Source organism: Mustela erminea, chromosome 17 (genome assembly GCF_009829155.1).
Source record: "Mustela erminea isolate mMusErm1 chromosome 17, mMusErm1.Pri, whole genome shotgun sequence".
NCBI classification, from domain to species: Eukaryota; Metazoa; Chordata; class Mammalia; order Carnivora; family Mustelidae; genus Mustela; species Mustela erminea.
In genome coordinates this window covers 66,957,121-67,026,887 of record NC_045630.1, presented here as the reverse complement: position 1 = coordinate 67,026,887, position 69,767 = coordinate 66,957,121, and the positions used below count along the sequence as shown (strand labels likewise).

General features: G+C 47.1%; 4 protein-coding genes and 3 long non-coding RNA genes across 11 annotated transcripts; 2 read left to right on the top strand and 5 right to left on the bottom strand.

The window, feature by feature from the left end:
• Window positions 1-2,502: 2,502 nt before the first annotated feature.
• On the bottom strand, window positions 2,503-3,456 carry LOC116576809 (olfactory receptor 6N2). Its single transcript, XM_032319394.1, has one exon. The coding sequence runs from the start codon at window positions 3,454-3,456 to the stop codon at window positions 2,503-2,505; it is 954 nt and encodes a 317-aa protein (XP_032175285.1).
• Window positions 3,457-18,662: 15,206 nt separating this feature from the next.
• Window positions 18,663-19,607, bottom strand: LOC116575804 (olfactory receptor 10C1-like). Its single transcript, XM_032317353.1, has one exon. It carries the CDS (start codon window positions 19,605-19,607, stop codon window positions 18,663-18,665), a length of 945 nt encoding a protein of 314 aa, XP_032173244.1.
• A 5,063-nt stretch (window positions 19,608-24,670) lies between these two features.
• LOC116576439 (olfactory receptor 10C1-like) lies at window positions 24,671-28,658 on the bottom strand. The gene is made up of 2 exons (XM_032318642.1): window positions 28,495-28,658; window positions 24,671-27,515 (listed from the first exon to the last, which is right to left on the bottom strand). The coding sequence occupies exon 2, from the start codon at window positions 26,929-26,931 to the stop codon at window positions 25,987-25,989; it is 945 nt and encodes a 314-aa protein (XP_032174533.1). The 5' UTR covers window positions 26,932-27,515; window positions 28,495-28,658; the 3' UTR covers window positions 24,671-25,986.
• An 8,301-nt stretch (window positions 28,659-36,959) lies between these two features.
• Window positions 36,960-38,314, top strand: LOC116575745. The gene is made up of 2 exons (XR_004279932.1): window positions 36,960-37,299; window positions 37,460-38,314. It is a non-coding gene; the product is annotated as an uncharacterized LOC116575745 (long non-coding RNA).
• LOC116575744 lies at window positions 37,816-46,462 on the bottom strand. 3 transcript variants are annotated; one of them, XR_004279929.1, is made up of 5 exons: window positions 45,798-46,462; window positions 44,797-44,976; window positions 39,294-39,428; window positions 38,142-38,274; window positions 37,816-38,077 (listed from the first exon to the last, which is right to left on the bottom strand). It is a non-coding gene; the product is annotated as an uncharacterized LOC116575744 (long non-coding RNA). The 3 variants fall into 3 exon arrangements; XR_004279931.1 differs by having other exon boundaries at window positions 45,936-46,462; XR_004279930.1 differs by lacking the exons at window positions 44,797-44,976; window positions 45,798-46,462 and adding an exon at window positions 39,697-40,264.
• A 61-nt stretch (window positions 46,463-46,523) lies between these two features.
• On the top strand, window positions 46,524-57,301 carry MNDA (myeloid cell nuclear differentiation antigen). 2 transcript variants are annotated; one of them, XM_032317182.1, is made up of 8 exons: window positions 46,524-46,632; window positions 46,742-46,875; window positions 50,773-51,057; window positions 52,156-52,292; window positions 52,735-52,902; window positions 53,842-54,264; window positions 55,648-55,836; window positions 57,069-57,301. In XM_032317182.1, the coding sequence occupies exons 3-8, from the start codon at window positions 50,793-50,795 to the stop codon at window positions 57,201-57,203; spliced, it is 1,317 nt and encodes a 438-aa protein (XP_032173073.1). In that variant the 5' UTR covers window positions 46,524-46,632; window positions 46,742-46,875; window positions 50,773-50,792; the 3' UTR covers window positions 57,204-57,301. The 2 variants fall into 2 exon arrangements, with proteins under 2 accessions (XP_032173073.1, XP_032173072.1); XM_032317181.1 differs by lacking the exon at window positions 46,524-46,632 and having other exon boundaries at window positions 46,643-46,875.
• Window positions 57,302-58,673: 1,372 nt separating this feature from the next.
• Window positions 58,674-65,790, bottom strand: LOC116575746. Of its 2 annotated transcripts, none has more exons than XR_004279934.1 (3): window positions 65,319-65,790; window positions 63,546-65,185; window positions 58,674-58,685 (listed from the first exon to the last, which is right to left on the bottom strand). It is a non-coding gene; the product is annotated as an uncharacterized LOC116575746 (long non-coding RNA). The 2 variants fall into 2 exon arrangements; XR_004279933.1 differs by lacking the exon at window positions 58,674-58,685 and having other exon boundaries at window positions 63,293-64,265; window positions 64,924-65,185.
• Window positions 65,791-69,767: the final 3,977 nt, after the last annotated feature.

The following is a 69,767-nucleotide window of genomic DNA, read 5'->3' as shown; positions in this document are numbered from 1 at the left end:
ATTCTGAACACTCCTTACATGAAGGTTTAATCTGTGGAAGTTCACTGAGCTGCACATCACTGAGTTCTCTATGGATATCTATCTTGTACCTTTTCATTTCTCTGCCAAATTGTAGGCTCTTTGTAATAAAAGGCTGTGGTTCCAAACACAGCAGCTGCACAAAGAGCATCATTTGAGTGAAGGAGAATAAGACAAATCAGGTGGGGGGTGTAAAACAAACTAGGGGACAAGCCAAGAGACAGGCGAGGGCACCCTTCTGTAGTCTCATGATGCTTTGCTCTCTGTTTTCCAGAGAGATTCCTGTTCTGCTGCATTTCAGGTGAGCACGGAGAAGACGGATGGGCGAGGAGGAACGTGCTGCCTTTCTCAGAGTAGGGAGTAGCAAGGGATCGTGAGAATGCCTTCTGCTCTCCATACGTCTAAGGACCATATGGAGAAGAAAGAGTTGTAATGTACAATAATACAGAGAGAAAAATGGATGCAGAAACAGAAAGGAGAGAAATCAAAATAGGTGAAGAAAGAGTAGGGCCGTCTCATCCATAAAGAAGGACCATGGTTTCTCCCCTCTTTGTTCTGCAGAAGTTGTCGGTTTCTTTGTTTATATGTTTGCATATTGTATGTATGTACGTATACATATATGCGTATACACACGTATACATATGTCCACACAAATATGGAACTCTCATAACTTCATAAGCATATGCTGTACACAAGAAAAACAGTTTCAGCATCCAATTAATCTGCATGGCTAAAAAAAAGTCTTATGTTTGGGGTGCCTGGGTGGCTCAGTGGGTTAAGCCTCTGCCTTCAGCTCAGGTCATGATCCCAGGGTCCTGGGATCGAGTCCCACATCAGGCTCTCTGCTCAGCAGGGAGCCTGCTTCCTTTCCTCTCTCTCTGCCTGCCTCTCTCCCTACTTGTGATCTCTGTCTGTCAAATAAGTAAATAAAATCTTAAAAAAAAAAGTCTTATGTTTGAAGGAAATGCTTGAATACTTAGAAAATTTTAAAAATCTATTTTAAGATAAAAATCTTAATTTTCAAGATAAAAATCTTAATCTTAAAAGAGTCTGGGAAATGTGTGACTCAGGAAAAATAAACAAACCTATCATTTTGTGACAAATAGCTAGACTTGGAATTCAAGAATCTTTTGATATAAGAGAAAATAAAGGGTTAAATGGGATCTTAGAACCACATAATGTTAAGAGTGAACATCACCTAAAGAAAGCTTACCTGCCCACCACAGTTTGTGAATAAGAAATAGAGATCCAGAGAGGAAAACCGAGGTATGCAGTAATTAATGATTAATTGTCAGTATTATCCAAAGGGATTTAAAGGCGGAGGTCAGCAAGCTGAGGCTGGTTGCGCAGGAGACAGTGGGTGAGTTCACCCGGAGTGGATCAAAGGACTGTAAAAAAGAGTGGGTTCCATTAGTGATTAGAGTGGGGACCATAATGTGTTAGTGAGAGGAGTGAGTCAGATTCATTGTATTTTTCACTCTTGACATTTTTACTGATACTCAGCAAGTTTAGACACTTGTTAGATTCTGGACATATAGCAAGTAACAAAACTGACATGATTTCAAACCAAATGCAATTTATAGATTGTAAGAAAGAACAACAAATTATATATTATTTTGATCTCTCTATCTGCATATATGCATACAAATTGTGATACATATTTAGAAGGAAACAAACATAACTTCAAAGAGAAAAAAGGAGTCCCATACATTAGATAACATGCACTAGGTGACCATCTACATTATCCTCTCCACGATAATGTCACTGGAATGTGACATCGGAACATCACTCACACGATGAGAAGGGAACCAAATGAAACACTGGGGGGAAACAGTGCGACATTCTTGGAGCCAAGAATAACTCAAGCATCTAATAAGATAGGACCAAAAAGATAAAAAGATGGATTCGAGGAATAAGGAGAAAATGAAGAGATAATGATGCAGTCGAAGCTGAGAGACCAACCTTTTTGAGAAGGAAGAACTGGTCACGTGTGTCAAGAGTTCAAGAAAGAGGAAAGACAAAAAGGGTCTCATGGATTCAGCCTGGGGATCATTAGTGATCTTGGCAAAGTGTTTTTGGGAAAGGTCTGAGCCAATTCCAGATGGCAACGGGTTGTAAAGTGGGTAGGGAGTGAAGAAGGGGAGGTAGATTGCAATAATCACGTGGAGAAGTTTAACTGGAAATGGGAGCAGAGAGACATAGACCTCTAGCGGGCTGAGAATGTAGGCCAAGGAAATACATGTGCTTGTTAAGAAGGGAAATTCTAAAGTATTCTTAAATGTTCAAAGCACTGATCAAGTAAAAAATGGAAAACGGTAAAGATATAGGAAATTAAAGAAAAATGTAAACTATGCCTTTGAGAAGGCAAAAGGGGACGAGGTCCATAGCATGTGTGATAGTGGGAAGATTACTCAAGGTCAAGACAAAGGCCCATAGAGCTTGAATGAGCCAACATTGAAGTGGAGGACAGACCTTGGTAAAGGGTCAGTGGTGAGTGGGACTGGCTCCCCCACCTTTCCGGAAGATGGTCCTCCTGATGGCCTTAATGAGTTCCTTGTTACGAAGACTGTAGATGATTGGGTTGACCAGTGGTGTCAGTACAGAGTAGACCACAGCAAGTGTCCGGTCAAGGGTCAGAGAATAGCTCTTCCTTAGGCGCACATACATGAAGATGATGCAGCCAAAGAAGATGAGAACCACGGTGAGATGTGAGGCACACGTGGAGAAGGCCTTCTTTCTCCCTGCGGCTGTTTTTATTTTCAGGACAGCACCAATGATTCTTCCGTAGGAAACCATAATGAAGAGGAAGGTTATAAGGATGATGAAGGCGTTGATGGCAAAGTCCACGAGGACATTAGTGGCTGTGTCCTTGCAGGCCAGGCTCAGCAGAGGTGGAAAGTCACAGAAGATGTGTTGAATTTCATTATAGCCACAGAAGGGGAGCTGGGACACCAGGATGACTTCAGAAATGGGACACAGGAAGCCACAAGTCCAACAAGCAGCAGCCATCTTGCCACAGAGTGCCGGGGTCATGATTGCAGGGTAGTGGAGGGGCCGGCAGATGGCCAGGTATCGGTCGTAGGCCATGGCTGTTAGAAGGTAGCATTCAGAGGCCCCTAGGGAGTGGAAGAAGTAGGTCTGAAGGAGACACCCTGCAAAGGAAATGGTCTTCTTCTCACTGAGCAGATTGGCCAGCATCTTGGGGATGGTGGTGGCTGTATACCAAAGTTCCAGAAAGGAAAGTATACTGATGAAGTGGTACATGGGGGTGTGTAGGGCTGCGTCCAGTCGTATGACTAAGAAGATGAGCGTGTTACCACAGATAGTGAACAGGTATGCCGACAGCAGCAGGACAAAAAGCCAGCCCTTGATGTGGCCCACTTTGGGGAAACCAAGGAGCACGAACTCAGCCAAGCTCGAGTGGTTGTGAGATTCCATGGAAGGCTGAGGTGGGGGAGGGAGGAAGGGAGACAAACATGGGGACAGGTGACTGCCAAACCCAACTCAAAACTTCATTTGTCTTTATTGGTTTTTGTTTTTGTTTTTTTTAATTTAAAGGCAGCATTTCATTACTCCAACTGCCACTTCTGGGGATACAACCGCTAACGCTTATGACGCATCAAGCATTTTTACACGTGGTTTGTATTTTACTTCATTTTCACACAAGTGATGAATATCCTTGTTATACCCATTTTACAGCTGGGAAAGTTCGAGAACAGATAGAAGGGTGAGATGATAAAACTCTTCTATTTCTTAGAGACACCACGTGACAAAAACAGGATTTGAACCCCTGCCCTTCATGCTGTCTACACTGTGTGCCCTTCCCCAAACATTCTATCCACTTCCTCAGGTCTTAATGTTTCCTTCAGTCAAATTCAAAAGGTGAGATTTGTGAATGAGATGAAGGCAGAGGCAAGTCTGTTGTTCCCGCTGACTAACACAAACACTTCTCGAATGCACGGGTGTCCGGCATCCAGAATCCGACCTCAGCAAGGTGCAGTCCCTGCCCCCAGACAGCTGACGGCCTCGAAGGGAAAGCAGCACAGCAGTCAGTCCTCCTGGTATCGCCTGAGAAGTGCAGAGCCACGGAGCGCTGAGGAAGGGGCTGGTTCCTCAGCCCAGGCTGACTGAGAAGCTTCTCAGAGGGAGAACCTCTCGGACTGAATTTTCCAGAAACAGTGGCAGTTAGTTAGCTAAAAGAAGAAAACAAACACTTCAGACAAAAAGCACACGTGTAGGTGCAGGACAGGAAGAGCAGGACCTCGAGAAATGCACGTTCCCCTCTGTGGTGAGACAGCTGGGACCTTAGCCCCTTAGGAGGAATGTTAGCCAGAGGGACGGCATGATCGGTTTTTAAAACATCACTGATAGTCAACTATCCTGACCTCCAGCTCAGACACAAAGGTGTGAATTTGCCTTGTGGGTGTTGCTGGTGGAAAGCCAAGTGGGTGGTTCACACAACAACCCCACCAAGAGTCAAGAAGCACACATTCTGCATGTCAGAAAATCGATGGTTATCAGTAGAGGTGGGGAAATCATAGCTGGCTTGGCAAAATTTCACACCAAAAAAAAAAAAGTGTTGCCTATTCTAATTATTTTCAAGCACTGTGAGAAGCAAATGCAAAAAGAGAAAGAGAGAAACCACTGAACCACAGGCACAAAACATCACAGAGAGTATGAATACGAACACGGCAGCTGGAGACAGCGACACCACACCCTGTATAGGTCTTGGTGCATCTGGAGAGGGCTGTCCAAATTCTAGCTTCCATGCTAACCATCTGCCGTCTCTTACTTATTTTGCAATTCTAATACTTGATACAATGGCTTTCACATTCAAAGTATTCCAATGTTTTAATGAAACTAGTTAATTTAATAACTGGTAGGGCTCCCCACACTTTCCCCTCGGCTCATACCACCCACCCAAACCCCAACGTGGCTCCCAAACCCAAGCGCCCTGCAGTACTGAGAAATTTCGAGTTTGATGTTTTAAAATGCTGGATGGACTCAGAGCACTTTGTGTGTAAGGAGGTCCTTGTGAACCTCTTGTGTCTATAGGAATTGTGCACTCTCCCCTCCAAGTACAGGAGACAAATGAGGTTAGAACAGAAATCTTGGCTTCACTGCATTCTGTCATCTGTGCCCCCTTAACCTCTTGCTTCTACCCTCTTTCTTTTTCCCCCGTCCGACAACCGCTTCTCATCCTTCAAAATTAGACCAAACGGGAGCTCTCTGGTGAAGCCTTTCCTGGCTCCGTTGGAAAATGTGACTGATTCCTTCTTCCACGTGCAGAGCCCACTTAGCACACGGCATCACCTTCGTGAGAAGTCTGTCTTCCCCGGGACCTGGCAAGATCTCGGAGAGGCAGAACTTCCTTAACGACTGTGCATCCCGCCAGCACCCAGAGCGACAAGCTCAGAGCTGTGAGCTCAGTGAAGGCTTTGTGAATGTACCTCAACCTTCCCGTAGCCTGAATTTAAGTTATATTTTTAGTTGCACCTGAACACTTCCTTCCTGCCATCCCCGAGGCATCTCAAGCTCAGTGTACCTACAGGAACTTAGCCTGGAAAGATCTGGGCTTGCTTCCCTTCCCCTAGTCCTGTTCAAGAGCCCATTCCTTGCTCTTCCACGGGAATTAAATTCCACAAGTTTTTCTGATCACCTTCGGTGTGTAGTAACTGTCACTGACAACATTTGCTCTTCCTACCATTTAGCTGTCCTGAAGTCAGCTGCAAGTGTAGGTCAAGGCAAACAGGGAATGATTCCAGAAGGGCCCACCCTCTGGATCTCAGATTCTAACGTCAACAAGTGTCCTTCACCCAGAGGCTGGAGAGCCTGCGTCCAGGCCTCTCTAGGTGACTCCTTCCCACTGCTGCTGATCCAGGGACGACCCATCTCACGAGATCTTTGTATTCACGGCTCCTGGGTCATGAGGTATTGTCTCTGAAGACCCCACTCTCGACCCTCCTGACGGCACACGGCCAGTCTGTGGCCACACACGCGGCAGCTTCCTGTCTCTCCACATTTTCAGAGCAGGTGTGAGCCCCGTTAGCCACTCTCAGTTGTGGAGTGAATTCACGTATTGAACGGGGGCTCAGGACCATGGAGACGGTCTTTCTCGTCTGGTCGTCTATGACTCTCAGAGCCAGACGTTCCAAGTCCTCACGGGAGTCATCTTTCCACTGAGCCACCTCTCCAGTGTCAGAATAATAGCGGTTTTCAAATCCCTCAGTACCGGTCCCACCTTCCAGACCCCCAGTCTGCATCACTAGTGTGGCCCTCGGATCACCTACCAGCAGCTGCGCGTCTCCTGCGTCTGTTTCTGTCTTGCTGGGCTCAGACGTACGTGGGAGACTGAGACTGGATCTAGGAGCCTTTTCTCTCTGTAGAGAGGCCATCCCCATGAGGCAGGGTCCCCTGAGCCAGCCCTGTTTCAGGCCACAAGGGGCACAGGCAAGGGAGAGACCTCCAACCCCAGAGGCAGTGGGGATCAGGGCCCTCCTCCTGGGAGGGCACTTGGACGGATGCCCTGTCAGCTTCCCCCACCCGGGCTCCGAGAAGCTCTCCCAAATGCCCCTGTGTCACCATCCCTTCCTTCACGCCTACCCCTCCCCTATCGCCACCAGCTTCTTAACACAGACTCCTGGACTCCGGCTCTGAAACAGGGCCCCACTGTCCTACTCCTCTTCCCAAAATTACACGCTCCCTCCCATTTCTTGTCTGGCCTCACAAATCCAAAGACTTTGTATTTTCCTGCATCTTTCCAGCCAGATACTCCACCTGATCACGTGCCTGACCCAGCCCTACTTCTCTCTTCCTTCGGGAAGCCTCCCTGATAGGAGCAGGCAGCTCTGGGGGCGGGGAGAAGTATGGGTCGTAGAGCCTCAGAAACCTTTATTTCAACCCCAGCTCTACCAAAATACCCAATTACGAAGGCTGTACTAGGTCACGTGTGTCTTTCTGAGCACAGCACACGCGTGAATACGATTTTTGCAGTTACTCTGTGAGGTGGGTGCCAGGGTGATTTCCATTTCCCATGTGGGGAAACCAAGGCACAGAGAGTGTAACGTGTCCCAGGTCATGCACTGAAAGTGCCCCTGCTCTGACCGCAGAACCGTGCTCAACACCAAGCTCAGAAACGCCGGTCATGGTCGGGCTGTCCTGCTGAGCCCCGCTCACGGCCACGCGGCCTCAGACATTCCTGCGCGTCTTCCAGTCCGTGTCGTCCCTGCGTAGGTGTGTGCCGTGAGGTTAAGTGCGATGAACACACAAAGTCACCCCTTCATTCCAGAACGTGTCTGTGTACCTCCCGGCTTCCTGTTGTAGAGGTAAATGCGTGTTAATTAAACTCCCCCAAATAACTCCGCAATCACATCGAAGTCACTTCTCTTCCAGCCGAAGGACGGGACCACACCTGTCATTTCACGGCGTCCGTCCCACTGACTCCCGGCCATGCGGGGTCGCACATCACGGACACGGTGCAGGGTTGAGTAAGGGCGTGTTCGAGCGGAATTCCTAAAGGATTCATGAAGGCGGTCTGCGGACGGCGCCAGGGAGCCGGGCTTGGTGTGAACTATGATGGGGCGTCTTAATGAATCTTACCCAGAAGGTCGGTGAGAGCGGTCATCGATGAAGAAGCAGCCACTCACATTCACTGGGAGAGGGAGATCCTTTCTTTATCGTCTGTGTGGTGATGCCATTTTTGTACATGCTTCTACATGATGACGAGGTGGCCTTTCTCTTCCTCACATCATCACAATCACCGAGGGGCCTAGGCTGACGCTGCTATTCTGTGAGAACGCCGTCGCTGGTTTTTTTTTTTTTATTTTTTTTTATTTTTTTTTTTAAAGATTTTATTTATTTATTTGTCAGAGAGAGAGCGAGAGAGAGCGAGCACAGGCAGACAGAGTGGCAGGCAGAGGCAGAGGGAGAAGCAGGCTCCCTGCGGAGCAAGGAGCCCGATGTGGGACTCGATCCCAGGACGCTGGGATCATGACCTGAGCCGAAGGCAGCTGCTTAACCAACTGAGCCACCCAGGCGTCCCCCGTCGCTGGTTTTGAATGTCTTTCTCTCTCTCGGGTAAAAGGCATGAAAGGTAGACGATAAAGTCTGGTACGTACGAGGAGATCCACGGCCTCCGTTTCTTCCCCTCCCGGCCATGACGCCATTTTCCTTTCTCGTGTTTCTAACATTAATTTGTAATTTCCCTATTGAAGAGTTCGCTCCATTAAGAAATAAAGGGACCAATCCGGATGGTTCACGTGTGAGTTTCCAGGAACTGAAACTCAGCTCCTTGTCACTCCCACACCCTCGTCCTGAAGCCGTGGTCTGGACTCCGCACAACTCCAGATTCACAAACACCAGAACACAGCTCTCCTGTCCTGCCTCGACCCCCTCTCCTTCCGGCCGAAGATCCGTCTCGAATGTTGAAGTCCCTTGACCAGTCACTCCTTTTCAGACTGGTTTGTGTTTGTCTGTCGCTGTCTTGCTTACTGAAAACAGCAGCAAGACTACAAAGACGCCGTATAAAAGTAGGAATCAGCGGGATGCCTGGGGGGCTCCATCAGTTAAGCATCTGCTCAGCTCCTGATCCCAGGGTCCTGGGCTCTAGCCCCGTGTCTGACTCCCGGTTCAGCAGGGAGCCTGCCTCTCCCTCTCCCTCTGCCTGCCACTCCCCCTGCTTGGCTCCCCTGCTTGTGCGCTCTCTCGCTCTCTCTCTCTCTGTTAAATAAAGTCTTAAAAAATAGAAACCAACCCTATCCCCCAAGTTCCTGAATCACTCTCCCCTCGGCTTACGACGCTGTACAACAACATCCTGGCGTGTGCCCTCCGGGTGGGCTGCCTTCCACCAAGGCAGCATCTCCTCATTCTCTGGTCTCCACCGTCACACCTCGTCAGAGGAGTCACGCGTGACCACAGGACGTGAACAGCCGACCTCCCAACCGCTCTTCTGCTCACGGCAGCCCGGCGATGCATTCGTAGCGTACGTTTTATTTATCCATTTATATGCTTATTTCTCTCTTTTTACCAATAAATTATAAAGGCAGAGAAAACAGAGACCAAATTTGTTTAACACGATCGTTCAGTGCCTGGGATTTTTCTTCTGGCACAAAGCAGATATTCAGTAACTGTTGGGTGAATGAAGGGAAGGTCTCCCTGATAACTAGCCCCACCCACCCCCACCAGCGTACTCCACATTTGCAAACAGGATCGGCCAGAGTCTCCCCTTACCTGTTTCCAGAGAGCTCTGTACTTACGAATTAGTCTCATTTCTAATAACTTGCGAGCAATGTCCGTTCCCATACTGAACTGTAGGCGTCATAACGGCAGGGACTGGGTCTCTCTATTCGGTGTCTGTGTTCCACACAGACGCCTCTTGTCTGACCCAGTGCCAGCGTCGAGAAGACCCTAGTCATGCGTTAACCGATAGAGAGACATGCGCCTCCCTGTCCTTACATGCCTGAACAGCTTCGTGTGTTGTCATACTTGCTCACTTTGTTCCTCTGCCCGGACCCAAGACCCTTCCTTATCCACTCTGTGGCTCCTCTTGTGACATTCAGTCTATTTCCGATGAGCTTTCGGAGGCTGCTTGAGTCTGGTTCTCATCACCAGGTAGAGTCTGGCTCTACCATCTGCCAACTTCAGGTCACCTATACTGTTGACGAGTATACTCTAGGTCTCCTGTGAGGTTATTCCTACAACAAAGTTATTATAAAACACATGTACTTTGAGAAAAGCTGTTCCTCTAACAAGAAGCTCTCCCAACAACGCTGTCACCCAACCCACACCTTCCCTTGTGTCCAGGACATGTTCATGGGATGGGGCCACGCAGGCAGAGAGAGACAGAGGGTAAGAAGCCTTGAGGAAAAGCTGAAAAGAGCTAAGGAAAGTGTTCTGCAAAGCTCTTAAGGATGCTGTCTCCGAGCCAGAGCCATCGGCGGGGAGGTGCCAAATTACAGACAAGCAGAGAACAGGAGTTGCCGCTTTATTAACTTGTCTTGAGCACATAGTTTGTCCTGGGGTGATGAGTTCCTCTGTTAGAGTGTCCCAGTCTCTACTTTGTAGGTGACATGTAAATATGGAGGAAGGAGCAGGCCAACTGTTTATGAGAGCCCCAGGGTGAATACTTCAGGCTTTGCAAGCCCTTAGGCTGTGTCACAACTATTCACTCTGCTGTCCTGGAGGGCAAGTGGCCACAGACAGCAGCTGAAGGGACCCGGCCGGGCTGGGCTCCAGCGGAAGTCTATTTCCAAAACAGGCTACAGATCTGATTAGGACCATGGACCATAGCTGGATTGGGATTTAGTTCAGAACCCCCTTCCATGTGCACATGCACACACACACACTCACACACTCAGGCATACACACTTTGCTTTGATTAACATTTTTCTACCTCTAGTGTTTCGACACGGCTTCCATGTGTCATGAACCCTAGAAGATGTCTCTCCTCATCCCCAAAAGCCTCCATCCAGCCTAAAATTGGTGTGTCAAGCAAATAGATATTCTTTGACAAGTTTTCTATTATTTGAGCTTCAAATCAATCTATACATACAAACTCTGTTCCCCAAGAAAAGAGGCAGAATCGAAATGAAGCAAACAGAAGCATAGATCTGGGGTCTTGTAATTTGGAGAACAGAGATTGAGGTGGTCACCCAAATTGTGTCCTCCTAGGGGACAAACACTGAAATTTTTAAAGGTAGAGGGTGAGTGTGCACATGTGTGTGTGTGTGTGTGTGTGTGTGTGTGTGTGACTTACAAAGAACTTTGATCGGTGTTGGAGGTAGAAAACTAATCTTGGCTGAACATCCTTGGTGGCAAGGGTCCTCACCAAGCAAAGTCTGTGACCCAACGAGCTGCAGACATTTGTGCAGACATCAAGTGCAGACACTTGAGGTCTGGCCCAGTTCAGAGTTGATGGTCCCATCCGTGAGGACATGCCCGAGACCCACCTCTCTAATGGCCCCCCAACTCCACCGTCAACCCTGACATTTCCTGTCACTTGTCACACCTTGGGGAGCACACATCCACCCCACACCCTGTCACTCAGAACTCATAGACGGGGACCTTCGTGTGACAGCTGGAAGGCAGAGATGACACCCACAGGCCCCCAGGAGAGCAGCGGTGCCAGCGGGAGTGTCATATAAACCCCCTTTGAAGAAGACAAATGAAAATTTCAGAAGAGCCAGCCCACGAGGAAGGAAATAAGCTATAATTAAACGGACTATCAAGCCATCACTGGGGCCTCAAAGTTTGTTTAGAATTTAAATAAATCTCTTGATTATTATTAATAAGAGTAGCATAAAAATATAATTCTATAAGCCCCTGGAAACTAGACGGTCGTGCGCAGGAATCACGCGGAAGCAAGCCGAGCTGCGTTGCACCTGACGCTGCCCGCAGTCTGCCACAGGCACAGAGCACATCTGTTTGGTTTCCACGTTGATTTTCACTATGCAAATTACCTCGTCGACCCCAAGGGCGTCATAGACTCGGCGAGAGACGACAAATGGTTCCTGACTTGGACTTGCCATTAATCATTTCTGCTAGATCTGGAAGTGTCAGTTCTCCACCACAGCCCCCCAAAAAAGGCCTTTGTTTCCTGAGACAAAAAATTATGGAAATGCAGAACAGCTCTCGATTTCTAAAGTGATAATCACATCCATTTTCTCCCTCCCTTCGGTTTGCATGTGTACGAATCTAAAAAAGAATAAAAAATAAAAATAAAAGTCCTTTTGGCAATTTTGAAGCTAAAATTATATGCATCTTTTTATAAATGGTGGCAGGCGCCCTACAGCCTCCTGTTGAGGGTTCCAAATGCTGAATGTTGTTTGGCTTCTCGTGTGGATTTAATACTCCCCCACGTGGCACATTTTAGTTCTGCTTCTAAAAAGCCATTAGAGAAAAGATGTACTTTGTTGTATAAACCAAAGTCTCAGTGATAATTTCTTCTAATGCTGTCACTTTCAGAGGCCACTGAGTATACCTGAATTATTTTATAATCTGACCCACCTGATGTCTGGTGGAAACCCTGCCACCAGCCGCCGTTCCCCACTCTACCCCCCTGTGCCCCTTTTCTCCCTTTTCTTCTTGAACGTTGTGACTATTCTTAACTTTGGGGAAGATTGTCAAATCCCATGAATACCACATTTGGAAACTGTATGACATATTGTTTTTATCAAAAGGCCAATTCAGGGTACAGAGATGTTTTCCTCATATCGATTTCCTGAAGCACGAATGTGTTCTATCTTATTATAATTTATAAGTGTTAGATAATGACCTTGAATACAAATTTGTAAGAGAGGCTCCAAAAGTCTTGAACATCTTTTGTTAAGTACTTTATATATATTTTTGCTGCTATAATGAATTCTCTTTTCTTAAGATTTTATTTAAATTCATGTACGTGAAAGAAGATATACAATGCCTAACATACACACGATTTCTCTTTAATTATATTTTATGATAGCTGTTGTTATATAATTATGCAATTGGCTTTCCCCCCCACCCCCCCACTGAACTGTGACCAGCAGGCTGGTCAACCCTCCATGTCAATTTTAATAATTTGTCTGTACTTCAACATAAGTAAGAATAAATCTAAAAATAAATACAGCTTTTCCCATTGTTGATTCTTTCAACTTCTTTATTCCTTGTGCTTTTCGCTGCGATAACCAGTACCTCTGGCAACATTGAACAGGAACTGTGTTAGCCATTAATCTCGGTTCACTCTCGATCTTAAAGGAAAGGCTTTTCATAATTCACTATGAGGTCGGCTGTATGATTTTTTTTTTTAAGATTTTATTTATTTGTGAGAGAGAGAGAGAGAGAAGACAGAGAGAGAGAACACTCAAGCAGGCAGAGAGGCAGGCAGAAGCAGTGAGAGAAGCAGGCATCCTGCCGAGCAAGGAGCCTGATGTGGGACTCGATCCCAGGACCCCGGGATCATGACCCGAGCCGAAGGCAGCGGCTCAACCAACTGAGCCACCCAGGCGTCCCGATTTTTAAAAGTGCCTTATCAGGAGCGCCTGGATGGCTCAGTTAGTTATGTATCTGCCTTCAGCTCAGATCATGATCCCGGGGTCCTGGGAGCCCCTGCCTGGCCCCTGCTCAGTGGGGAGCCTGCTTCTCCCTGTCCTCCATGCTCCTTCCCCTCCTCCCTGCTGTTCTATTTCTGTCTCTCTTTTTCTCTCTCAAATAAATAAATAAAATCTTTTTAAAAAATGCCTTATCAGGAAGCTTTTTTGGAGTTTTGTTATAGTTTCTCGTTTTTAAATTATGAATGATTATTGAATGCATTTTTATTCCTGCATCAAAAGAGATTCTCATCAGGGATTTTTTATTTTTTAATCCATTAATATGATAACTCGTTTTATTCACCTTTCAAATGCTAGGTCAATCTTGCATTCCTGAGATAAACCAATCTCAGTCATAGCCACTTAGTACAGATGACTGAATTGGGCTCAGGGTGAAGTGGAGGGCAAAGTTTGCATTGATGTTAACGAGTGAGACGGGCCTCCAAGTCTTTCATCTTACACTGGTTTTATTTATTTTGGAATCAGCGTCAGGAGAGCTTCTTAAAATGCATCATTGAGTGGTATTTCCAGGAATTCTGTTCTCTGGAGGGGCTAAACACAGGACTTACCTTTTTCTTTAATACCTGGTAGAGCCTGGTGGTAGGTATTAATGGGGGACATTTTGCATGGAGCACTGGGTGTGGTATATAAACAATGAATTTTGGAACACTGAAAAAATAAAATTAAATTGAAAAAATCTTGGTAGAACTCAAGAACTCACTTGCTAAGCTATTGGGGTTCTCAGTTTTATTTACAGGAAAATTTTGAACTAATCTACTATTAATATTTTCCACTGCTTCCGAACTTGACATTGGTAATTTTAAATTTCCTGGGAACGAATCTGGCTAGCTAAATTTTAATTAATGGGTAATGTTGTTTATAGTTATCATCTTATCATTTTAAACTTTGTGACTTAAACTGATAGTTTATTTTTCATTCTTTGTATTTCTTACCCCTCTCTTCCTCTTGTTTATTACTCTTGTAAGGAGTTTGTTCTTTTTTTCTGTAGAATGAACTTTTTAATTTCTATATCTTCTTTGTTGTATTTTTATTATATTAATTTCTGCTCCCCTGTGCATACTTTCTTTTCTTCAAACTTCTTCATTTTTTCTCTGATATTATTTTTCTCAGTTCTTACTTTAAATTAATTTTGCACATTCCTTCTCTAATGATGTAAACATTTAAGGTTATGAATTTCTCTCTAAGAACCACTTTTGCCTTACCCAGAAGTTCAAAATTGCGATTTTTTATTATTGTTCAGGTCTAAATATTTTCTACTTTCCTTTCCAATTTCTTCTTAAATCCATAAATTGTTTAGAAATGCTTTTTTAATATCAAAATATGGACGTTTTAAATTTATCATTTAGTTATTTATTATAAATGTAATTATATGGTGAGTTAAAAGCCAGTCTATACAATATTAATTCTCTTAACGTGTTGAGGCTTGTTTTATTTTGAGTAATGATTGACAAAGAGAAATTGTATGTATTCAAGGTGTACAATTTGAGGCTTTGATTTACGTATGCAGTAGTCCCTTCCTGTGTGTAGGCAATGTGTTCCAAGCCCTCCCGTGGATGCCCCAAACTGTGGAAATACATACATATTATATTTTTTCCAGTACATACATACCTATGAACAAGTTCGATTCGCAAATTACAGTAAGAGACCTAACTACAGGGAATAAACTGAGGGTGGCTGGAGGGGAGGTGTGCGGGGGACGGGGTAACTGGGGATGGGCTTTAAGGAGGGCACGGGAGGTGATGAACACTGGGCGTTCTATGCAAGGGACCAATTATGAAATTCCACCCCTGAAACTAATAATACACTGTATGTTGACTGATTTGCATTTAAGTAAAATCTTTAAAAAGAATAAATTACAGTACTAATACTAAAATGAGACAATGACGAGGAGATACTGTGGTAAAAGCTGCATGAGTGTGCTTGCTCTCAGCTTCCAGCGTACCTGGTTGTCCTGCACTCACTCTCCTTGTGCTGGTGTGAGATGGTAAAACTCCTGCGTGGCGGCGGGGCAAGGAGGTGAGGGGTAGAGCGTGGGGCTGCCCTGACCTCATGGAGATGCGTCAGAAGGAGGCGCCTCTGCTTGCAGCCCCGGGAAACCGTGGATTTCTGGGGAGAACGGCTCACTGTGAAATGATTGCCACCATCAAGCTGATAAACTATCCACCATCTCACATACTTCATTTTCTCTTTCTTTCTTTCTTTCTCTTTCTTTCTTTCTTTCTTTCTTTCTTTCTTTCTTTCTTTCTTTCTTTCTTTCTTTCTTTTTTAAGAGAACTAGGAAGATTTACCCTCTCTGCAAACGTCAAATAGACAATACAGTATTTTCACTTTGGCCACCAAACTCTATGTTAGGTCTTTGGGACAAGGGACGCACAGCTCCAGTGAACCTTATTTTACAACCTAGCGTGTGTTTGATGCCATGCGTGCTTCCAGTCGATCCGTATTTTACGTGCCTTCAGTGCGCGGGTCGTGACAAGTAGTATCCTTAAATGTTTTATTTCCTTACTTATGATTTTATCTCTCCGGAGTATTATTTACTTGGGGGGTTGGATATCTTACTTTGGCGGTGAGCGTGATCATTTTGTTGATGGTTCTCCCACCTGATTGTAGGACTTCCTCCATAGGGACAGTCCCCTTCCAATCCGTGGCAATGCTGTTCTTTCCTCTTGCTTGGGAGAGGTAACACGTTTGAAATGAGTTCAGACTCTTCATCTATTAATTGATCTTGGAAAGAAAATGGATTCATTTTCCTGCTATAGGAAATGTAATGAGAAAACGGAGACAAAACACACCAGTAAAAATGGCATGTCTGTGTAAGAGACTGTGGGGTTAGACAGGAGTCCGGGATAGTTCTACGGAGAAGGGAACCCACTCCTACCTCTTCAAGGGAAAGTAAAAATGGCAGGAAGCCTGAGGCCGAAATCTGGCCAGAGAAATCTTCGTTTGTGCCCCATGGCAGGCCACGTTCTCTGTAAGTAGGACATTTACTCTGTGGGACAGACAAGTAGGTTCCCCACTGACCACCACGACCCACCAAATTCACACGCCACCAACCACTTCTGCCATGTGGTGCACAGTCAAGGCCACAGACCTTCTGCTTCAGGTCAACATGGCAATGTAGAGACTGTGCCGTGGTAATACGGTGGGAAGGGTGAGAAACCCTTGGTACTGTCCATTCCCAGCCTGTTTCTAAATTCCCATGTAACCTGGTCAGGTTATTTCCCACCTACTGACTTCATTCTTAACTTCTGTAAAGATAGAGGGATTTTGACAGATGGAGGGTTAGGCCCTGCCTAACCTAGAAGCTCACTTACTTGCAGGCAATATCCGTTCCAAGTAAGTCTTCAAACATCCTATGTTGGCTTAACCTGGACTTGAACTTTGTCTCCTATCTCAGCAGGATAGACCCCTCCACTACCCCATCCACTCCCGCAAGGAAGCAACAATCACTTTGACTAGGGATGGGATAGGGTCACAGGTTCGATTTCTGATGTTGTAACTCCTATAAGATTAACCTTCATGGTTTAATAATATTAAAATTAGTTTCTTCTTACTTAGGAGACCCCACATCCAAAGCTCAGAGCAGAAAATGTAGTCCATATGTGGGCTGGATGGTCATGGAAAATTGACCTGAGACCAAGGCTAAATTGTCCTTAGAAAAACCTCAAATTGGACCATCCATCTTCATTTACTAAGTGGGGGTTCTTAAATGTTCTATAGCTCTAGTGAGGATTACTGATTAGGGAATGAGGTCAGTGCTATGGTATGTCACCCCACACACATTTTCCTTCCAGGAAAATAAGTTAAAATAAAAACCAAGTCATCCTTGCATTAGAGATAAAGTATCTCAACATCAACATCAACAAAATAGGAAATCCAAAACTCATTTACACTTACTGTTTTTTTAAAATGCTCCCCAGAGGGGCGCCTGTGTGGCTCAGTGGTTTGGGCTGCTGCCTTCGGCTCGGGTCATGATCTCAGGGTCCTAGGATCGAGCCCCGCATCGGGCTCTCTGCTCAGCGGGGAGCCTGCTTCCCTCTCTCTCTCTCTCTCTCTCTCTCTGCCTGCCTCTCTGCCTACTTGTGATCTCTGTCTGTCAAATAAATAAATATATAATCTAAAAAATAATAATAAAATAAAATAAAATAAAATAAAATGCTCCCCAGAATTACTTTAAAAACAAATTTTCTTTTTGTATTTTCAGTAGAGCTGCTGCCATGTTATCCTGAGACAAGACATCTCCTAGAAGATCCTACAGTTCCACATCTGGTCTGAAGTCCCATCTAGATCCTCAGGGGATTAGGATTCTGAGGTCTGAGGGTTGGGGAACTATCAGAATCAACGTCTATGAAGCTACTTTACATTTCCTCAGTCCCTGTCTGCCAACGCAGGCACTACTTCTCTCCCTTTCATGACCTCCCACCACCACAGAGACACATAAAGCAAAACACAAATGTTTATTTCTTGATATTAGTCTGTATGTCACTGTTAGTGATGGAGGTGGTGATGGTGGTGGTGACAGTGGTGATGGTGATGGTGGCGATGATGGCGGTAATGGTGGCGATGATGGTGGTCATGGTGGTGGTGATGATGGTGATGGTGGTGATGATGATGGTGATGGTGATGGTGGTGATGGTGATGGCGATGGTGGTGATGGTGGCAATGATGGCGGTGATGGTGATGGTGATGGTGGTGGTGATGACGGTGATGGTGGTGATGATGGTGATGGTAATGGTAGTGATGGTGGTGGTGATGATAGTGGTATGGCAGGAAAGGGAAGGGGAGAGTGGGAGAGAGAAAGAGGGATGGAAGACCAAACCTTCAAAACAAAACTAAAAATTCTCTGAAAACAGAAATCATGCCTTCATTTTATTATCTCCTCTTGCTTCCCAGAGCTAGCACCAAACTCACAGGACTCCTGCCATGATGTCACCCTGACGACTAACTGGCGATCTCAAGCTTACAGTGCCAGGCATATTTCTATGACTCACTTCTACCCATCAGCAGCCCCAGCACCCTCATCTCTAACCCCCAATTTTCCCCTTTAAAGAAGAAATTCCCAGCTCCAGCTTCAAACTTTCTTGTACTGTAGGATTCTGGGAACATGGAGATGCGCTTCTACAAGTCATTTTCCCATGGTTATCCAATCCACATCTGAACCTTCATCAGAGAGTCCTTTTGTTTTTTTTGTTTGCTAATGACATGTCCCTCCTTTCTCAGAGCTTCCCCAAGAATCCCGTCCTGAGCATAATTCCACAGCCAGCTTTGGTTCTTCCAAATTCTTTCAAACATAATTCCATTGCTCTGAGTTTGCCCAAATATCTGCACCTACATCCTTACTTTTTTGTGTGTGTTTGTTTTTCTCATCTGCATCCTTTCACCCATGTTAGGTAGATATGGGTTTAGAGGCCATGTCTCTCCGATCTCCACAACTTTCCCAGCTTTTCTCAATCCAAGAATCAGTCCACTTGATGTGGACTGTGTTTGAAAAAAATTATTCAATTGATTTTTTGATCAACTGAGCAATTAAATTCTACAGTCACCAAATGACGCTATAGATCCTCAGGGTCCCTTCAACATAGCCCTGATCCTCTGGGTGACCCTTCTGACAGCCTCCTTCACCTCCTTATTGCGGAGTGTGTAGATGATGGGGTTGAGGAAAGGGGTGAGAAGGGCATACACCAGGGCAATACGCTTATCTGTGCCTTCAGCACGACTCCCAGCTGACCCGACATAGACAACAAAGGCAGAACCAAAGAAGAGGGCCACCACGGTCATGTGGGAGGAGCAGGTGGAGAAGGCCTTGGCCCGGCTGGCCACCGATGGCAGCTTCAGCACAGCCCTCAGGATACCCCCGTAGAGTCCTAAAATGAGCACAAGGTTGCATATGTTGACCATTCCAATCACTACAATATACACTTGAGCGTGCCAGCCTGTGTCCACACACGCCAGCCGCATCAGCGGGGCCAGGTCACAAAAGTAGTGGGCCACCTCTTTCCAGCAGAAGGGCAGACTGGCCGTGAGGCCGGCCGGCACCAGTGCCGCGGAGAAGCCGGCCCCCCACGAGCCCCCCGCCAGCCACAACCGCACCTTTCTGCTCATGAGGGCGTGGTAGTGCAGCGGGCGGCAGATGGCCAGGTAGCGGTCCAGCGCCATGACCCCCAGCAGGTAGCACTCGGTCATGCCCAGGGAGTGGAAGACGTACAGCTGGATGAAACACGTGGCGGCCGGGATGGGTGAGCGCCCGTGGAGCCACGTGTGCAGCAGCGTGGGCGCCGTGGTGCTGACGTACCAGAGCTCCAGGAAGGAGAGGACGCTGAGGAAGAAGTACATGGGTGTGGACAGCGCTGCATCTGCCCGCACCAGCACGATGATGAACAAGTTCCCGGCCAGCGTGAGGACGTAGATGCACAGGGTGCCCAGGAACGCCAGGGGCCGCAGCGTCCTGGGGGCCGCGAAACCAGCAAGAAGGAAACTCGGGGTCCAGGTGCGGTTCAGCGGGTCCATGACTCCTAAGAATAAGGGACAAAGACAGAAGATTCACTAACTTCGGAATTCTTCTTTTGAAAAATTTCCCCAAGCCGAAAGTACGGAATGAATCAACCTGACAATAAATGAAATGTCATCAAGAACACTTTTCAATCCCTCATTCTTCAAAAGCGGAACTAAGGGCTGGAAGGCAAAAGAAGTCTGCAAGTCACAGGCTTGCTGACAGCCAGAGTGGAGTCCCGGTCCTGCCGCCATCCGTTCTTTTCAGATGGACAGAATGTGACCCTAGAGTCAGGACCCAGGGCTTCCTCCCACACTCCCTGCCAGGAAACAGTGGAGACAAGAAATCCTCAAGGTCATCCCCTTATGGTCCAGATGAAACGTCCCTCGATCCTTTAAAGCATCCACACCTGGCCCCCCATACCCAGCAGTCAGTCGTGCTAACCTGTGCAAGAAGAGAACACACCTTCTCGAAAGTGCCTGCTGGGTCTGCTGGGGGGACCTCTCTGGAGTTCGGGGATGCCCTCAGCAGAGGCTGGAGGAGGAAGCAGTGAGAGAAGTGTTCTCTGAGAGCACCCTCAGAGCTCAGAATGGTAAGGCCAGAAGAGGAATCAGTGAGTAGACTCGGTGCGTTCTGAGGAAGGGTTGCCACAGAGAATTCTGTACCAGCAGGTCCCTAAGGAGGGCACCTGTGAGCAGATGAAGTCGGGGCTCTATGGTATCGGTCTAGAAGAGCTGTGGTGTAAGATAGAACTCGTTCTTTTTTTGGAATTGGCTTTCTAAACTCGTGTTGCCACCAGCTCAAAATGAACATTGAGTCTAGCCATTTCTCCTCAACATCCTCTTCTCTAAAACGAACAGGTTTAAAGAGATGTCTTATAAGGACCTTACAGGCCTGGTATCTGTGATCCCATAAAGCTACTGAAAAATATTTTGGGGGTGAGGGTAGAGCTAGGTGACCTACACTTAGGTCCCCGGACTTCTCCTCCCACACCCCGCCTCCTAATGAGTCTCCCCTGGCAAAGACCGGCGCCTTCCCTTCCTCCTCCGCTTCCCGACGTTCAGCTCTGCTGCCCCACCCCTGCCATTACCTGTCTGCTTGGATGACATTAACACTCACAGCGTCCTCCTCAGCGTCCTTTCTACCCCAAGACTCTCCCCTACTTAGAGCTCATGTACCCAGACACACTAAGTGTCCCTGGGCACTTGCTGTGTGCTCCGCGGGGTTGCTGGGTGTGACTGGATCTCCCCCGGGGTTCCTCTGGGGCAGGAAGTTGGGTGCAGGGAGATGAGGCAGATCTTCTCTGATTCTCAAACGATTTTTCTCAACTCTGCACCCCTGGCTGCTGGGCTTGGAATCCAGTCAGGGACGTTGTCTTCGGTGGGCCACCACAAGTCTGTGCGAGTTCCCGGTAGCTTTCTCTGAGGAGAAACAGCCCCTTTCACATAAACCTGTGCACACATGGACGGTAACTCCTTGAGCTTATCAAGTGACATAGGGTCTCTTGGACCACAAAAAATGACATTAATACATGCATCACATTAATAAATAGAATGTGTGATATTAATTAATTAATAAAATAAATGAAATACAACCACTTCTGACTATCAAAGTACAGCATATAACACAAGAGGGAGTATCTTTGCATAAAGGTTCTGAGAAAGCAAACAAACCATAATCCCGTGCACACATGGACAGTAACACCTTGAGCACAAACAACAACAACTTCTCCGTGAATCCACATCGTTTGGAAAATAAATTCAAACGCATTTTAATATAATTATTTTTTGTTTTGTCCACTAAATCACATCCAGAAACAAGTACAAAGAAATTATACATGAATTGCAGTAAATACGCATTTAGTTACTTTATTTATCATTCATTCATTCGTTTATAATATTTAATAAATGCCGATCACTTCCCAATCACTGGTTTGGTGATAGGCTTAAAAGCCAACAAGGGAGCATTGAAGCATTACTGAGAAGGTGAACCTGAGGGACGCCTCGGTGGCCCAGTTGGTTAAGCAGCTGCCTTCAGCTCAGGTCAGGATCCCAGCGTCCTGGGATCGAGTCCCACATCGGGCTCCTTGTTCCGCAGGGAACCTGCTTCTCCCTCTCCCACTCTGTCTGCCTGTGCGCTCGCTCTCTCTCACTCTCTCTGTCTCTGACAAATAAATAAATAAAAGCTTTAAAAAAAAAAAAGGTGAACCTGATATCTCCCCGTATCGTGGTTTAATAAACCGACAAACAACAAGCCAACACGAGAAACCTAATCTCTGATGAATAAAAAGTAAATCAGCCAGCACGGAACGTGCATCCCACTTCGGAGAAGGACTGACCTTTCTCTGGGTCCAGAGTTTTGCAACTGGCCTTTTACTAAGTTTTTGCTTCCTCTGCAGTCCCAGATACGAAAACACTCTTCGCTGGTATCCTCATTTCTTGGGTCCATATCGACCAGCATCTCTCTAGTCTCTCCAAATGAACGATCCTGCTGTACCCGAGCGGTCCTATTAATGCTCGGTTCTTTGCTGTCTCTGTATCACATCACGATGGCATCCCTACCTCCGCTTTCAGGAGCCCGACTCTGAAACCGACGTGCATGTTCACTCGCAAAGCCCAGTTGTACGCCTGGATGTCTTGGCATTAACTCAGGATTAGAAGGCGGTCCGTGGGATGTAAGGACCCAGGTATAGGACTTGCAGACATTACCTGGAATCAGTAGCAAAGAAATAAAAATACCTATGAAAGGGCCAAAGGCTTCCACGTGGCCTCGCCAAGCCAAGAAAGCTGTTTCTGCTCTTGTCTGTCCTCTCCGAGTCGAGAACACCTCTTCAGCACCTACTCTGCATCAGGGACAGAAGGACAGAAAGACACAAGAACTCCTGACCCCTTAAGTCATTCATGACTCAGGCAGGGAGATGACATCCAAAGTTACTTATGCTTAAAACACAAGTGAAGAAAGTAGGACTCAATGTGTGAAAAAACTCACAGTGTCATGTTAATATTTGGAAAAAGTGTCTGCTTATTAGAAACTGATAGTGAACCGTGACTAATCATTTTAAGGTGATGGCATTGGAAGTGATTTAAAAATTTCATTCATCTAAACATTTTTATGTGCCGTATTCCTGTATAAGGCCTTCTTTTTTTATTTTTTTAAAGATTTTATTTATTTATTTCACAGACAGAGATCACAAGTAGGCAGAGAGAGAGAGAGAGAGAGAGAGAGGAGGAAGCAGGCTCCTCATCTAGCAGAGAGCCCGATGTGGGGCTCCATCCCAGGACCCTGGGATCATGACCTGAGCCGAAGGCAGAGGCTTAACCCGCTGAGCCACCCAGGCACCCCTGTATAAGGCCTTCTTAAAAAGCATGATTTAAAAGTTGGAAAATGGTGTCAAGTATCACAAAAATAATGTGAGAAATTTGGGAAATGATAGTCATTCATAATATTCCTTTATTTAATACATCTTTCAAACATCCTTGATTCCTGGGCCTTACGTAGGAAGTCGGCAAAATGAGATGCATGAAACACAGTCCTTTCCCTTATGGTGCATTTAGCCGGTAGGAAAAACCATCTGCGGGATAGAATGTCAGCCCTGATGCCCGTACAGAGCCGACAGCCCGGTTACGGTGGGAGTGCTGGCTCGTTGTCACCCACTAGTCTCTCCTGGTGGCTAGTATGTCAGCAGGGGAGAGACAGACACTAAGTCAGGCCTTGCCTTGAGCCTCACCCCAGCAAGACATCGCCTCTGAACCATGTTTCTCACATGGCAGCACACGGAAAAATTGGCAACATCTGGAGATAGCCCTTCGGTGAACAGAAAGGCTGCTTCTGCTGGGCAGGTGTCTGGGTGGGAGGCAGCCCCTCAGCACCCCAGTCATTTGTATCCGTTGGGAAACTACACGGAGGGAGACCTAAACTCTCTAGTTTAGGAGAGCGGGAGAGGGAAAGGTTGTACAGTGAAGGTGAGGGGGATTTGGAGCAGTGACGAGACCTACGTAAGATCCTGTCTCCTGGGGTTAGAAGCAGGCGCCGATCTCTGTGACACGCCTCTGAGTCTCAAGAGTTCATTCATTGCTCGTGTCTTTGTTCGTAAGTCCGCTGGAATACCAAGTACTAGAAACCAACGGGGCTGCATTGAGTTGTTCGTTAACAACTTGTGTCTCCAAAATGCGATGGTGAGTCCCGAGGTGCACCACACACTTAACCCACAGAGACGGGATCCACGGGGCTTTGACTTAGTATGACTCGAGCCATGGCAAGGACACGCAGCCCCGCGCCATTCCTTGGTGCTGCCCCCACAGAGAACAAAGTTGTTTCCATTGCACCTGCCACCACCCCGCACACGGCTGTCCGGGTGAGGAGAGAGGAAAGAGCAGAGCCCGTCCGCAGAGCGGGGTGCTGCCCCTTGCATGTGGGAGGCCACGTGGACTTCACGCAGGCAGGGCGACTCCTCAGGTTGTGCCCGGTGGGCGCTGGACACGGATCAAAAGAAGATGCTTCCTTTGGAATGTGACCTGTTCTACTGGCTTCACACAAAATAAAAATGGGAGCTACATGGGAAACGAAGCATTTTCACAAGAAGAAATTTCCACTGCAGAATGGATTGGGAGATCTCTGAAGTGGTGACAATGTTTATACAGTGCTCAGAGTTCTATGACTGTCCTCGTATTACAGATCAGGAGACGGAGGCACAGGGAAGTTAAGTGCATCGTCGAAGGTCACAGGAAGCAAATGGTAAAATTAATGTTCAAGCCCAGGCAGACGGGTCGTAAAGGAACTCTTTGTTTTGTTTTGTTTTAAAGATTTTATTTATTTATTTGACAGACAGAGATCACAAGTTAGGCAGAGAGGCAGGCAGAGAGAGAGGAGGAAGCAGGCTCCCCGCTGAGCAGAGAGCCTGATGTGGGGTTCGATCCCAGGACCCTGGGATCATGACCTGAGCCGAAGGCAGAGGCTTTAACCCACTGAGCCACTCAGGTGCCCTGGAACTCTTTGTTATAGGATTTCTTTTCTTTTTTTAAAGAAAACAAAAGAAGTCCAAGAGCAGTATTTTTTTTTTTAATTTTTTTTTTTTTTTAATTTTAGGATCTTAGTCAAAAAGCCAGCAAAACTGGGGTTTGGGCCAACACCCCCCCACCCCCCTCTGGATATGTGAATCTCAGGCCCTCCTGTCTCTAGGAAGTGTCACAATCACAGGATCAAAGCTCCCTGGGCAGGAGGGCATGTGAGCAGCCGATGCTGTGGCTCTCATTGGTCAGAGAGGAAGAGGCCACCAGTCTCGTCAAGGTCGTGCCCACCAGAGGGGACCCATCAACTCTCAGACCCGCAGACCTGGGCAGGGTCTATGACTCCTCACAGCCGCTCCAGGAATGTTTCTATCTTCCTCACATAAATGTTGGGGTGATTCTTCCTTCTTCAGGGGGATCTCACAAAGAGGAAAGAAAACATCTGAAAGCAGCTGTCACTGTTCTCCAGCCGAGGGCAGCCGTAACAAAAAGTCACTGGCTTGACTTTTTCAGCAGTAATTTGTATGAAACTGAAAAGGAGAGTGGGTTTTCAAGACCCATTCAGTGCCTGGTCTCCACTGGGGCCGTCTCTCTCCCCAGGCCTCTGACACCATTTGCCACTGGACCAACAATTCACGCATCAGCAAAGTCCCGAAGCTGAGCCCGAGTGTTAGTTCTCCAACTTGGCTCAGCAGAAGACGTGGGTGGGGGTGGGAGGGCAGGGCTGGGAAGAGGGCGCAGAATGGAACCGACTTTCTATTTCGACCGGTTTTCTACTTGGCACGTGTGTGCCTAGCGTACCAGACAGGCAAGGCTCTTTGCTGCTTGGTTTCTCTTTCTGTTTAGAAACACGATGCTCGGTGAGAAGGCAAACAACACCCTCACCGTCCCCACCGCGCTCGTGCCCCAGGGGACAGCAAGCCCTCGCCTCAGGCTCCCAGCCTCGCCCACGGGCCGCCCGCTCTGCCCGTGCTCACCGCCTCACATCGGGGTCAGAGCTTCGGGCCGCTGCTTTCCGCCGTGAATCCCTTCCTCTGGGACACGCTCCCCCTTAGCTTCAGATTGTCTCCCCGCCCCGGGCTGTGCTCTCTCCCCAGGTCAGGGGTTCAGCAAAACCATTTACATTGAGACCCTGTTTTTCCCCCCCTTCTCTTTCGTGGCGTTTTCCCCCCGGGAGACTGGAATGGAATCAGACACATCTCCTTTCCCTCAACATCTTCCACGTCTGATCATCCCGGACTACGTCCTCCTGAGTTGGCCATTGGCTGCATGTTTAACAAATAGACAGATGGATTTGTTCCCCAGTGTTGACTGTCACTCTGACCAGATGACTAAGTGATCAGCTGCTTCCCGCTGTGGCCAGGCAGCGGGGCTGTGACAATAGAGATCCTCAGGGTCCCTCCAACAGAGCCCTGATCCTCTGGGTGACCCTTCTGACAGCCTCCTTCACCTCCTTGTTGCGGAGTGTGTAGATGATGGGGTTGAGGAAAGGGGTGAGAAGGGCATACACCAGGGCTATATGCGAGTCAGTGCCCTTGGAGCGGCTCTCAGGCGGCCCCACATACACCGTGAAAGCAGAGGCATAAAAGAGGGCCACCACGGTCATGTGGGAGGAGCAGGTGGAGAAGGCCTTGGCCCGGCTGGCCGCCGACGGCAGCTTCAGCACAGCCCTCAGGATACCCCCATAGAGTCCTAAAATGAGCACAAAGTTGCAGCCAGTGGCCACACCAATCACTGCTCCGTGGACTCGAGCGTGCCAGCCTGTGTCCACACACGCCAGCCGCATCAGCGGGGCCAGGTCACAAAAGTAGTGGGCCACCTCTTTCCAGCAGAAGGGCAGACTGGCCGTGAGGCCGGCCGGCACCAGTGCCGCGGAGAAGCCGGCCCCCCACGAGCCCCCCGCCAGCCACAACCGCACCTTTCTGCTCATGAGGGCGTGGTAGTGCAGCGGGCGGCAGATGGCCAGGTAGCGGTCCAGTGCCATGACCCCCAGCAGGTAGCACTCGGTCATGCCCAGGGAGTGGAAGACGTACAGCTGGATGAAACACGCGGCGGCCGGGATGGGTGAGCGCCCGTGGAGCCACGTGTGCAGCAGCGTGGGCGCCGTGGTGCTGACGTACCAGAGCTCCAGGAAGGAGAGGACGCTGAGGAAGAAGTACATGGGTGTGGACAGCGCCGCATCTGCCCGCACCAGCACGATGATGAACAAGTTCCCGGCCAGCGTGAGGACGTAGATGCAGAGGGTGCCCAGGAACGCCAGGGGCCGCAGCGTCCTGGGGGCCGCGAAACCAGCAAGAAGGAAACTCGGGGTCCAGGTGCGGTTCAGCGGGTCCATGACTCCTAGGAACTAGAAGCCAAGGCCCCCAGTCCCAGCCCGATCCTTTCCTAATTTATAAGATTGGGTTCTAGAGAGCCAGGCACCTGGATTTTGTATCCATTCCACCATCAGGAAATAGGACACACGGGAAAATTCCTACCTGTATCCTTCCTACACTTTCCAATGAGAAAAGACCAGCAGAACTGGGGTGTGGGAAAGAAAGGAGTCAAATGTGACTGTCAGAGATTCCGGAAGCCCCGCTGGTGCTTATGGACTGTGCCCACAAGCTCTAGAGGGAGAGGTGCGGTAGGACAGAGCTGCGGAGGCTCCGGGAACAGGCCCTGACATCTCGGGTCCATGGTGCCCGGAGGTGGCTCCTTCAGCAGACACGCTGTGTCTTTTGAAAGATGATCTCCGCAGGAGAAATGCAACAGGAATTCTCATGGAGGAAAACCGTGAGGTCAAAAGTCGCAAGCAACAAGTCTTGTGTTATGAAAAGAAGAGGCGTCTCTGAATCGGGGATTCGGCTTTGGTGCGTGCTCTGTCACTGACGGCGACGCACACAGAGCTGAGCAACTTCTCACATATGCTCCACTTCTTCTCTAAAATAAAATTAAAAAGAAAAAAAGTTTGAGCAGATGTTTTCTAAGACTCTTACAACACAGAAACTGTATGGTTCCCTAAAGTCACCGAAAAAGGTTTTTGGGGTGAGGGTTGAGATATGTGACCTACACTAAGGTCCCAGACTTCTCCCACCCCCGACACCCTAATGGTCTCTCCTGGGAAAGGTCAGCGCCCTCCCTTCGTCCTCCGCTTCCGGACGTTCACCTCTGCTGCCCCACCCCTGCCATTACCTGTCTGCTCGGATGACATTAACACTCACAGCCTCCTCCTCAGCATCCTTTCTTCCCCAAGACTCTCCCCTACTTATAGCTCATGTACCCAGACACACGAGTCTCCCTGGGCTCCTTGCTGTGTGCTCCCCGGGGTTGCTGGGTGTGACTGGATCTCCCCCGGGGTTCCTCTGAGGCAGGAAGTTGGGTGCAGGGAGATGAGGCAGATCTTTTCCGTTTCTCAAGCAATTTTTCTCAACTCTGCTCCCTTGGATGTAGGGCTCAGAATCCAGTCTCAGGGACGTTGCCTCGGTGGGCCACTATAAGTCTGTGCGAGTTCCCTGTAGCTTCCTCTGAGGAGAGACAGCCCGCCTCACATAATCCTGTGCACATGTGGACGGTATGAGAAGTGAGTGTCATCTTTCTAAATATTGCCTTGTAAGACTTCTTGATCAGCTTTACTGCCACCAAAGACAAGAGCTGGATGACCCAGGAAGACTTCAGTTTGTCCTCAATTAGTCTTGCCATGGTTTGAGAAAGGTCAATAGCCCCAACAATCCTCTTTGGCTCCCTTCCTGTCCGTGACGACCATGATGACCACCAGCAATGGCTGTCCACGTCCGCTATCTCCCATTCACCGATGCACTCATCATCATGTGCCAAGTGCTGGCCCAGACCACCACCACCACCTCCACCACCCCTGTCACCCCCCTTAGCCCACCACCACCATTACTACTAGGCGGGACACCTATGCGCTCCTGATCCAGCTTCCGGTCATCCCTCTCAGGCTATGGCCGTCAGTATCACCTTCATAAACGTCCTGCAGTCAGCATCTGAACCCTGACCTCAACGGGATACCATACATGTATATGCCCTGGGTGGATATAAAGTCCATATAAATAACAGACAGAAATCATTAACCCATTGGAGAATAACAGATTCTCACTTGTAGATGCAAGTGTGGTTTAACATTTAGGAATCAGAGACACGGGATAAGATCGTAGCAAAACTGAATGGGCCCTCAAGACAATAACCATGAGAGATTTGCACATAGACTACATAGACTTAGAACCAACCATCGTATGTCTTCGGGTCAACCGAGAAAATCTTCCTGCGAGAGCTACAGTAGTTTACTTGGTTTTGACAAATTTACTTTAGAAAACAATGTAACCTCGAGATCAGATGAATCTCTACCAGAGTAAATATTTCTCAGATGGTTGGGCAGTTAGAGGTTCTCATTCAGTCATTTCTAGCCCTGACCCTATGCTCCCTGTCACCGGAACACCTGCCCTTCCTCCGGGATGGACGTTTGGCAATGTTGCTGTATCCCCCACAGTCCCAAACACCAACACCCTGAATTTGCAGCCTCATTTATGGATCTGTGAGATTCTCAGACGGACTTCCCCATGCTCTGTAGTGCCTGATTCTAAAGCTACTGGCTGGGCAATGGAGTATATTATATTGACTGCATTTGCCTTCAGAAAGCAATCCATGAGACACGCACGTGCGTTTATAAGAAGCGTATACACAAACCCAGATCTATGCAATGATTTGTGCTAAAGATTTGGCAGTGATTAAGTTAAAAGTAGCAAGAAGAAAGATATGAAAGTTGGAGTGTTCCAAGTGTACGCTTTCCTTGGCTAAGGAAGACACTTGTTTTCTCCAGGTCATCCTCCCCGAGCCGGCTGTGCTCACCTAACATTTGTTCTGTATTAGCAGCAGAGCAAGACCAGGAGGTACCTCCTGATGCCTCCATCAAGCATTTACAGTGTAGCAAAAGGGAACAATGTAGCCACTGAGGACTGGGCCAGGGTGTTAAGTGAAGAAAGTAAGATTTCCAAAGTGTCAACATTTTACAATATGACTGTTAATATTTGAAGAGGAAAAAAAACCTATGTATGGGAAGCAGTCCGAAATAAGAGATGAGTAATTGTTTAAAAACAATTGTATAAGAGAGTTTTCATTTTTATTCAACTAAATATCCTGTATTATGGACATATTTATATATAATATTGTTCTTCATGGGGGAAAAAAAGGGATCCAAAGGTTAAAAAAAGGTGTTATAAAAGTAGCTTAAATGGTATGAGGAGAGGGAAAACCACAGTGATTCTGTTCTTCATGAATTAAATGTTTTTATTAAGTGTTTTTTTTTATTTTCCACACTATTAAGAAAAGTATGAGATGTATAAAATACAATCTCTTTCCCCAAGATGCTTAATTTGGAATGAGTAAGACACACCCCAGAATAGGCATTTATAAAACAACAGGGGCACTTCAATGTATGAAGAGATATTCAACCTGACTCATAGTAAGATTCATACAAATTTAAATACATTGAGGTGCTTTCCTCACCTTCAGATTGACAAAGATTCAGAAGCTGAAACACACCCTTTGCCGGCGGGGCTGCGGGGAAACATTCTGGTGAATTGCTCATAGGAGGACAGAAAAGCTTGATCCATTTGGAGGAAAATCTCGCAATCCTCAGGCTCACTGCACATCCTCTCTTCTATCCCCCCAATGAGTCGCATGGATGTGTGGCTTCTGACTTCTTTCCGCCTCATAGCGGAAGGAAAAAAGCAGTATTTGTAAGATGCAATGAGGTGCACAGAAAGGCTGCCTGCTGACCCATGCACATGGCCCAGGGGCCTGATTTCCCGGGGCTCTCGCTTCCCGCTCAAAGGGAGAGGTGCAGGGAGAGGAGTCAGCCTCTCCCCTCGTGTCTGCATCTGGCAGGAAGCCCTGCTCTAGGGACGACCAGAATGGAAAGACCTTGAAAAGCCCATGAATTACGTGGGAGGGTGAATCCAGCACACTGCACTGAGGTCCAAGGGAGGAATGATTGCTGGTGGGGTTGGGAAGGGGACCTCCTCCCCGTCCTCCTCACTAGGTCTTCAGGAAGTCTAATCACTCATTCATTCCTTTTTCATTTACTGTCAATGGACAGACACATAGGCTGCATATGACGAGTCGGGTGGATGTGGACTTGCCCGAGTTGTTAGGTCAGCACGTCTGTCCCCACGGCGGGACAATCTCTGCGGCTCACCGTGCAGTACTAAAGTAGGACACGAACATTCACCGGGGGTGTTTTTGGCCTGCCACCGAGGAGTGCCCTGACCCGCGAGCTCCCCTCAGTAAGAGATTCTGAGAGCGCACAGTGCAGGCAAAGATAAGGACCCCAGAGCCATGCATTAGAGCAAAAGGTTAATTTTGTTAGGGTAGGGAGGAACCCACAGGAGGCTCCAGGGCGATTTTGGAAACCTAGACCCACAGAAGATGCTTGATTTGGAGTCTTACCAATTCACTGACCCACACGTGATGGCCATGAGAGGTTCATGCAAAACGGGGCTCACTCGGGGAGAGGAATTCCCACAGCAGAAACCTATGTGGCCAATCTGAAATAATAATGACCATCTCGCATGTAGGGTTTATTAGTCTATATGCTTTCCAGGTATAAAATAATGGAGCCCTCACAAGGTTTACTTAAGTAAGATTCCACTGTGGTGGAATTTTCATTTTCCAGATGGGATTGAGTGTCTCGTGCAAGGTCATGGAACAAGAAACTGGTAGAGATCATGATTGATTGAATCAGGAATCCGGGCTTCAAAGGCCCTTCTGGAACCACCCCATTGCCCTGCCTCGGGGATAGTAAGGTGCTTTGTTATTTATGGAACACCTGTGCACTGTTGGGAGAGCTCAGGGTTAGGCCCCTTGTATGTGTTGTTTCCTTTAATCCTTGTAGAACTGTGTGGAGATCATTATACAGACGTATAACATGAGAGAACGGGTGTTTGCGAGGGGTTATGTGTTTTACGGGCATAGAGGTGGCAAACTGGGGTTCAGACCAGTACCTCCCCGCCTCTGTCCTGGACATGCAGATCTCAGGCCCTGCTTTCTCTAGGAAGTATCACAATCACAGAATCAAAGCTCCCTGGGCAGGAGGGAATGAGCAGCCTTACGCTGACGAGGCCACGGGTGTCACCAAGGTCAAACCTGCTGGAGTGGACCAGGACCTGGGGTTGGGTCCATGTCTCTCCAGCTCTAGGACTCTTTGTTAATTTTTTAAATTTTTACAGAAAAACAATTAAAAACAATTTTATGAGGACCGAGACCTGTCTCTGCCGTGCCGCAGTCCTGTCTTTGTCACCAACAAGACATGCATCCTCAGGAAGGCGGGTCACCTCCTGGGCCCGCAGTTCACTGGTCTGAAGAGCGAGAAGACAGGACTCTATGACCTCAGAGGAGGGGAAACGAGTGAGGGGTCGGAGAGAAGAGCGGGGGGTCAGGAGTGGCCGGGCCTTCCGGTCCCCACTTCTACTTTCTCCTGAGTTTGTTTTCTACTTTGTGCATATCTGCTTCATATATTATGGTTCTAATACTGTTTGTTTGTTTGAAAACATGGGACCAGATGATTTCCTGGGTGTCCTGGCTGACTCTCCAAGAGGGTCTGCTTCTTGCTAGGCGAGGCTACAATTGCTGAACGGACACGAAGAAGGAACGAGCATCCCCGGGCCTGGTGCCTGCCCACCTGTGGGGGACTCTGGCCAGGGTGCGTCCTGAACGGTGAGACAATGCAGCGTCCCCATCAGAACAAATCCAGATGCCTCAGGCATTGGGGTCCAGGAACCAAGGGCTGGATGATAGTCTAACTGGATTAAAAACTCCTACTGGCAGGGGGCCGGCAAGGATGGGAGGCAGGCAGGTCTGAGACCCTGACACAGTAGTGACTCTTTCATTTCTGCCATGCCTGGCATGGAACCTGGGTGCATTAAGAGACCAAGGATGAGTTTTTTCAGCCGATCCGGAGCCACAGGTCAGGGCAGGTGGAACCGCAGTAACTCAGAGCTCCAGTATTTTCTGAATCTATTGCCTTTAATTGTGTCTCCAAGTGACCCCCTGCTTGTGTGCTTTCCTGTCCGTCCATTCTGGGCTGTCCCTCCATTCTGGGCTGTCCCTCATCGGGGAACCCACCTCCTTCCTACCTGTATCGGTCCTTCACCTCAAATCTGCTCCCCCCCCCGACCTGGGCATGAGTACCAGATCCATCCTTTTCCTAGACTAGTCTTGGAACATTCTGAGCCTCAGTTTCCCTAGTGTAAGTGTATATACCACTTCAGTGTACTCTCAAATCATATTTCTGCTGACCCTACTAATGTGTTGGTGGTAGCCATAAGGGTATTGAATAAAATTACTGATGGCTGGTCTGAAGGGGCTGAAAGATCTGGCAACTTTGAGTGTCATTTCACGTGACTTTCCTTCACAAGGGCTACAAACCCCCCCTCACTTGCGTAGTCAGTGTCCCTTCTGGGTAAAGTCCCAGAGCCCTGGACCTCTGCTTGCTACGTGGGGAGTCAGCGCGTGTCCTGTCCTGCCTTGCTTGGTGCAGAGGCACTCCTGAGACGGGGGAATGTGTGGTGGACAGTACAGAGCTGAGAGTGTCCTTCTGGGTGGGGGTGGGCAGCCTAGAAAACGTCCAAGGATGGAGTGATGATCTAACTTAGTTAAAAATCCCTCGGACGGCGAGGATGGGGGGGCAGGGCAGGGTCCGAGACCTCTGATACACCGAGTCTTCTGTTTCTGTTGTGTGTAACACAGAGCCTGGGTGCATGGAGAGACTCCCAGCTCACACCTAGCAGAGATGGTGCTGCCAGTCTCTGAACAGCATGTCCAAAACAAGCCTTAGCTGGTACCCTGGTCCCCAGTGGATCTCAGACAGTAGGACTGAACTGTCATATCCTTAACCAGATCAGGCTTTGCTTCCACTCCACATGGGTCAAACAAAGGCACCTTGGACCTAACACTGAACCTTCATGCCACACAGAGCCTGTCTGAAGGACCTGGATAACCTAGATTTCTCGTAAGGAAGCAGGACGGCCAGACCCATGCAGCCAAGGAATCCCTCCCGCAAAACTTTTCTTCTGAGCAGCTCAGGGGACAGAGAAAGGCACTAACAAGTTTGCTAATGAGAAGGCAAACAAGCTGCTTAATTAAGCTGGGCAAGCGAGAGGGTGAGGCAAGGGTACTGCTCCCAGGGGCTCTGCCTGCTTAATGAGGCACAGTCTCAACTTTGGTAATTATCAGCATGAGGTCTGCAGAGACCTCCCCCTGCCTGAGTTGGGGAGCAGGCACTTCGGGGAGCCCCTGTCTCCTCTGCTTGCCTCCCTCATTTTGTACTAATTGGGAACATGGGAACGCAGACCAGGATGCCAAGGAAGCAGCTGTAGTACACCGAACTTCTTAGAGTCCCTTCCCCAGGCCCCGTCAGGAGACAGCAGGGTCCCAGTGTCCTCGGAGCCACTATCTGTTCCCTGTGCTCACGGGAGGCGCTGTGGGTGTGCAGGGCTGGGGGCCAATAGGCCTGAGTATGAATCTAGGCTCTGCCACCAACTAACAGACTCAGAGTCAGTCTAACACTTTCCCTGACCCCTATTTTTGTAGTACTGAAATACAGAAATTGGATTTTGTGAGTTCCATGATTTCTTTGAACTCTAATTTTTTGAACTATGATAAATAATGCGTTTTTCATTCTGGTACTCAGGAAAACAGCATCAAGGATCTAGAGTAGTAGACTAACTTATGCCTTAAAAAAAAAAAAAATTCTTGAGACTGAAGGAAGTGAGGGAACAGGAACAGCTCGACAGACCACGGTGTGCCCAGCCCCCACAAAGAGGGGCATACACCATCTGAGTTCCAACAAGAGAAGGTGCTGCCACATTGTTTGTTCTTTCAGATTATTTTTTTAAACTCTCATTTCCTTTTTAAGAAAAAAAAAAAAAAAGATCATTTCCTTCTAGAAAAAAATAATAAAGTGGGTTCTGATCACCTGCCTGTCCGCACATCCCTGTTTGTCTGCGTCTGTCTATCCACACGTACAGGGCGCTGTGTCTCCTGGCCGCCAGGGCTGTCAGCGGCGAGTTGGCGCATCAGTCAGAAAACCTGGCATCTGAATTCCCCTTCCACAAATCGGCAGTTAGGGGACGTAGTGCAGTTTAGCTAAGCCCTTCCTGCCCTGTTTTCAGAACTGAGAATGCGAATCGTATCGACTTCTCAGGTGACTGCAAGAATTGAGCTAATTCCTGCTGGCACGGAGTGAGTGGTTCAAGAATAAAATCTACCTTTGCGGATGGCTGTTGTGATCCGTTACAGGGACGCCCCTAATTCCAAACAGAACCAGAGCGATGACCCCAGTCCATGGAAAGGCTCAAGAAAGGGCATAACCCCGATCAAGCTGTAGGTCTGTGGAGTCCCCATGTCCCTTCAGAAGCCCTGTGACCACGTCCGCACTAATTAGAAGTGGTCACTTAGGACGCTGAGCCAGACCGTTCCCTTCAAGGATCTGAACTCCTTCTGACAAGGGGCAAAGCACACCAGAGATCCCATCTAGAAGGGAGGGAGTTCTCAGCTGAGCCGAACCAGCCTTCACGAGTTACCGGGAGGAACCGAGGGACCCGGGAAAGGAACCTGCCCAATGCCTGGTACAGGAGAGACGTTTAGTTAATGAAAGTCCCTGTCTTCTTCCCTTTTAGAAGTGCCCCGGCTGCTGAAACCCCCCCAACATGGGGTCACTCATCCTCTTGCCCACGGGGCTTTCTACCAGCTTCAGTCCTCCTGTGTGTTCTGGTGCAGAAACTGCTTCCGCTGCCTTTAAGCACCGTAACACACCCTTTTTCATTTTTTAAATAGACTTTATTTTTTATGGCCTTTTTAGATTCACAACAAAACTGAGCAAAAATTACAGAGCTCCCCTCTCCCTGCTGCCCCCACACGTGCCCTGCTCCCCCTGCCCTCAACATGCAGTACCAAAGGGTCCATTCACAACCACGGATGAGCCCATACTGACTGATGCACCGTTACCACCCAACGTCCGCAGCCGCGTGGGGCTTCGGTCTGGGGGCTGCACGTTCCATGGGTTTGGACAAAGGTGTGATGGCATGTGTCCTTTTTGGTGTCACCCTGTCTAGTTTCCCTGCCCTCGGAGCCCTGATTTCCACCGCTTTCTCCCCTACTCCCTGACAACCACACTTGTTCCTGTGGCCACCCGTTCGCCTTTTCCAGAATGCCGCATAGTTGGAATTACTCCATTTGGGGACTTTTCACATTGGCTTCTCTTACTTAATAATGTGCAGTTAAGGGACCTCCATGTCTCTTCATGGCTTGAAGCTTGTTTCTTTGCAGCGTTGAATAATGGTCCAAATGTCTGTGTGATGTGGGTTTGGATTAAGACAAGTGGGCTTCCTTCGTTTTTGTAGATGACCTCAAAACATTCTCCTGCATTAGCTTTGGGAAAGGCTCGTCCTTCTAGCAGACCAGGTGGTGGGTTACCACAATACCGTCGGCTGATTGCTGTCATTTACTTGACATCTCAGGGGTATGGAACTCCAGAGTGTACCCACTGTGGAAAGCACTGCAGAGCAAAGGGTCTGTCGGGCCCCCTAACCTTCCAAAAGCTCTGTGCTCTTCCAGACTTTCTGAGGCTTTACTAATAAGCCCATCACCCATTTGTACTGGCTAGGGCAGAAAGCACGCATACCATGATTTTAATCACTGGGGTAATGCAGCCTAGTCCAAAGGCAGTAGTGTCCAGCCCCTTTCATAAATTTGAGTCAGGACGTATATTTATAATGAACTTCTATCTCTGTGAAGCTTCAGGTTTGCCAATTATTAAAAACTGGGTGAACGCTTAGGAACTGTTTAAACCAAAACAGTGTCCCAGAAGGCCCACCCCGATTCTAGAAGATCCCGTTGGGCACTAGCAAAAAGAGAAGCTTTTACCAAGCTCTCCTGCCACAGCTGGTCCGTGGACAGGAGCCTAGGGGAACGTAGCTAGGGGGCACACCGTTCCCATGTGATATGCTGAGCCTCATTCAAGGGCCTATAGGTTTCTAATGACCGACATGTAAGTGAGCCGTAAAAGAAAATTCTAATGTTCAAACTCACTTCAGCCACTGATATATTTTTTTAAGATGTTATTTATTTATTTGACAGAGATCACAAGCAGGCAGAGAGGCAGGCAGAGAGAGAGGAGGAAGCAGGCTCCCTGCTGAGCAAAGAGCCCAACGTGGGGCTCGATCCCAGGACCCTGGGACCATGACCCAAGCCAAAGGCAGAGGCCTTAACCCCCTGAGCCACCCAGGTGCCCCAGCCACTGATACTTTTAAGTCAAAAAAAGCAAAGAGGGATTACTTAACTTTCGTTTCTCTTGTGCAAGATTACTATTTACAGACAGGAAACCAGTCTCTCGGGCTGCTGAATAGAAACCTACAAGTTTGAGAGGTGGGGCCTCAAAATTGCTCCCTAAATACATAACTCTTTCCCCCTTAATGTTAGCACAGTGTGAGATGGATGTCAATGACCACCTCTTTGAGGGACTCTAACCACTGATATTTTTCCTTGTTATGTTTCAGAAAACGTCATCTGCTCTGCCCTTCATGAGATTGTAACCTCATAAAGTAGCCTTGGCAGAGCTTTTCTGTTTTGTTTTGTTTTGTTTTCCCATTCAGACAAGACGGTGATGCCTGCATATCCGAGGATCCGAGTGGAGGACGTAGCCGGGGAGGTGAGACCATTGCGAATCTCTCTAGGAAAGCCCCAGGGTACCCAGTGGGCAACTACACCATCACCGTGGAGAATGAATTATGGGATTGTCTGAGAGGAAAAGGGATGTATCAGCCGTGTTTGGAAAAGTCAAAACTGATTCTAGTCCTTCCCCTCTCTAGATGGCAAACAGACATCTTTCATTCTGCGACCCTGGGGCCTAACCAACGGGAAATGCGTTTGGACTCTTGGAAATGTAACATTAATTGTCACACATCTGCTGGCATAAGTGGGCATTTAGAGGAAAGCTTTGTTTTTGTCCCCTGGGGGTTGAGAAGGAAATCTGGTGACTGCTGTTGGGCCTGGCTAAAAGACAAGACAGTAGCGTGGGAAAATCATCATGAGCTAATATCCAGGAATCATGATTCAATGCCGTATTGTGTGCATTAATACTAAGGGGCTAGCCCAATTTTAGAGTGCCCCTCAGGAGACAACCTCTCACTTCCACAAACACAGTTGCACCAAAATGTAGCTTCTTTACTTTTTCTCGAGTCTGTTTAATTTTGTTTTGAGTCTCATTCTACAACAAGGGACAGAGGCATTCTCAACCCTTTTTGGATGGTTCCTACTTTACTGCGTCACAGACAACTTGCACTGGTGCCAAGGGGTAAGGAAGAGTTTTAAATACATGACCTAGCTTGGGGATACATGTTGACTTTGTGTGGCCTGGCACGTGGTGAACATTTTGTTACTATTCCATGTGTGCTTGCGAAGAGTTTACCAGCCTGGGATTCCACATCCTGTAAATTCAGATAAAGGTTCTTAAGCTTGTGACTTGTGTTGATCGAATCTAAGCCTTTTCACCTTGTTCTTTGAGCAGTGGAGAGACGGTGAAACCACCCCTTCTGAGGGGGAGTGTGTCCATTTCTCATTGTCATTCTCTCGATTTCAGCGGTGTATTTTACAGAGAGCTTGCCCATCTGTGCAAGTATATATACTACGTGTGCACATGTGAAAATAAAGAAAAATTTACTGTATGGTTCCGTATTGAGTAAAATGATAACAAATTATATACATTTTTATTATTATATAAATACATAATTAAACTTTTGTTTTCTTGGGGATTGAATATTTCATCAATATGTAGTGAATTCCATCCGTACTGACATTTTTTTTCCCTAAAACTTTATTATAAGCTACACTACTAAACTGGCTTTCTTCAAGTTAAGCTTTGAATAATATAACTTTTTCTAAGTTTTTGTTAAGCAACTTAACGCTTTATGTGGATTTGGTCGAGGACATATAGGTGGATGTATTTTTAATCCAAATTGAAAACACTTGTCTCTGAGCTGGGGAATTTGGTCTGTTTATGCACCTATTCTGTGAATATGTTTTAATTTGATTCTCCCATCTCTGTTCATTTCAGTTTGCTTTCTTTTTCTCCCTTCTTACCAAGTTTCTTTTAACAATTTTTTATGTCTCTTCTCCTAAAGACAAATGCCTTAAGCAAACTCTCATAGCCTCTGGCTCCTAACCTCCTGTTACTATGTGATAGACTTTCTGTTTTCTTCTCTGTGGTTCTGCCTGGGGTGTATTTTTGCAAGACTGCCGGTGCAGGCCCATGTTCACTTACTTCCCTCCGGGCCCCAAGCGCTTCTTAGACTTACTCGGTTCTATTGAATAGCTGTTGCCAAAGGGTTGTCCGTGTGGGTCTTTGCACTGCCCACTTGCAATTAATTAATTGCAAATTAATTGCAAATTAATCCGAGATTAATTTTCATTGTGGAAAAACGCATCTCACATAAAATTCACCATCTTCACCACTGTTGAGTCTACTGCTCAGTAGTGTGGAGGGCATTGACAGGGTTGTGTGACCACTTCCAGACCACTTTGCACCTTGCAAAACGGAAACTCTGTCCCTGACAAGCAGCAAGGTCCCCAGTCTCCCTCCCGCAGCTCCCAGCAAACACCAGAAACACTGCTTTCTGTCTCTGTGAATGGGAATGCTCTTCGTACCTCATACAACCGCAATCATACAGTATTTGTCTTTTTGTGACTGTCATACTTCACTGAGCATAATGTCCTCAAAGTTTATCCAGGTTGATCAGGTGCCAGAATTTCCCTTCTTTCTTTTTTTTTTTTTCCTTTCTCCTATAAATGATCACATTTATGTATTTATTTATTTTCATTCAAGTATCATAGTATACAGTGGTACAGCAGTTTCAGATGTACAAGAAAAAGGAGACTCTTAGATATAAAGAGCAAAGTGGTGGTTGTCAGAGGGGAGGTGGGAAGGGAATGGGGGAGGTTGGGGGTGGGATGGGGAATGCACTGACCGTAATGAGAATTTCCTTCCTTTTTAAGGTGGAATTATTGATATTCCATTGCATTACACACCGCGCTTTATTAACCCACTCACCCGTTCACGGACACTTCCGTTGCTCCAATGTCTGGGTTCCTGCGAAGGCTGCTGTGATATCCAAGGTCTGTCGCTGTTCCTTTCGGATTCTGCTCTCACTTCTTTGTGGCTCTGAGCCTAGCATTGGAATTCCTGGATTGCAATGATTCTATTTCTAATTTCTATGAGGCTTCATATTCTCTGCATAATGGCTGCCTTGTTTTACATGTCCAGCCACAGTGCACAAGGGTTGTGACTTGTCTGAATCCTGATGGTTCTTGCTGTTTTCTGTTTGGGAGCAGCGGTCCTGGCGGGCCTGCTGTGGTAGCTCACTGTGTTTACTTTCATTTCCATAAGGACTACTCAATGAGTATCAAGTATTAGGGCCCATTTTCTCCTATGATCATTGTCCATTTGTATAGCGTTTTTGAAAAAAAGTCTATTCAAATTCTTTGCCCATTTTTAAACCAGGTCAGTCATCTTGTTAGGGTATGGAGTTGACCACCCTCAGTTAGACAGAGAACACTCTCGACAATGCAAGTCACACAGCGAGGTTTATTTCCAGCTCGCTGGGGTCCAAGTATCCGCCCAGCGCAGCAGGTTTCAACAAGGACCCCGAGCACTCCAAGCCAAGGGTTTATATAGCATTTTCAAGGCACTTCTTCATAGCTACATACATATCTTGTGCCCCACTTTGACAGTTTAACTTTGTTTAACCTTTTGCCACCCCAGCGTCACCCTGGCGCCATCCTGGTGGTTAAGTGAGATTTAGGTTTAGAAGAAATTTAACTTTATTTACATTTCTTTCTGCCTCAGCCTCCTTCAGTTTTATGGTGGGGAGGGCAACCTTAGGCCTTGCGGAACTGAGCCATCTGTCTCTAGAAATTGGACCATTCAAGAGATGGCCCTTTTTGTTGTAAATCACCAGGACATTTGCAAACCAAGGGAGACTCCTATCTAGCAGGATTGTGACCTCTGCAAGTGAACTATTTGTTTTTCTTCAACATTTGGTCCCTGTGGTGGTATATGATTAACTTGTTTCTTAGGTTTTAGCTACTTTCTCTTATCTCAAGTTATGGGCACCCTGTGGGCTGGTTAGGGAAGCTCAGTAAAATGGCTTCCCGGCTCTCAGGGTGGCCATTCTGATGCTAACCCAGTCTTACAGTGCAAGGTGCCAGCTTTGCTTTGCCAAGATGGCTGTGCTTATGTCAGGGCCAGACCCCAGGTGGGTACAGCCTTGTTTTTCTTGGCCTCCACACCTGGAGCTGGTTTCCAGGACTTGTTTTTAAGTCCCCTGGGGGAAGGGGAGCAGGAACAGTCTAAGGGTTAAACAACAAAGTTATTGTTTAACCTCAGTGGAAGCCTCTGGCTAAAATAAAAATATAAAATAGGTCCTTACAATCTGTGTTTCACTGATTAGTAGTGGTGTTTCTGCATTAATTCCTCACAGGCAGATACACAATTCACAAACAGTTTCTGTCTTTCCAAAGGAAAAGGTTTCCTTTTCACTCTGTTGCTCTCGTAGTTTGATGCACTCAAGTTTCTCATTTTGATGGGCTCCAAGTCACCTGTCTCTTCTGTTCCCGGTACACTGTGTACACCACAGCCTATCTGAAGATCAGTGAATCCTGGGCCCTGGAGAAAGTTTTATTCAGTTTCCTCCCCCCGCAAAAAATAACTCCTTTCTGCACTTATGCTCTCTGAAGGGGAGCATCTGTGTCACTGGTTTCTCTGGAAGAAGCACGATCGCTGTTTTATACAGAGAGGCCAATATTTTGAAGATGCTTCCCCATCTCCAGCTGCCGAGAAACACTGAGTTCCATCCCCAGATCTGCCCATTCAAAGATGGGCAGTTGAACTAAATAGACATTTTTCCAAGGGAGACATATTAATAACCAACAGGTACATGAGAAAATGCTCAACATCAGTCATCAGGGAATGCAAACCAAAACTACAATGAGCTGTCCCCTCATGCCTGTTAGAATGGCCATTATCAAAGATACGAGAGATAATCATGCTGGCAAAGTTGTAGAAAAGGGAACCTTCGTGCACTGTCAGTGGAAATGCAAACTGGTGTAGCCATGGTCAGAAACAGGATAGAGGTTCCTCAAAAAACTGAAAATGGAACTACTATATGACCCAGCAATCCGACTTCTGGGTATATATCCAAAGGGGACTACAGGATATCAAAGAGATATACGTCACCTCCATGTTTATTGGAGCATTATTCACAATAGGTAAAATATGGAAACAACGTACATGTCCATCAGTGGTGTATGGATAAAGAAAATGCGATGTCTATGCACAGTAGAATATTAGTCAGCCATGAAGAAGGAAATCTTGCTATCTGTGACCACATGGATGGATGGATTTAGAAAGCATTAAGCTAAGCGAAATAATTCAGACAAAGGAAGACAAATACTGGATGATCTCACTTCTATGTAAAATCCAAAAAAAAAAAAAAAAAAAGAAAGCTGAACTCACTGAAAGAGTAGAGTGTAGCTTACCAGGAGCTGGGTAGGTGCAGAGAAATGAGGAGATATTGGTCAAAATCTCAAACTGGCAGGTATAAACTGAGCGGGTTCTGGGGGTGTGATACACAGCATCATGATTGCAGTCAACAACGCAGATCACATATTTGAGAGAGCAAACCTCGAATATTCTCAGCACAAGCGAGGATGGCAATTAAGTGATATGAAGGAGGTATTAGCTAAGGCTCAGATCAATCCTTTTGCAACATGTAAGTGTATCAAATCAACACACATGCCTTAAAGGTACACAGCGTTATGTGTCTGTGACATGTCAATAAAGCTGAAAAGCAGTCGAGGCACAAGACAGCTGAAGTGGAGACCGAAACTCTTGTCATCCAGCTTGACACCCGAGAGCCTGAATCCCGGGAAGAAGGCCCAAGCGCCAGAGCAGGGGCTGTTATGAAACACACCCCAAGAAAAGCCAGACCAATCCCTGACATGAGTCTGAGTTTGAGTCATGACAAATAAGCAGGAACAGGAAAACAGCGTGGGAGTTACACAAATCCACTTTAACTAAGGCTAAGCCAAGCTCTGACATGAGTCAGAGAAAGCAGGTTAGAGACAGGACAAAAAGAGAAGCTTGAGAATTACCTTGGCCAATTTATCAGAAATTTATAGCCACTCACAAAATGCATCTAATTAAAGCTTCCAATTAGAAAGCAAAACTTAATAGCATTAATACAGTATAAGATAAATCAACAATCATGGATACTTAAAAACTCTGACACAGTAACTGATAGAACAAGAAGAAAAACACCTTTCTGCTCACCAAAGTAAGACATAGGCAGGGACTTAAAGTGAGTCTCAGCAAAACTCACCTCTGAAATCTTAGAGCATATTTCATGACCGCAACAAGACTAAATTAGAAATCAATATTACAATATCTAGAACATTTTCAACTTGCTTGAGATCATGTAGCACATTTCATAATGAGCCATTACTTAATGCCAAAGATGATTGGGGATGATAAAACCACATCCCTTAAGACCTAGGGAGCCAGGCAAAAGTAGTGCTAAGAGAAAAAAACATTACTTTTCAAATGTTTTAATTTAAAAGAAGAGAGTACTAATCGATAGAAATTGACGTTTTCCAACATTAGGGGGAAAAAGGAGCAAAGCAAATGATAAGTAGTATATAGAAGTAACAAAGCTAGAAACAGAAGTCGATGCACAAATCTGATTTTGTATATTGTGAAACAGGTAAACAGACAAAACAAAGGAGTAAACCAGCAAACAAACAGTAAAATAGACACAAAACACAACGAAAATTAATACAGCCAAGTGTTGGTTCTTACGAGATACTAATTCCTGTGCCGGATAACTTGGTAAACATGTAAATAGCTTGGTTGGCTCAGGAAGAGGTTTTGTTCGGGCCCTGAAGTACCAGAGGTGGGGAGTTGCGATTGGACGGTGCTCGGCCCGATGCCCGCCACCCGCCCTCCGGTTTTCTTCTCTGAAACTCCAGCTCGCTAGACCTTCATCTGGAGCCCGAGGTCTAAGACGGAATTTAAGGACCTGCCTGTTATTTCTCGGTGCGGATACCCTCTCCCTGCTCTAGCTCCTCCGCATAGGAGACCTCTCTGTCGGCAACACAGACAAAGGGCATCAACCTGGTGGTGACTCTCGCCTGAGGATTTTAAGGGGTCCTCTCGGTCAGCACTTGGGAAGAGGACTTGAGATGACAGGCGGTCACGCACATTTCCCAGACATTCCCGCCCCCAATATTAAGAGTTCTTCCATCTCCCAGTGGGCTGGTATCATTACAACAAGGAAGCCTTGCAAATTCGGGAACACTGATCTTTCACTGGGTTGAGGGCCTGACATGTCAACGTGTATTTCTAGAATGACCCAAGTCACCAACTGCTGGACCACTGACTAGGAGTCAGGGCAAAGGTGCATCTGTTTTTCACTCTTTGGTTTGACTTTTATCCTTCTAAGTGCACCGATGTGATGAGGGAGCAGAGAGCAAGCGGAGGACAGAGCACTAGCTACACCCCGCGACCACCCAGCCCCACCCTTGGACATGTGTGACATGTCCCCACCCTTGGACATGTGTGCCATTCCTCAGACACTCCCAGCTGCCCTAAAGCTCAGGGAAGGGGGGAAACTGATTAACTAATGGAGATCACAGTCTAGCAAGACAGGAGGCTCCCTCCGTCTTCCTGATGTCTTACTGATTTACACATCAATAGGCTAAGTTTCAGAGACCCTTAACTCGATTTCCTAGAGCCCTAACATCACCCTCCCTTCCACGAGTGATGTGGGAAACTGAGGCAGAAGGAAATGTAAACAAAGTTAAATTTCTTCCTGACCTGTAAAGGACTAGAGACGGGAGAGGATAGAAGGCTTCCACTGGGAAACTCCCAACCATCCCCACGTGATTGCTTTGCTAGACGGGAAAACTGCTTTAGCTTGCCAACAGCCAGGCCTCAAGTATCCTGAGGGTCTTGAACATTTCAAAGTCCTTTTGGACGCCTCCCTTTTTCCTTACCTCCCCCAACTCCCTAGTATATAATCCACCATTCCTCACAACCCCAGGGCAGGGCTCTTTCTGCCCAGGGGTCCGGTCCCTGTGCTTTAATAAAAATCACCTTTTTGTTCCAAAGATGTCTCAAGAATCCTTTGCTGGCTGCGGCTTCCAGAGCTTACGAAGATTGTAAACCTACATCATAAGGATGTAGGAGTCTTGTTCTGCCTTCCCTTTGGGCCAGTAGCCTGTGTGTTTTCACTGGAGAAACAATGGAGGGCATCACCCCCACGGAAGTTAGTTTCTAGTACAGGGAAAAGAAAACATCCTGAATTATGGATATTCCTGTCCTCCGACTCCTGGCCTCTGGTTTGGGGCCCTCTGACCTCCCCAGCATCCCTCCACTCCTCACGTTAATGATGAGGGAGCAGGAGGCCGGCTGAAGACAAAGCAAAGGCTGGCACCTGGCACCCCCTCCCCACCTGCTGCCCTCCCCTCGGTAATACATGTGACATACCTCAGGCACCCCTGACTGCCCTAAAAGAAAAACAAAGAGTTAACTTGCTGAGAGCACAGTCCTGCCAGACCTGAGTCTCCCTTGGCTTACAAATGTCCTAGAAATCTACAAAGAAGTTACCTTATCAATAGCACAATTTCCAGAGGCAAATAACTCAGTTCCTCAAGCCCTAATGTCATCCTCCCCACCATAAACAAAACTGAAGGAGGCTGAAGTAGAAGGGAATGTAAATACAGTTAAATCTCTTCTAAACCTAAATCTCACTAACAAAGACGCTTGATAGCAGGATTGTGACAGCCCACCAGGAATCTCCCAAGGATCTGGATGTTAATGGCCTGCCAAAAGACAATAACCATCAAGCTGGAGGCCGGTATCCCTGCACCTTGTAGGGCCTCTTTAGCATATGAAAGCTCCATTGAAGCCTCCCTTCCCCTCACCTTCCCCCAACCACAAGGTACAGAACCTGCCATCTCTCACTATCCAGGGCAGCAGCTCTTCCCCCCCACGGGTCCTTCCCCGAGCTTTAATAAACCACCATCTTGCACCAAAGATGTCTCAAGAATTCTTTCTTGGTCATCGGCTCCGGACCTCAGCCCACCGAACCTCACCTAGGTTCTAGAACTTCATCATTAAGAGCACCCAGTGCGCCCACGGACGCAGAACCTAAGTCTGTCATCAAGAGTCCTGACAACACGCCAACGATATTCTGGGCACCAGCCAGACGCCCCTGATTTCGCCTGGCTCACTCCTGCACATTCAAAGGTTTCCAAACCCAGACGGCACACTCCTCCTTCGCAAACTTGGTTCCCATTAACTCAATCAGTTTTCTTCTCCCTTCACGTGCCCTGGTCTCTGGGACCCCTTTTCGTTTCCCGGCCCCTTCCTCCTTGGAAGTCAGACGGTAGGTCACCACCGCACCGGGTGCTGACGGCTCCTCTTATCCGACGTCTCAGGATGACAACTCTCCAAACGGTATCCGTTGTCAGATACAGAAAAAAACACTGTAGACAACAGTCTTTACTGAGCCCTCAACTCTTCTAGAAGCTTCTAGCCCTGCGAAATATCAAAGCAGTTGTTGCTGCGATATGAGCCTGTTAGTCACTCTTGTTTACCCACGAAAAATCCCCCACGATCTCCTCCTGCCCCGGTTGCTATGTGAGCGGAGAGGAAGTTGGGGTTGGTGACTCACTCTTCCTTCACGGTCTCAGTCTCACTGAACGGGCTCTGGTGTCTTCTGACCCACACCGAAGCCTGCCTGTTAAAAAAGTTTTAATGTTGCGATTCCTTTCAGATATTTGTAAAAAAAAAAAAATACAATAAAATAAAACAAGTGATAATTTACCTCAGATGAGGACGTTGTTGAGAAAGCCGCCCAGCCCCTCTGACAGGGCCACATGGGGCTGAAGGCCTGGCTGGGAGGAGTCTCAGACTCCGCTTCGTTTCGTAATCTGCCTCGGGGGGCCGAGCTCCGGGGAGGCAGCCGAGGCGGGCTCCTCTGTGACGCTCCCCACTGCCATTTTCTCATCCCAGAAATTATTTTCTCAGCTTTCAGGAGTTTGCAGCACCCTCAAGTTCAGATTCTGAGAGCTTGGCCGATTTATCTTCTTCCTCAAACCAAATAAATAGTGACTGCTACATCTCTGAGGAAGATCTCGGGATCCGGAATACAGGAGAATCCTCAGTGAGGTGAGTCCGGTCAGGCTTTGTGTAGAGGACCTGTGGGTCGTCCCTCCAGCTCGGGATCACCCGAGGCCAGCGAGTGTTTGAAACTTGGGGGAGCGGGGAGGGACCGGCATCAACTGTATTCTGCAAAGTGAAAATCTCAGAGCCTTCATCCTAATCCTCCCACTACCTGGGACAGTAGGTATCTCGGGCTGTTGCGGATTTTAGAATCCGTCCTGCGGGTGTTCGCAGCGCGCGCTGACGTGGAGAAGCGGGCTTTGGCTTTCTTGCCTGGAGGGGGCCCAGGGAACTTGCTGGCTATGGTGGGCGCTGGGGTAGGGCACATGGGTGTGGTATGAAAAAAGTATTAGGCAATGCTATGAAGCAAGAAAACACGCCTGGACACAAACTATATTCTGTGCTATTATCCCAGTTTCACAAAAGAGAAGGCACACACACACACACACACACACACACACACAGCGCAGAACGTTTCTCAAGTTCACAGCATGCTCACTCAAGCGCATGGCGCCCTAGCGTGTGCTGTGGGTCTGCTCTTCCAGGGGTGGCGGACAGGCTCCCGGGGCTCCTCCGAGCCAGAGGCAAATGGTCAAGTTTGTGGAAATGGTGGAGTTTGTGGAAAACAGGTGGTTGGAGACAAATCTGTAGCCACATTTCGGAAGATCCTTTGGTCGTTCTGTAGGGCTCAGTACACAGACATTTCATGTACATTGGAGACAAATGTAACATCTTAAATACAAGTTTCGGAATTTCCTAAGTGTTAGATCAGCTTTTTATTTAAGCTGAGCAGTGTTGGTCAACTTTTCTAAGTATTTTCTGATTTTTTCTTGCTTTGTTCAGTCACTAACATATGCTAGAATCAAACTAGGATCAAGATTTTGTCCATTTCTTCCTTGTAGTTCTCTCAATTGTTAACACGTGTATATGGATATATAGGGAGAAATATGCTCTATGACACTATTTATAATATGAATGATAGAAGCTCATAATAAAAAATATATATTATGACTGTTGGACCAATACGTAATTAAAACTGCTGTGTCTTTCTGAAAGGTAGAGCCTTTTTCGTGCCCTAAAACTCCGGTTCTGGTTGAAATCTTCGTCGTAAGGTCTGTTGAAGGCTGTACTGACAGATTGATTGCTGTCTTGAATGTTTCCACCTACAGCTTCTAGCAGCAACTTTTAAATAAACTTTTAGTTAGTTTTTGTCCATGACACATATGTAGATTTTTTTAAACCAGTTTAGACATGTTGCCTTTTAGTGGTCTTATCACTTGATGTGCATCAGGTGAATTGCTGTGTGTTGACTAACTTGTAACACGCATCTATACTGTTCATCCTGTGCTTGCTTCTTCTTCGCAATACTTTAAAATTTGTATCTTCGACCTCGCCTAACAGGCCATAGCGGTGTGGGCACACATCCTCTTTCTTCCTATCTACCCCACCATGCTGATCTACTTCCTGTTTTGTTTCTCTTCCGTTGGGGCCTTATTTATTTTTAAAATATTGGAAGAGTCTACCAAGGTCTCGTTCTCTCTTTTTAGTTGGTAGCTTTTTTTTTTTTTTTTTTTTTCCCCTGACCTCATGTATTTTCTTGGGGGAACACTTTCCAAAACACTGCTTGCTTGGCGTCTTCTTGTTCCAAGTCTTCTATCTATTGTGTGGGTCAGTATCACAGATTCATCTTGTGTTGCATTTCAGTGCCATTGGACCCAGACACAGAATTCTGGTTTCAAAATTATTTTTTCTTCACTGTATGTTGGCAACACCTCTCTGAAACATCTGGGTTCACATATGTTTTGAAATTTGGAATTTGAGTGACCTAGGAAGGGCGTCTGGGGCCCATACCACATCTCATGGATTTTGTAGTAAGACCTGAGTCCTGGCTCTCAGCCGGGGACAGGCGCCGCCAGTTGTAGGGCAATGCTGCGGGGAAACAAGGACAAAAAGAAATGTAGATACGATTAAATGTGCTTGTAGCCTGCAGCCCGTTGAGCAGGACTTGAGGCCAGCAGAGGATAACCTTCCTCCAGGAAGCTCCTAGCTGTCTGGGTTTTTGTTTTTGCTTTTGTTTTTGTTTTTGTTTTGTTTTCTTTTGTTTAAGCTCCTTGCTGTCTTCAGTGGTAATGCTTTGCCAGAGGGAAAAACAACCTTAGTTTGGCAGAAGCTAAGCCTTCACTAGCCTGTGCCTCTTCTTTAGCATATGAAAGCCCTTTTCGAACTTCCCTCATCTTTACTTCCCACAAACCCACAGTCCGCCTTCAGTCACCCCTCAACCCCAGTGCAGCAGCAGCTCTTTCTGCCTATGAGTCCTCCTGGCCCCATGCTTTAATAAAACTGCCTTTTTGCACCAAAGATGTCTCAAAAATTCTTTCTTGGCCCTCGGCTGCAGGCCCCAACAATGCCGCCCAAAACCACATCAGCCGGACATGTGAGCACCTGCTTTAAGGTGGAATTTTTTAAAAAGGGAAAAAAAAATCTACATAGTCTCCTGAGATCTCGCATCAGATATTTTTCTAACAAATTTTGTCATCAAATCGGCATGTACCCACACAACTTTTTGTCTACACAATTTTGAGAAATTTCAAAAGTGTGGATTTAGAATTTGGGTGAAATACTGTATGTAGGTACTCCATGCCAGTTTGCTGTTGAAAATGTGATTCCGAAACTTTGTAAATGATCCACTCTTTTTCTCTGCATGTCAAATATTTCTTGCTATTTTGGATATTTTTCAGTTTCTCTACATTATGTCCTGATGAGGGTTTTTCCTGTCCTTCCCTATTTGGCTCTCTGCGGGTCATTTCCTCAAGGATGTTCATGTTATTTTAATGCCAAGAAGTATATCTCATTATTTCTTTAAATATTTTCTCCTTTTCATTTTATATTTTATTCTTTTAACAAGTAACAGCATGTGGGTGTGGACACTTTGACCTTGTACCCTGAGAGGTCCCACATGCGTTTTCTATCTTCTATTTCTGAATCCATTCTGTCTTCTTGTGGGACAGGCTTCAGTCTCATCGTACATACAGGTCGCTCACTCACATCCGAGTCTGTCTGTTGAGGTATATGGTCGCATGATTATGATCTAGAAGCTAAGTCTTCTGAACTCCTAAGTCTAAGCTGTTAACAATCAGAGCCATGTGTTGAGGGAAGATATGAGAGAAAAAAATAATGACAACGGCATTTTTCACACGTAGTGATTTTCATAAGCTGAGTTAGATTCCGAGTTTAGGGCACGATGTAAAAATATCCAGCATAAGAATACAATTGGATTCAGGCTGAACATGTCTGCACATGCACATAAGTTGGCAGAATTTGAAGTTGCATTATACTAGTTTCGTGAAGACCATATATTTTCTCTAGATTTTCAGGAAAAAAAAGAAGAAACCAAGAAAAGGTAAGAGTACATTTCATGCAGACAGCTTGACAATGAAAACGCCATGCAAATTTCTTGAGCTTAAATATGAAAAATGGGAGAGAGGTCAGGAAGACACAGTATTCAAGGCCTCCAACCCGGGCTAAAGATCAAGGCGTACTTCCCAAAGAAAACAGAGAACTACTGAAGGATTTCAAGATGGCTAGAAGTGTAGGGTATGGAGAGATAACTGAGTAGACAAAGTAGCCCGAAAGGAAGAAATTCAAGCAACTCTTACGTAATTCTGGCCAATCAGGGCTGTGATTCTGCACGAGAGAGCCGGGGGCCAGGGCACAGAAAACATGGAGAACATGGCCCGAGCCTCAGGGAGAGAGGATGTGAGAAGGGATGGAAATTAAGTTCCTCTTTGTCACACACACTCAAGGACAACACCTTGGCATGGGTGCCTCCCTCACACAGACACAACCGGACTTTTAAACCATCCGGATGAAGGTATAACACCGTGCGGTATTTTTCTCTTTCAGGCTCAGCCACACCCGGAGAGATGGGGAGTGACTACAAGAGGATTATTCTGCTGAAGGGACTGGAGGCCATCAACGAGTACCAGTTCAGCATCGTCAAGTCCCTGCTGGCCCACGATCTGGGACTCACCGCCAACATGCAAGAAGAGTATAATAAGGTCAAGATTGCTGACCTGATGGAAAAGAAGTTCCCAGGACCTGCCTGCGTGGACAAGCTAATAGACCTATTCAAGGACATGCCACCACTTAAGGACATTGTTAAGCAACTCAGAAATGAGAAGATGAAAGGTAATAAGGAAGACCCCACACCGGACTGCTCCCCCCGGTCCCCCTTCCCCAAATTGAGTAGAAGAGTACTTGGTTGGGGCTGGCATACCCTTTCCTAGGGCATGACTCAGCGGCTGGGACCACACAGGACGCAGGGACCAACATGCTGACAGCCCTGGGTGTCCCCTTTCCTGGGATCTGCCCTGGAGGGTGTGTTAGGACAAGAATGAAAGATAGACGGAGTGCATGAGAGCTCGAGGCTTCCCGTGCCTTGGAAATGTTAGCAAATCACAAAATAATCACTAATTTTAAAATAATTACATTCGACCAATGAATGTGCCTTTTTTTTTTTTTTAATATTTTTATTTATTTATTTGACAGAGATCACAAGTAGGCAGAGCGGCAGGCAGAGAGAGAAGGGGGAAGCAGGCTCCCTGCCAAGCAGAGAGCTAATGTGGGGCTCGATCCCAGGACCCTGAGATCGTGATCTGGGCCAAAGGCAGAGGTTTTAACCCACTGAGCCACCCAGGTGCCCCTGAATGTGCCTCTTCTACTAACACTGTTGGCCACGTGATCATCTCCCCTCTGGTAACAAGGGTGCAGTGTTCTTAACATAAAACCTACTTCTCAAAGAGATGGACTACTTGCCTCTGGTAGGCAACACAGTGAAACAAAATTAAAAAAAAAAAAATCCAAAGGCCGAAGTCACCATTTTGTCACCTCTCCAACCTGTACCTTATGTCCTTTCATTGGTTTCTGCTCTTGTAATAGATCCTTTGAAGAACAGGACCAAGCAGTGAGTGTGTGAAGACCTTGGATTTTTAAGGAAATGATGGGAGAACAGGCCTGGGAACGGGTGGGCTGGAGGCACCTGGGAAGCCGGGGGACGGGGAGGACGTGCTCAGCGCATGGGGAGCGAGTTCGGAGTTCGGAAGCCACCACGGAGCAGGACACAGTCCCCGGCCTGCGGTGTGGCCGTCGGTGCCCCAGGGCCAGGCTGGCCCCGGCAGGGCAGGCGCACACTCCAGGGTACCTCGATCCCAAGCGGGAGCCGAGAGGACTTGGCTTTGAAACTGCCTCCGCTCCGGGTTCAGCGTGTCCTCCTTGTTTTTGTATCAGTTGCAAAGAAAACGAAAACAGAAGAAACTCCCAAGAAGAAGAAGCAGCAGCAGGGAGGAGCGGGCGCCGCGCCAGCCGCCGCCACCGCGAGCAGCAGCGCTCTGATGCGCGGGACCCAGGAGGCGACCGCGTCCCAGGTAAGCGGGAGGAGGACCAGGGGCTTCCGGGCCCAGGCGGGGGCTCTGCCACAGGCCTCCCCAGTTTGCTAGCAGCGCCGATTTGCCCAGTGGAGGCCTTGTGGGCCACGTGCTTAGCGCCTCGTGCCCGGCCAAGGGAGGCACATAAATGTGATGGCATCGCCTCCTATGTGCAGATGTTCTGGAGTCTGGAGCTCTCCCCGTCCCGACTCGGGGGCGGCCGCAGGAGCGACCCGTCTGCATCCGTGAGCATCGCCCTCCCGGGCTGTCCGCTCTGCCCGCCCTCACCCGCGGCCTGTCTCTCTAGGTGACAGCCGGGGACGCCTGGCGTTTCTCCGGACACCACGCTCCCTGGGAGAAGCATCTGCAGCAAAGTAACGAAACTGTGTTGTGCTTCTTTTAATCCTGAAAACCGCTAACAGGAGCATTAAACTACTTTCAGAAAAGAAAAACTGCCGCCAAAGGGACGGCCGCGAGCAAAAAGAACAAGGTGGCCCCGCCGCAGACTGGGCGGGCCTGCGGTCTGGGAGGCAGCACGTCCGCAGCGGCCGCCTGTCTTCCACAGCCCCAGGCCTCCGCGTCCGCTCCGTTCTTCCCAGCGCTTCCCCAGGTACCGCTCCCCGCTTATCCTTGCAAGTCTTCCCGCACCCGGGAGCCGCCGCCGCGGCCGCCGCAGCCATCCCAGCTCGCTTGGGCCAAGGGGCTCCCCTTGCTGTGGGTCGATGGGTCACAGGAGGAGAAGCCACAGCCGCAGAAAGGACGATGGCGGTCGCCGCGGGGCCTACCCCGGGCCAGACCAGTCTACGGACGTCGCGGCTGTGGGGGTGAATGGTTGGGCTCCATGTGCCACGAACCCAAGACCCAGCCTTGCCCACCGTACTCACGGCCAGACAGGTGGTTTCCTCGCCAGCTCCTCATGCAGACCAGGACACAGGGAGCAAGGGGACCCAGGACTGCTGTGGACTCGTGGCTCCAGCCCATATCCCCCCCCGGAGCCAAGGAGAACGGGGAACTGGGAGCCCCTAACAGCCCTGTTTCTCGAGCGGGGATGACATGAGCTGGACCCTCAGCAGGGCCCCAGATACACCGAGAACCCCAAATCTCCATGGCTTCTGTGGGCGTCAGTTCCCCCCTCCAGGGCCGTCCCTGTTGACTGTTCTTCACACTTCGTTTTCTTGAGTCGTTGAACACTAAATGGGTGGGGGATAGATTAGAATAAAATACTTGAATCTTCCTTCTGGGCGAGGCTCTGGTCGTCCCCGATTCCATGAGGATCAGGCTTTCATTCAGAAAGATTCTGTCGAAATGCAGGTGTTCGGGCTCCTGGGCTGCTGTCTGCTACCTCGTACATCTGCTAGAGAAGCCACCGGCTTGTCAGCTTTTCCTTTCTGTCAGGCAGTTCCCTTCTAGCTTGGCTCCAGCTCCAAATACCTTTGAGGGTCGCTGCGGTCCCCCGGCTACCATGAAGGCTTTGCATGTGAGAAAGTGACCTGCTTGGAATTCCCTGCCCAGACATGTAAGTCTGTTTCCCTGTTTCTCTCCAACACAGAGCCAGACGGTGAAGGCCCCACATCAGGCTGCTCCGAGAGGACGTGTCCTTCAGCAGGGCCCCCTGACGGTCCTGGTACTGAAAGCAACGGAGCCATTCGAATACGAGTCCCCGGAAGAGGGCAAAAACAGAATGTTTCATGCTACGGTGGCCACTCCCACTCAGTTTTTCCATGTGAAGGTTTTGAACAGCAGCCTGAAGGAGAAATTCACAAAAGAGAATATCATTACTATATTAGATTACTATGAGTGCAGAGGAATTCTGGAGATCAACAAAACCTCATCCGTGTACGAGGCGAACCCTTTCCAGTTGATCGTGGTCCCAAACAGCATCATCAAAAGAGCAAGTGAAACCCCCAAGATCGATAATCTTTATAAGCAAGCATCAGGAACATTTGTGTATGGATTATTTCTGCTGCATGAGGTAATCCCTTAAAATGGGTTTTTTTCTCTCCATCCGTACCTGAAATTGAGTGTTTTCGCTGGCCAGGTTCTGCCCATGGACCCGGGGATGGAGCCTGGCTCCGGCCTGTGACCCGACTGCAGATAGGAGGTCGAGTGTGCCACATGGCAGGACCGAGGAGCCTGCTCGTCTGCTAACCGAGATACCTTCATGCAAATTCTTTGAAAAGGAGTCCCTAGAAACCTTGTCATTTCACCAGTAGTAATTATTTTCACCCTCCATGAGCAAGGACAGCACAGGGTATAAATCATAATTATCGCTGAGCTCCTCCATGACTGTATAAATCTTTTTTTTTTCTTTTTCTTTTTACTTTGAATAACAGACTGCCCTAACCAAGATTAATTCTGGCTGTAACACACATTCAGAGCGATAAATATTATTGGCTTCTATTCTCCTGAACGGGGATACTTTCAACATGTAGGCAGATAATATAATCATTCAAGGCTGTGCCCCCTAGCCTGTTTATTATAATGCATTATTTATAAAGAGTTGAAGACGAAGCGTTCATATTGCATGATATTTGGAAGACGTGGCAATCTAATTCCATTATTTCCCCAAAAGGCGGAGGGACGGCTAGAGAGTTTTACTGGTATGGCATGTCCATGAGGACTAGTTGGTGTGATGCATTCAATAATCCCCAGAATTTACAAACTGTCCCGAGCTCCCCCTGGTATCCCAGAGGATCTCATACGATCTTACATGCTTCATGATCCTAAATGCCTCTCTTCCGAGATGGCCCCTTAGTTTACTCCCATTCCTTTCTTACACTGTCTTTAAGAGACCATAGAAATGCATTTAGAGAATTGAGAAGTTATAACTTAAGAAAGTGAGAAGCCATAGACGGTGAACTGTAGGATCCTGGTCAGTGGAGATAAGATTTGGAGAAGAGTGGGTACAGGAAGAAGGTTCAAAAAGAGAGTGAGGTACTGGAAACTTACTTGTTATATCAGTTTCTTATAACCGACCGAACGAATAGTCATGGTCGTGTCGGTTCCTTTCTGCCTAAGGACAGGAACTAAAGGAGCCCGCCAGAGTTCAGCTCCTCTGATTCCAGTTACCTTAAGCAATCAACGCTTCCCTTGTGGCGAAGCAGCAGAAAATAGGAAGACACCTCATTGTTCTAGAATTGCAGAAAGAAACTAGCTAGAATGAGAAAGGGGAAGAACAGACGAAAGCAGGATAATCAAAGGCAAGTTCTCTGAGAAGCCCTTGCCGCAGCGTGTGTGCGTCGCGTCTGTGATTGCTTCCTCAGGTCCAGCATTTCCTGGGCCACCAGGTGCCGCCTCGTCCACGTGGAAGTCACTACTATAACCTCAGACTCTGAACACTGCATTTCTGTTACAGAAAAAAGTGAATCGGAAGACGACAGTGTACGAGATCCAGGATAACACAGGAACGATGGAGGTCGTGGGGACCGAGAGGTGGCACGACATCAAGTGTGAGAGAGGAGACAAGCTTCGACTCTTCTGCTTCCAGCTGAAGACGATTGATCAGAAGCTGAAACTCACGTGTGGGACTCACAGCTTCATCCAGGTGGGATCCGGACAGAGGAATGTTAGTTTGCCAAAAGAGGCAAATAATTTTGTTCAGGTTTTCAGGGCACCAGGTTCCTGTTTTCAGACATGTAGGGTCCAGCAGTTGCGGAGGAGAACACAGCCGTACCTTGCATTCATTTTAAGTGGAGGATTTTTAAAAGGCTGCGAGGAAATGACATTCGCATAGATTTCAAAAAGATAGGACACTTAGGCTAAACAAGGAAATATTTGAAGACGTTAGGAAGGCAGGGAGGCAACTTCTCATAATGGTTGAGAGCAGAGCTTTGAACAGGATGGACGTGATTAGCGTCCTGGCTTCAGGAGTCACCACTTGCCCGACGCTGGAGAAGGAGCTTGGGGTCCTCTGCAAGGGTCACAGTTTCTGCGTCATAGGGTTGATGTAAGACCGTACATGGTTAGGGGAGACCATACACATGATCTGACTGTGCAACACAAAAATGGAAATCCGTCTGCACTAGGTAGTTTTCCCCAGCAAAGTAGGCACTGGAAAGAGTTCTAGGCAAAGGCCATGATGGACACATATCTTCCAAACTGAGAGACAACACAGTTTCCATACAACAGAAATGCCATGCATGATGTGGAGACGGTGGCAAGATGAGGCCGGGGGGTGAGAACGGGTCAGGAAGCAGATGGGGTCTTTCTTTTTTGAGAAATAAACGGAAATGGAACATTCATTGTGAAAGTAAGTAACCACTTGAAAAATTTCATGCAGAAGAATGCCTGATGACTTTGACATTGTAGCACAAAGTACTCTAGTAACTCTCTGGAGAGAGCATTAGGGAGAGGCCGGGTTTGGCGGCAGGGACAGCAAGCAGCAGCAGCACTTTCCAGTTGAAGGATAATTCTTAAAGTCATGGGTGCGACTTATTGCACAAGAGAAATAATACTATAATAAGTGTATATTCATATGAATAAGAAACCGCCTGGCTGAGGGCTTACTGTGTGCTGAGACAGTGACGAAGACACAGCCGTACTAACCGTTTCATTGATAGAGACCCTGACAGATGTCATTATCATTGAAAGGAAGGCGACAGCCCTCCTTGGTACAGTGCAGGATGCAGGAGAGAGAGAGAAGGAGCCTCCAAGGGGATGGGGGCATTGACGGAGCCATTGACGGAGCCGGAGACCCAGTGCCTGTGGGAGGAAGAGCTGCGCACCTTTGCAGCAGCCCCTAGGGTCTCACCGTGTCTTTCTCCTCTCTCCTCTAAGGTCGTCAAGGCTAAGAAAAGCAAGAAGGATCCAGTCAACTTTGATGTCAAGGTGGAATTTGATATGATGAACTCGCCTCTGGATCAGTTCATGGGTTTTAGCAGTGGTCTGGTCAAGACTGAGGATTTCTATTAAAGAGAGATGCAGGAGGAGTAGCCCAGCACATTAAGGGCTTTTTTTATCTGCGTTGTAGATTATATTTCTTTATTTCATAAAATTTACTTATATTTTTCTGTATTTTCTAAGAATATTACATTTTGTATCTAACACAGTTATAGTGTAAAAAAAAATAAAACTTCCTTTTACAAAGGGCATCGTCTGCCGAAGTCTCTCTAAACCAGCAGTGAGCTGTGTGACGGTGGTGGATCTGTGTGCTGTGAGCCACCGGGGGTAGCGGGGTGGCTCTGGACCTCACCAACATGGGGTCTGCGTGCAGACTGTGGCTTCCAGAGGGCAAGGCCCTCACTGGGGTCACCTCAGGTGGCGCAGGTTGGTCCCACAGCCTATCTGAAGATCAGTGAATCCTGGGCCCTGGAGAAAAGTTGAGTCTGTTTCCTCCCCCCGCAAAAAATAACTCCTTTCTGCACTTATGCTCTCTGAAGGGGAGCATCTGTGTCACTGGTTTCTCTGGAAGAAGCATGATCGCTGTTTTACACAGAGAGGCCAATATTTTCAAGACGCTTCCCCCTCTCCAGCCGCGGTGACGTGCCGGGTCCCCTCCCCCGATCTGGGGACACACCACGCTATCTCCCTTCAGTGGTGGTTTCTTAATTCTCACATTTTAAGTGTGTGGATTCCAGACCATGTGACCCAAGGAGGGACATGCAAAGAACAAAAAGTTATAAAATAGTGACAGGCATCTACTCTAAGTGCCGGCACATATCACCTAAAAAAATTAAATTCCTAAAATCCATATATAAGTACACAGTTGACTCGGGTTCAGGGGATTGCCGAGAAGCCTACCCCCCAGAAGCAACAGCGTGACTCTATCCTGGGATGGGGTGAGAGAAAGCAGACTCAGCAAGTAAGTACCCCAGAGGCCCCGGGGGGGAGGGGCTTACCTGGGAGGGGTTCCTGACCGCAGCCAGGGAGCAGGTGTCAGAGCCGAGCCTGGGAGCCACGCCGGCCACTCGGTAAACATCACTTTGCGTGGCACCTACACAGCTGGCATCCGGAGAGACAAGAGCTCTGCACAGGGGGCCTCACTGACTGGCTGAGCCCTGGCTGCCCTCACTGGGGCTGGGATCAAGGGAGGCCCAGCAGCTGCTGTGGGGTTGAGCCCAGAGCAGAAGGATGACACAGTGCTGGCTGGTGAGTGTTACCCCAGTAAGACTTCTCTTTCCAATCTGGGCAACCAACTAACCAGACAAGGAGGCTGCACATTAGGGGTAAGCAGCAGAGTGGACAGCTCCAGACCCATCCTGCCAAGACTGAAACCAAGCCTCAACCTGACTGAATAGGTCTTTCCACTGGACCCTCTCTGAGGTCCTCAATGTTCCTCTCTACTCTACTTTTTTTTTTTTTTTTTTTTTTTTTTTTTTTAAGATCTGTATGTTTTGGAGAGAGAACAGGGGTGGGGGAGCAGTGCAGAGAGGCAGGTGGAGATGGAGAGAGAATCTCGAGCAGACCCCTCACTGACTTTGGAGCCCTATTCAGGGCTCAATCTCATGACCCTGAGATCATAACCTGAGCTCAAATCAAGGGTCAGACGCTTAACACACTGAGCTACCAGATAGCCCTATTCCTCTCTACTCTTACGACTGGCCCAGTGCATCCTCATAAGGAATACTAAAGTCTGTGATAAAGAATCATGAAAACCCACAGACTTTTGTAGGACTCATGCCGATCGCCCTCGATTTCTGCTGACTTATCCACACTCTAGTAAAGTAAAACAGTTTGCAAATACAACTTCGTCTTCTCTTCCATGTCATGAGCCTGAATTAACACAATCCATCTCTTCCTTCAGATGACTGCAATCTCTGTGATTAGCTGTCATGTGGGGACCCTATTTCCAGTCGTGACCTCATCCCTGTGGGTCCCAGTGGGTTCCGTTCACTGGACTTCTTGGCTTCCTGTTCACCAAAGTGCATTCCTTATCCCTGACAGAGAAGTAAAGTGTTTATCAGAGCCTCAGCCCTCTCACAAGCTCAGTGCTCTTTGGGAATATGAAAGCTTTATTGTTGTGGTCATATGAAGCTCATTACTCACTTGTGTTTTCTGTGTGTAATTGAGAAAAGCAAGGCTAATAATGAAATTCAATCACTGAAATAATGGATCCTAGGCATAGTCAAGAAGGCATCCACTGAAAAAGACATTTATAAATATTCCAGGAAGGTTCACATGTTCTTGGTGCTGTGCCTCTGTTAGTTTCCAGGAATGCCAGCTGTTAATAATTAGGAGAATGTGTCACACATTACTGAAACCTCAAGGAGTTCAGAGCAGACCTTCCTCTACCCAGGAGGTACCATCAAGGGAGGATGATGACACATGCTTCTCCCAAGATCTCCTCCTGCCACAGGCACTCTGAGAACAAGGAAGGAGAGACAAGCAATTGGGTGACTCACCTTCCCATTTGGGTCTAATATAAGGGACTTGATTTCCACTGACTCATATTAAGGTTCCTGGATGAGAAAGGTCTAATGGTGTAACTCTTTTCAGCTATGAATATGTTTCAAGACAAAAGAGGGTATTTCTGCTACCATTTCATTCATTTTGAATAAGATACTTGCAGGAAGGAAATTGGGGTTTTCCTAATAATATCTAAAACTGTGAACATTGGTGGATGCAGTCTCCAAATCACCTCCTAAAAGATCAAAACTAAAAGACCAAAACTCTTTTTCTGGGAGAAAACAATCTCATGGCACTCTATGACAGAGCCAGCACAAGCCGACTTTTAAATCAGTCCAACTAGTATGATTTTCCATTGTAATTTTTCAAAATACTTCATTCTCTCAGGATTTCACAAGATTTTAACATTCTGTACTTCAGTTTCCAGAGGTTTTCACTAATTTAGCTTTCTACTCTTAAAAGCAAATAGCGATTTCTGCCATTTCTAAAGACTATCTCAAGGTCTAGGCACCTATACAAAGCTCCATGCGGTAAGACCATTAGGGATTTCGTAGAGAAAGATCCAGGTTAAAGATCAAATGTACAAAAGGGCATTTTCTCTTAAATAAGATATTTTCTTCTTGTTCTTCCTTTGCTCCATTTTTGATAAAGATAAACTTGAAATGGATAAAAGACCTCAATGTGAGACAGGAATCCATCAGAATCCTAGAGAAGAACATAGGCAGTAATCTCTTCGATATCAGCCACAGTAACTTCTTTCAAGATATGTCTCCAAAGGCAAAGGAAACAAAAGCAAAAACGGACTTTTGGGACTTCATCAAGATCAAAAGCTTCTGCACAGCAAAGGAAACAGTCAAGAAAACAAAGAGGCAACCCACGGAATGAAGGAAGATATTTGCAAATGACAGTACAGACAAAAGGTTGATATCCAGGATCTATAAAGAACTCCTCAAACTCAACACACACAAAACAGACAATTGTATAAAAAAATGGGCAGAAGATATGAACAAACACTTCTCCAATGAAGACATACAATGGCTATCAGACACATGAAAAAATGTTCATCATCACTAGCCATCAGGGAGATTCAAATTAAAACCACATTGACATACTACCTTACACCAGTTAGAATGGCCAAAATTAGCAAGACAGGAAACAACGTGTGTTGGAGAGGATGTGGAGAAAGTGGAACCCTCTTACACTGTTGGTGGGAATGCAAGCTGGTACAGCCACTTTGGAAAACAGTGTGGAGATTCCTCAAGAAATTAAAAATAGAACTTCCCTATGACCCTGCAATTGCACTCCTGAGTATTTACCCCAAAGATACAGATGTATCTTTGAAAAGAAAAGGCCATCTGTACCCCAATGTTTATAGCAGCAATGGCCACGGTTGCCAAACTGTGGAAAGAACCAAGATGCCCTTCAACGGACGAATGGATAAGGAAGATGTGGTCCATATACACTATGGGGTATTATGCCTCCATCAGAAAGGACGAATACCCACCTTTTGTAGCAACATGGACGGGACTGGAAGAGATTATGCTGAGTGAAATAAGTCAAGCAGAGAGAGTCAATTATCATATGGTTTCACTTATTTGTGGAGCATAGCAAATAGCATGGAGGACATGGGGAGATGGAGAGGAGAAGGGAGTTGAGGGAAATTGGAAGGGGAGGTGAACCATGAGAGACTATGGACTCTGAAAAACACCCTGAGGGTTTTGAAGGGGCGGGGGGGTGGGAGATTGGGGGAGCCAGGTGGTGGGTATTAAGAAGGGCACGGATTGCACGGAGCACTGGGTGTGGTGCAAAAACAATGAATTCTGTTATGCTGAAAAGAAATTTTTTTTTAAAGTCAAAAAAAAACCCCATATTATTGTGTTTGAGTCTTAAAATAGCATCTCATTTTGTCTTCCACAAAAATAACTCTGTCACTTTAATCAAACGCATACACTGAGTATCATCCCTTCGCGAATTTGACATTTCTGACCTCAAGAAGTTTTCTGTCTTTTGCTTTCCTGGCAGAAGGAGAGAACTATGCAGCTTTCACAAGAATACATGTGAACACCGCACTGGGTTCATTGTCTACTGACTCAGTCTTTCGAGGGCTTTCTCTTTGCTTTCTACCCAGAGACTCTTCAATACACTACTTCCTTCTACTGAAGGACTCACACAACCTTTTTCATCCCCTGGTTCCCAATTTAGTGTCTCCTTCCCAGGAAATCCTCTTGTAGGTCCCATCTTAGGCTAGGAGAAGTCTTCTTTGTGTTTACTGGCATTGGATCTTTTTTTCCCCTTTTCTACCACTTGTGACAACTGTAATTATCAGTTGTCATTTCACCCGCATTATAAGCTTCAAGAGTAGACGTGCCCTTTCTGTCTTTTAAGGTAGGTTTATCCAAGTGACTAACTCAGGACCTCCTCAGAGTGTGCTCTCAATAAATACAGTTGCCCAACAAAATAGCACCACGTACCAAACTAAGAATTTCACAGGGTCCAATGGAGCATAGACGAGAGTCATCTAATTGAGGCAAGAAGTAATATAGAAGCTGAGATCAAAGATGTCCATCCACATACCCAGAGACATATACAAAAGTACAGGGGAAAAGCCAAGCATCTAAGGGTCTAGGGAAATGTAAGCAGAAGGAAAACCATACACAAACACCTGGAAATGAAAAAGAGTAAGCTGCATTTTATACTTGCATGATTTTATTAGTTCTGATTATATTGCCCTGAAACCTGGATTTGCCAGACTCTTGCTCTGTCCCATAAATGTGAAAGCTGGTCTAAAAGGTCATGGAAATACCAATGACCCCTCGTGTAGGAGAAGAGAATTATATTCCATACAAGAAAAGGGGGCAAGCTTACGGGGGCCAGAATGGCAAAACTGTATCAGCTACAATCTTTTATCTTTCCTTCTTTTTCTTTTTTTTAACTTTCTTTCTTATCTTAGCAAAAAATGACAAAATCCAGACCACAAGTCACTGAAGCAAAATGTAACTTACCTGAAATCCCAACATCTGGGTAACCTCATGTGCGCCCTTTCCAATTCTCACGGCATAGGATACACATAACTTTTTACGAAAATGGCATCCTACATTAATCAATCATCTGTAGCCCATTTTATTTTTTAAGACCTTATGATCATCTTATGAGTGCACTGGAGAGGGAGCAAAAGATTTAAGGAGTAGAATGTAAAATGCATAGATGTCTTGAAGTGCATTTGGAACGATGGTTATCTCACAGAGTATGACTTTTCAAACCCTGTGTTACAGTTACGTCTGTCGCGCACGAACTGACTTTCTCCACTGTCCTACTCCCTCGCCCCGAGGAGCTGTACAATTTCCTCCAGGCTGCATTCCACTGTTACTCCTGTTACTTTCATATAGAAGTCAGTACTGCTCATTCACTTCCCTGGGAAAGTGCTTTCCTGGGTTCTGGTAGATGGGTCACATCGGTGAGCAGTCAGACACAAGTAAGGTCCAATCACACAGGTGACTGCCCCTAGTGGTCTCCAGCTCCCACCACTCTTTTTTTTTTTCTTTTCCTGAAGATTCATTTATTAGAGAGAGAGAGAGAGAGAATGAGCAGGAGGGGCAGAGGGAGAGAGAGAGAATCTCAGTCAGACAGACCCATGTTGAGCGCAGAGCCCAGCGCGGGGCTCGATCTCAGGACCCTGAGATCCCAGCCTGAGCTGAAACCAAGAGTCGGATGCTGAACAGACCACACCCCCGGGCACCCCAAGCTCACAGCACTCCCAAGTATCTCTGGTCTGAGGAGGTGGCCCCCCGTCTCCGTGGACTTATTTCCCATCCTTGCTGCTCACGCTTCCTTCTGAAGATGAGGCGACTTTCCCTTCCTAAAGCCTCCTGAAGCAGCCCGCGTGAGCCGAGGCCACCGTGGACAAAGCACGAGGAAGGCGAGCCGGTCTGCTCCCGGGCTGTCTGGGGGCACGCCGGCTCCGACAGCTGCGGCCTTGAGAAGTCCCGTCCACTCACGCTCAAGGCCACGGCTGTAAGAACAGCCCTGAGACTGAGGCACTCGGGGCCGCAGGGGGGCTGCCGGCGCGTCTTTCTCAGGCCTTGCAACACGGCGCTCGTTGGTTGGAAATGGACACTGCGAGTGGGCCTCTCAGCCCCGTGCACGCTCCTGACAAGGAAAAGCAGTTGCTGTTTGTGTCTTGCCGTGGTCTTCAGTCTCCAATTTCAAGGCTATGCAAGGTAGGCTTTCTTTTTCTTTTTTTTTTTCTTTCTTTCCTTTATTTATTTATTTATTTTACTGTTTTTATTTTCCTTGGCCACTTAAGTGGTTAAAAGTCTATTTAAATGTATTATTCTTTTCTCTAGAGAGCCAACAAGATTTCCAAGATCAATATTATAAACTTCAGGGACAATTGTGAACGGGTTGTTCAAGTTAATACGGCAAGCTGTCCAATGCTTGCTCAGTTGTCTTCTCCAACACATGGAATTAGAAGTCTTGACTTGCCAGAGGGAGCTTTGGCGGGTCATTGAATATAAAAAACCAGGACTATCTTCTGACACTCTCGCGATGGTGGTGAAGTCTTCCCACTTGGCAGGGTATGGATTGGAGGCCTCTGAATACACATTCTCTCAAGATATCTCCCGGAAAGTTCTACAGAAAAAGATTCATTAGGCAACCCTGGCATTTAATCAGCAATGATTATCTATTTTTTGCCACAATGATCAATGACAAAAGAAGAACAGTCGATATTTGTGTCTGTGAGATACAATCTTCTCAAGCCCAACTGAATTGTATCAATAGTCAATTTATTTTCATTTAAATAATGCATTTCCAACCAAGCTTGGATTCTGGTTGTGACGTGCTGTCAGAATAAGAAATAGACTGGCTGCTATTGCCTGGGTTGGAAGTACATTCAACAGTTAAGCAAGTGATTAAACATTCAGGACTGTTGCCGCTGCTTAATTAGAGTTGGAAGGAATATTTCAATTCATAAAACTATTTGCACGCTGCTGTCATCTCAGCTGACTCTTGCATAATCAGCAGCTTCTTGACCCTGCCATGTTGGTCTCCTGGGATAGTCCCTCCACTTTACCTTTATTATTCTGTGTGCAGTCTCTCAGGAGATCCTTCATACAGAGCAATGCTCTAACTGCTGAGGATAGGCCCCCTAGGGCTCCTCTCTATCCTTACCGGAAGACCAGCCCGATGCACCCATCTCAGCAGGGTTGAAGTCTGCCCTAAGGAACCGTGCAAACCCACAGAGGTCTGGGTCTCCCTGGCAGGTCTTCCTAGGTTTTTGCTGCCTTACTGCTGCTTTGGTGGAATTATCCAGACGGTTTCCAAATTCAGGCTGCAACTTCTCCATCCCCCTCGTGCAGATCCGTGCAGTAGGTTTTTTCTCCTTTAGATGCCTTCACATCATATGCCAAATGCGGCTGGTCTCCGAGCCCCTCCCTTCCAGCCAGGGCCCCCTCCTCCCTGAAGACCACAGAGCAGGTTACAGCAATACTGCCTCCGGGTTCCTTCCATTTATTTGACATCTTGAGATTCTCCAGGGTGTCTCCCGTGCCCTTCATAGAAAAAAAAAAAAAAAAAAAAAAAAACAAAAAAACAAAAAAACAAGGAAAAGCATTTTTAAGGACTTCAACCCTTTTAGAGGTTGGTGTTTTTTCAAATTCTGGAAGTCTCCATTATCATATTTACAGAAGCCGATTACACACTTTATACAGTTGTTCTCTCTATAACTGAGAAAGGCAAGACTAAAACTGGAATCCATCCAGTCGCTGAAGGCAAGGATCCCAGGCAGGGGTGGGGAGAAGCGCAGTGCCCGGTTCATCTACAAATGCTCCAGGAAGGATCCCCGTGCTCGTGAGGATTCTGTCCCTTCATCAGGCCCCTGGTCTGTGTGTCCGCGGCATTGAAATCAAAGGACCTGCCTCCATCCAGGAGGTGCACTCAAGTGCTGGTAACGACAGGCCTCTACCGTCCTCTCCCGCTGCCACCGGGGCTCGGGGCTCGAAGGAGAAAGAAAGGGGGAGAAGTGTCTGGGGGACTCAAGGCCCCCTTTGAAACTGGAGCCCGGTTAAGGGTGTTGGCATCCGCTGATCCACGCTTAAGTCTGCCCACCGGGTAAGAAAAGTTCAGGGCTGCAACCCCTGCAGCTACAGACATTTTTTTTTTTAACAATAACAACAACAACAACAAAAAATTAAGAAAAAAAAAAACTTGGCTGTAATTTTTCTTTGTGACTCAGATGTTTACAGGAAGAAAACTGTTCAGTTTCTCTGGCTGATGAAACCGAAAGTCATAGATGTTGATGGCAGGAGGAGTTTCGAATGATTTCATAGGGACACACTCCCGGCCTGAAGGACAGCAAAGCTGGACACAGCCGGCCCTCGTCCAGTGGCTCTAGCTGTTGCCTTTGCCTTGTCATCTTTCAAACATTTCATTCTCCTCTGCCCTTCAGGCGACCCTAACATCCTGTAGGTCTGAGTGTGAGATCTTTACTGATTTCTCTCTCGCTGCTACAAGCGGTGATTCTTTATTTTTCCTGGAGGCCTCAAGAGCTACATACCAGGGTAGTGGATTAGCCTTGGTTGTGCCCTGGGACATTCTCCAAATGGAAGGAACCCAGTGCTTAGCTCGTCACCCTAAGTTCACAAGGGGCAGAATTCGGTCTGGTTCTTGGAGTGGGGGAGAGAGGACCGACTGTGTTCAGGAAAGTGGAAACCGCAGTGGTTTCATCCTAATCCTTCATGTACCTGCGAATAGAAGAGTTACCCTGTACTGTACCACCACTGAGGCCTGAAGACAGCATTTGGCTGTTGCGGATTTTAGAATCCATCCTGGGGGCAGCGTGCTGATGTGGAGAAGCAGGCTTTAGCTTTCTTGCCTGGAGGAGGCCCAGGGAACTTGCCGGCTGGGGTGGGCGCTGGGGTAGGGCACAGCGGGGTGGGAAGAGAAAAGGATTAGGCAGTGATGTGAAGTAAGAAAACACATCTGGACACAAACTATATTCTGTGGGATTATCCCAGTTTCACAAAACAAGAGAACACACGCGCACACACACACAGCAGAATGCTTCGCAAGTTCACGGGCACGCTCACTCAAGCGCATAGCGTCGTAGTGTTGTCCTAAGTGCCGCTGGGCCGCGCTACCACGGGTGGCGGACAGCATTTCAGGTCATGGCAGACAGGCTCCCCGGGCTCCTCAGAGGCAGAGGCAAGTCTGCTGAAGGTTTGCAGGAAGGAAGTGGCGGGAGTTAATCTGTTATCTACATTGTGAAACGCTTTAGTCTTTCTGCAGAGCCTGGTACACAACGGTTCCAGGTGTGCTCGAGAGGAAGAGAACATTGAAATGTAGGTTTTAGAATTTCCCAAGTAGTACATGAAGTTTTTCATTTAACCTCTTTAAGTCTGGGGTCAGCTTAAAAAAATATTTTCTGAGATTTTTTTTCTTTATTTTGTCTGTTTAATAAGTGAAAAATGCTAAAATCTTGAAACGTAACGAGGACTTTGTCCAATTTTCCATTCAGTTTTCCCAATTTCTAATATAAATATTGCACGTATATATATGTGTGTATTTATATATGCATATAGAGAGAGAAAAATAAGCTATAGCTATTTTTAGTAATATGAAGGACTATAAAATGATAACAAATAATAGATTTTTATTACTATTAGGAAATACATAATTACAACTATTGTACATTTCAGGGTCTTCAAATTTTTAGGCTGAGGACCCCTGTAATCAAAAGACAGATTAACGGGAGCAGAACAACTTTAGGTGCAGAGTGTGAGGACCCCACCAAGAAACGAGCCACAGAGGCAGCCGGAGGCCCGTAGACCGTTCTGAGCCAAGCAGGGGGCAGAGGTCTGAGGTCCCGAAGATAGGTGATTCACAGGCAGATGAGCAGAGATGTCTGGTACCCAAGCTTCGCCCTGTCAGGCAGAGGAGTGTCCTGGTTATCTCTGGGCATCTCTCCCCCCAGCTGCAGCTCCAGCCCCACACACGGCCAAGTGGCCCCGAGGGGTGGGCATCCCGCTGACCTTCAGCAATGAAATCCCACTTCTGCCGAGATTCTCTGTCTTCCAGTCAATTTCTAATTAACGACTGAGATAAACTTGTCCGATTAGATCACAGTTCGTGTGACAAAACGCCCCCAACTCTTCTTCAACACTGAAAAGACCTTTTGTCAACAACATACAGGTAGATGAAGAGAAAGTACTTCGTGTCTTCCGGTTTTGCCCTTTATGTGTTTTATTTATTTGCTTATTTATTTTTTGAGAGAGAAAGGGAGAGAACATGAGTGGAGTGAGAGGCAGTGGGAGAGAGAGAGAGAGAGAGAGAGAGAACCTCAAGCAGACCCCATGCCCAGTGCGGAGCCTGACGCAGGCTGGATTGCGCGACCCTGAGATCATGACCTGAGCCAAAATCAAGTCAGACAGACGGTCAACCAACTGAGCCTCCCAGGTGCCCCCTATTAAGTTTTCATTTTGAATCTACTTAGTTAATGATGCAGTCTCTGTGGAAATCCTTATTTCAATTCGTACCTTTATTCTATGCTTCTTACTTTCCTTTTTTGTCAACATTTTAACATGCGTTCCCCTAAGGGGATGATGTTCCCTTCGTCCCCTAAGGACAGGTGGCTTGGGGAGCTCATGAGCGTCCTCCCCTCAGTCCTCAGCGCCGGGTCATCTTCTCTCCATTTCGTTTCTCTTCAGTCTGGGTGTGGTTTGTTTGAGACAGGGACAGACCTAACTAAAGTTGTTCGTTCTTACCTACCTTTTACCCCGAATCATTTCCTGGCTTTATTTACGTGTTTTCTTATTAAATGTGATTTCCAAAATAGTGTTTTGGTGGGTGTCTCCCCCCCCCCCCAAAATCTCCTGGTTGTTAGCTGTGCTGGTTAATACCAGACAATCACTTTTTAGGTCCTCACATTAAAATAAAATTTTGGCTAGATATAAAACTCCAGTTTTTCAAAATTAGTTTTCCTTTGCTGTAGGTTGGGGACACCTCCCTGAAGCCATTAGGGTTCCATAGGGTTTGGAATTCATATTTTGGGTAACTTAAGAAGGGGTATTTAATTCATACACTATACGTAGTATATGATGTAGATGGCTCAGCGGGGTCTAGGTTATGACCCCAAATCGAACGTACTAATACTTGTACAACAAAACATGTAAAGCCACTAAAGCAATCCCATTCCATCAATACTCGATCCTGCTCTTGGGAGCAAGGAGAAGTCCATCAAGAGAATGATGGTGGCACACGGACACAGAGAACGGGGTCCGACATCCAGTTTATTGCCTTGGTAGGGTTGCCAGAGCAAAGAAACCCAGAGTCTAGTTCCGTGCCTGCCTCCTAGGGACTCTCAATAAGTATATTTACTCAATGAAGAAATAAATATTGAGTACTAACAGATGAGTCAGCACAGCTAATAAAGGACAAGTAAGTGTCATCTTGTATTGAAAACCATTAGTAGGGGAAAAATCTACTTCCTCCAAACAATAGCAGACACTATCATACAAACGTGACAGAACAACGGAGTCCGTCCCAGGAGCAGAGCCAGCCTCTGGGGATGGTGGCAATCCGTGCATTCCCAGCTAGGTCACCTCCCCCCGTCCTGTCAGATACTTACACAAACCCCACACATGACCTGCTTCAACAAAGCTCCCACTCTCTGTCCCTGCTCCTTACACCTCCCTGAAATTAATTACAGGTGCGATCACATCCTGAAAGAGCTTCTCATCAGTCTTAAACTGAATATAATTCCTTTACCCCATCTCTTGTTCTTTTATCAAACATGCAGCTGGACACACCACCAGATCCTACAACTTTTGCTCTTTACAAGGTATATGTTTATTAAGTGACTCCTGATCTCAAGACGATTCTTGCCTTTGGTTGGTCCAAGTTCAGAGGGAAGCTGTGGGGAGATGGCCAGACACGCGACACGTAGAGGTGGCCACAGATGACGGCTCATTCTTTGTGTTCCAGTGCCCACTCCCACCTCTCACTTCTGCCCACCCACACGCTTCCCACTTATGCTGTACTCTTCCTGCTCCCACACCATGACTTTTGACATGTGCTCCCTTACTACTTTTCTTCTGTTTGGAATCCCTTTCTCTTGTCTGCTCTTTGTCTCAGTCT

Excerpts from the sequence above, each read along its gene's own strand:
- LOC116576809 (XM_032319394.1), bottom strand. The coding sequence starts at position 3,456 with ATGGAATCTCACAACCACTCGAGCTTGGCTGAGTTCGTGCTCCTTGGT.
- LOC116575804 (XM_032317353.1), bottom strand. The coding sequence starts at position 19,607 with ATGGACCCGCTGAACCGCACCTGGACCCCGAGTTTCCTTCTTGCTGGT.
- LOC116576439 (XM_032318642.1), bottom strand. The coding sequence starts at position 26,931 with ATGGACCCGCTGAACCGCACCTGGACCCCGAGTTTCCTTCTTGCTGGT.
- MNDA (XM_032317182.1), top strand. The coding sequence starts at position 50,793 with ATGGGGAGTGACTACAAGAGGATTATTCTGCTGAAGGGACTGGAGGCC. Across the intron at positions 52,293-52,734 it reads AGGAGGCGACCGCGTCCCAG|AAAAGAAAAACTGCCGCCAA; the intron begins GTAAGCGGGAGG and ends AACTACTTTCAG. Across the intron at positions 52,903-53,841 it reads TCTTCCCAGCGCTTCCCCAG|AGCCAGACGGTGAAGGCCCC; the intron begins GTACCGCTCCCC and ends TCTCCAACACAG.